Source organism: Nycticebus coucang, unplaced genomic scaffold (genome assembly GCF_027406575.1).
Source record: "Nycticebus coucang isolate mNycCou1 unplaced genomic scaffold, mNycCou1.pri scaffold_54, whole genome shotgun sequence".
In the NCBI taxonomy this organism is placed as follows: Eukaryota; Metazoa; Chordata; class Mammalia; order Primates; family Lorisidae; genus Nycticebus; species Nycticebus coucang.
The window spans coordinates 1,069,730-1,141,818 of record NW_026515584.1 but is presented as its reverse complement, the minus strand read 5'-3'; the positions used below and the strand labels follow the sequence as shown (position 1 = coordinate 1,141,818).

Below are 72,089 nucleotides of genomic sequence, written 5' to 3'. Positions count from 1 at the left end.
GCCAGGGGTGAGCCACTTCCCTCCATGAGGGCAAAGCTCTCATCTTAGAGCAGACAGGAAACCCACGCCTGCTGTCAGCTGCCTCCTACCCCACCTCCCTGGTGGCCTCATGGGGCCGTTGTCTGCCTCTCCAAGATGATATGTAGGAGGCCTTGTCCTGTTACTTGTCTGATGCTCCTGCCTATGTTTGAGGAGAAATTGAATTGTATGAGTGGCGGCATGTTGGGACTTAACTGCTTCAAGTTTTCTAGGGCCCTGCTATCTGAAGGTGGACAGTACAACCACTGTCTGGCTGCAAGTGCTGACCCTGAATTTCAAAAGGTTTTTGCCTTTAAGGGCTGGCAGACCTGGATGGTGGGGGTGGGGAGGCGGGGAGTACATACTTTCCAGTGACAGCTGGGTGCCCGTAAACTTGAAGCAGTTGAGCCTGGCACTCCCAAAATGCCAACACTCATACAATTCAATTCTTCCCTGTCCACATTCATAGGCATGAGCGTCACACAAATATCACAGGACAAGGCCACCAACATATAATCTCAGAGAGGCAGACAATGGCCCCATGAGGCCACCAGGGAGGTGGGGCGAGGAGGCAGCAGACAGCGGGCCTGTGTGTCCTGCCTGCTCTTAGAGCTTTGCCTTCGTGGAGGGAAGTAGCTCACGTCTGGCTCTGCCATGCTAACAGTCTTTTGCCACCAAGCTCTTAGGGGCCAAACTGCCAGAGAGGACCGGAGATGAGACATTGATTGAGAAATGGCAGGAGGAAAATGGCAAAGGCAGCACATACCGTGGTCTCCAAGATAAAGCTGAACTTCAAGATCATTTTCAAATAATGAAATCCTACAAGGGATGAGGGAGTATTACCCTCCACTTATGAGACCTCACTGGGGGCTACCTCACCCACACTCTAAGTTACAAAATCTACCTTCCTGAGCCGTACTTTCAGGCTGTATCTTAGTGATTTCCCCTCCGAGAGCCCTGTCCGGTCGTTTCCCCTTTCCTGCTTTATACTACAATCAGATGCTTAGGCCCAGGAGCCCCACTGTCATGCCCATCCTCTTTGGGAGAAGAGTGAATATGAGTGTCATGCCAACTTTTCTGAAGATTGTTCTACGATTGGGATTTTGCCCATCACCTGTTAAGAAGACCAACATTTGGGGTCACATACTAATTTAGAGTATAGTTTGTTAACACTATTTTCATGGTTTTAAGGTGTTTACTATATTTCTTTGAAAGCTGAGGATGCTGAGTGATCTTAAGTGAAATGTTAATACCTTTTGTTTGATGTATTAGAATTTAGGGTTATAAAAATCAGAATAGCTGTTCTTAAAACAACAAGAAAAATACCTGTGTTTCTGTCGCCACTTCCAACATACGAATGTTTCCATAGATTGTTTGCTTTATAGCCATCCTGTTTGTGACAGAAGCCCTACTTCCAATTTATCTGTTTCTTATAGAGTGGTTTTGCATATTCCAGTTACCTAGATGCTCTTTGGAGATTTTCGATACCATTTAAGGAAGATGGCTAGATATCTGCTTTTGGAATCAGAAAAAAACAGGAATATTGATCATATTTGTGTATCTGTATGTATTTTTATACTATCTTTGACACCTTACACATTGTTTTCACAATTTACGTTGCCATCACCCTGAAGAAATAAAAGCACTTCCAAAAGGGTTTTTAAAAACAAAATTCTGAGAACAAATTTTAACTTTGTAAGATAGAAATTGAAACCTCAGTAATAACCATCATTGGGAATATTGATATATTGTTTGACAATGTTGCTTCTTCATTTGCATGGAAGTTGACGGTCAGGTACATAAAGTTAATTTTTACTGTTCAGAATAAGTTATGTGAAAAGATGTCATTTTATTTTCAAATGTATGTATTGTAACCCTCAGTTTCAAGCTGTATAAAAAATTAAATTGGATTGTATTACTGAAAAGTGAATTTTGTAATTCTCCTATGTCAAATTATACCTAATTTGGAAAGAGGGAAGTGGCAACCACTAAAAGATGGGTTCTCTTCTCTAAATGGAGGAAAAGTCTCAGCAGAGCAATAGGATAAAGTGTTATGTTAAGTATAAATATTTAAAAAATGAAAATAAAAATAAAAAAAGGAAAAGATAAATACTTAGATGTTCAGGGGATCCCAGGGCCACCCTCACTTCAGACCAGCTGGCTATTAATTTAGGGGCTCCCACAACCACCTTTTTGGTCGAAAAGACCAAATGACTCACAGAACTCCGGAAAGTGTTACATTAGTAAGTGTAGTTTCTTAGAGTGAAAGGATGCATATTAGAACTGCGGAAGTAAGAGACACCTAGAGCAGAATCTGGAGCAGGTCCAGATGTGCAGTCTCGTGTCCTGGGAACACGTTCCCCTCCTAGTATCAACAAGGTGAGGCAGTACACACAGAGTCCCGCCAACCCAGCAAGCTCAGTCGATCCCCAAGTGTTCAGGCTTTTTTGTGAACTTGATCACATTGTGTGTGTGTAGCTGACCATTAGCCTTCAGCCCCTCAGGAGGTCAGAAGTCATATGGCATGTCCCAAAGCACCCAACATACATCACCTTCTTAGACTGTCTCATGGCTAAAGCCCCCAGGCAGATAACGATGTTGTGATGAGGCAGGACACTCCAGGGACCTTGAGATTTCCTCCCAGTAGCTGAAGCCAGAGACCAGACCTCTCTCCAGGTGAAGAGAATGTTTTGCCCCACACTGCCCCGCCTGTATCGGGGAAGACATGTTCACCCTGAGCTTGCTTGCCCTGTGTACCATCCTGGTTTTCCTCTCCTTCTGGGCACGTAGTGGGGTTATGCTTCCTTCCTTTAGCCCTTTGAAGACAGATGTGCCCTAATGACTTGCCTTAGTAGGGGAAATGTAAGAGGAAATAATGAGAAGGCAGAAACTTCAGAATCAACATAGGTTCACCATGTTCCCTTCCCTGATCTCAGGAGCCTGTGGAAACAGGTTGGGATGAAGGGCCCATGAGTCTGGGACCCTGAGAAACTAGGAAGAAGTACCCCTCACCAACCCTTGATACACTGTCCACACCAGTCAGTGGTAACCGTTTGTTGTGTTAACCACCTAAGATTTGGGGATTTTTATGGTAGCACAGCATATCCTGGTAGCTGGATATTACACTGTGGTGGATCGTGGGCAAGTTATTTATCTTCTTATAAAATTCCTTGGGCCTCAGGTTTCTTCTTATAAAACGCAGACAGTAGTACTTGCCTTTTGAGGCTACGGCAAGAATAAATGTTACACATTATAGTAGTTTGCTAGAGAAGTCATAAGAAAGTACTACGGACCTGGTGGCATGAACAATTATTTTCCTAGAGTTCTGGAGGCTGGAAGTTCAAGATCATGACCGCAGGATTGGCTTCCTCCGAAGCCCTCTCCCTGCCTTATACATGGCTGTCTTCTTCATCCCTCTTCACATAATCATTCCTTTGTGTGTGTCTGTGTGTTCATGTCCTAATCTCCACCGTATTTAAGGACAACCGTCACGTTGGATTAGAGTTCACCCTAATGACCTCATTGTAACTTCAATACCTCCTTAAAGGTCCTTTGTCTACGTACAGTCACAGTTTGACATACTGAGGGTTAGCACGTCAACATATGCTCTTCAGGGGGGCACAATACAGTCCACGTTACAGGTGGAAAACAGTTACAGTAGAACAGTACATGGCACAGTAAATGTTCAAGTCGGTTAGTGACTATTGTGGTTGATACCCTAATCTTTGTTCATACTGTTGAGAAAATATAGAGAAGACTTACTTTTTATGGAAGAAAGTTGCTAAACTGTGTTTGATATTATCACTAGTTAATGAATATATAATACACGAACAGTCATGTAAGCTTAGGCACAAAACATTTTAAAAATACAAACAAGCCACTCTGAAATTGCTATATGCCATACAAGCTGAAATATGATATTCTGGAAAAAATAAAACTAGAGACAGTGAAAATATTAGTAGTTGCCAGGGGTTGTGGGGAAGGTTGGGAAGAACAGACAGAGCACAAAGAATATTTAGAGCAGTGAAACTACTCGGTATGATACCATAGTGGTGGACACACGACATGTGTCCAAACTCAGAGAATGTACAATATCAAGTTGTTGCCTTGATGTAAGCTATGACTTTGGATAATAAGGGCATATCAATGTACGTTATTCAATTGTTCCAGATGTGCCTTTCCAGTGGGGGATGTTGGTAGTCTGAAGGCTCTGAGCGAGTGGGGACAGGCGCCATATGGAACTCCCTGTTCAATTTTGCTGAGCACCTGACTTTGCCCAGGAAATAGTCCATTAAAATGTAATTAGTATGTTATTAGTAACATACCAAACAGTTACTAATAATTGTAAGGAGAGAAGAATAGTTTGAAGATCGTCTTGGTTACATATTGCGATGATGTTTCGGGGTCTTTGTGGATGTATTTTTGTGTGTGTTCTGTGTGAATCTGAAATTGGGAAAAATATGTAAGTTAACAAAAGTAACGGATGACTGGCTCTTCTGGGAAGCAATAATCAAAGACATAGGTGGGTGGTCCCCATCCTGTACTTCCGCCTGATGCTCAGGAAAGGTTGGTGAAACCTTCACTGCTTGTTATTAATCTCTGCCCGGTAACATCTCTAAGAGCTGAACCATGCCAGAAGGGCCTGACTCTTGGAAGGAAGCACCGCACCTTGACTAGTAACACCTGGCTGGATCAAGAACTCCAAACACAACGGTGCCTCTGAGAAACAAAGACTTAGGAAAGACCCTCTGTATGTGTGAACAGGTGTTCAGGCGACCATGGGAAGGGTCACTGGAGGAAGCCCCCACCTGGGCCAGAACTAACAGGGAAGGACTTCCTTAGAAGCCACCAGAGACCATAGGCACGGCACAGTGAGGCCTTTTGAGTCAGGACAGAAGCCCACTGGCCCTTTCCCCCTTCCAGTAATTGCAATATTTTCTAAAACGTGGCCATGCGTTGGGCTTCCACTGGGGAATCTGGTGTCACAGTCAAACACTGCACCTCAGATGTCATTTAGGCTTTTACCCATAGTTTCCATGTGTACAAAATGGAGGCAACAGCATCTGTCCTTCAGGATCCGTGTACGGATTGCCTGGCATAATGAGGGTGCTTAGCTGATGAATGGATTAAAGTATGTCTTCAAGCAGTGACCACCCATAGGCTGAACTGAAGGGATTTCTGGGTGAGGATGTGTTGAGGATAAAGGGGGGCAAAGAAAGGAAGGATGGACATGCCTTCCATGCAGGAAACAGGGCCTTTTGGACCTCCTGGTTCTCTGTACAAACACCTGTACGTGTTTCAAATAGCACAAGAAAAATATAGAAATATACCCAAGGGTGAAAAATAGGCTCTTCAGGTACCAAACAAAGAAGGAATTGAAGGAGCTATGATGGTCCTCTGGTGTGGCAGGCTAGGGGTGTGTTATCCTGGGAGAGCCCCCAATGGCTAAGATCATTCAGAGATGAAAGAGGAAACCTGGGGCCTTTGAGGATTTAGTAAATAACTCTTCTTCTTTTATCTACAGTGAATCTTAAAAAAAAAAAAGCAACATTGCCTAACTCCCACTAAGGCCTTTGAGCATCCCTAAGTAATCTGGGCAGCTGCTGATTTCTATGTTTTCACCAGCAAACTTCAGCCCAGGACTTACTTGATTAACACTAGAATGGGATGTAAAACCCCTCATGTCCCTCTCTGCAATTTCAAATTCTCATGAAATAATCATTCAAGTGTGAGAATCTGTATGCCTATGGTCACTCATAGCAACATTGTTGAGAATGGTGAAAAACGGGAAACACCAACACGTCCGCTAATGGGAAACTGGTTAAATGCATCCTATTGTGCTGTTATTAAGGTATTGCCTGTGAGCTCCAAATTCATGCTTCATTGCCTGCTCTATGACAATGGACCTGGACCTATGAAACAGTTTTCCTTTGCCAGAAGCAGGGATGTCCAGCACTGTCAGCAGAGGGTACTATTCTCCTCCCATTCCAGGGGTGGCTTGCTCACCAAGCTCCTGGAGAGCTCACTGCTTACTCCAGTGCCTGGCCCCAAGCGGTTTTTCTTTCTGCTGCCTGAGGGGCTTCTGCTGTTTCCACCTCTCAACCCTGACCACATTAGGGTAGCCAGGAGCCCCAGATTGCGTGGGCCTGTGTTGCAAGGAATCTCTGCCCTTCTTTGGTGGTCAGGCTAGCCTTTTCTAATCATGTGCCAGGATCTCAGGCTGAACGGAATCTGAATGTCCAGGCTGCCAGATAAAGATAAACTGCTTCAGCCGCTAAGGACAATCAGGATTCATCAGATGATACTGACAAATCCAACTGCTGACTTTCTATTTTTACTTTAGCTCCAATTTTACTGTGTTCAGACATCTCCTAGGAATCTCATAAAAGGTACATTCTGGTTCAGTAGCTCTGAGGTGGGGCTGAAATTCTGCATTTCTATAAAGTTCTGAGGTGATGTGGAAGCTGCTGGTCCACATACCATCCTTAGAGAAGTGAGGAGTTAGCTTAGCTTTGAGCTCATTTCTGTAATATAATCTTTTCTTTCCTTTTTTTTTCTAACAGAACCTGCTGCTGAAAGCCACCACCTGAGTGCAGAATTCCATCAGGAACAGATGAATGCCAAGTTCCCTTTGTTAGTATATGAGGAAAGAAATCAGAACGCTCTGGATTAACAACCATCCCCAGCTGATGATGACCTTTGCCACTAAGTACACTAAAACAAGAGAAAATTATTTTCAACATCATATACCTAAGCCCTCTTTCCCCTTAACCCACACATGTTCTTCTGAACCACAGATCAGCAGTCATCGAAGTGTATCTGTGAATATGCTCCCATCAGTTTGGGTTTTATCAAAGTATGATCCAGTTTGTTTCTCTGTAAAAGGCAGAGGGGTCAGAAATATTGTCCCATTGGTGTCATATTGACATGAGGTGCAAATGAACGGAATCACTGTTCCTCTGACATGGAATTTGCCTTATTATCTCCCAAAGCCTAGACTCACAATTGATAATACAAATAATTAAAATGTTCACATTCAGATGCAACGCCTTTATCTTTCAATTTTGTATTTGATCCTTAGGAAACAACCAGTAAGTAGCAAATTATCTTCCTCAGTTCTTTTATTTTTAGTATGTTTTTTATATTTTTTTTAAATACTATGAGGTTACAATATGAGGTTACATTGTTCCCATTTCAGGGTAAATTTCCTGAAGAACTTTGTTGAAGAGCCCCTCAAAGGGTGTGTTATACACCCCGACAATGTGAACATTAAGTGAGATCCTGCCTCACGCTCTCCCTCCTTCTGCCAAATGCCCACACCTTGCTTCCCTCTACTTCTGAACTGGACTATATTAGTCTTTTATTAAACTCTACATCATTTACATTTACCTGGATGAATGTATTCATTCTTCTTAGTAAAGTGTTGCAAGAATGGAAAAATAAATATCCAATGTACACCATACATTGCATCCTAGTGTGCCAGTTATTAAGGTCGTAAGAAATCAATATATAAACAATTACATGCTCATAAGAACCATTTCTGATATGTAATCTAATCATAAGACTAGTCAGTCCTATGTCAACATTAATCCAACCTTAGCATAAACATAGTAAAGCATTCACCACACAATATGACATTGGGAGGTTCTAAGTACATCACCTTGCCCCACTACAGCCTCAGTACGTGAGCAGGCCCTCATGCAATATCTTTTAGTGATATGGACCAAGACACAGCTCCCCTTCAGGGCTGTTCTGACTACAAGCACTTTTCATGTGTATGCACACGATGTCTGCCTCCTGCTTGCACAAGTCTTTAAAATGGGAGACTCTGTCCTACTCACATGGCAGGCTTCAGCTCAGTGCCTGACAGGAATGCATAGTGGTAAAGACTGTGGAATCCAGCAGCACCTGTGGCTCAAAGGAGTAGGGCACCGGTCCCGTATACCAGATGTGGTGGGTTTAAACACAGCCCCGGCCACAAACTGCAAAAAAAAAAGAATGTGGACTCCATCCAGACTCCCCACCTTCATAGGCCCAGCTCTCACTCTTACTGAGGCATTCATCTTACTGAAACATGGCACTGTAAAGGCATCTATACTTCAGTGGATTGTTATAAAGATTAAATGACCAGATAGAAAATGCTGGCAACTAAGATGTGCTGTATAAGACTCAGACATGATTATCAGCAGATATGTAAAATAATTAGTCTTTCAGAAACAAGAAGAGGATCACATTCATCAGATTATATAATATTCGTTTCTCAGATTATCTTGTGTTTATGGATTTATTGTATTTTCATTATTTACACACACCAATCGATACGTCATGCATGTAAAAAATTCATTCATCAGAACAAGGATTCATCGTTCCAGGATTGGTCACTTTCCAAACACTGAAGATGAATCTGGAAAGAAGAGAAAGAAGGTATCCACAAATGAATTTGGTATGACTTCTAGCCTGAAGGAGGAGAAATAAGGACGAAGAATTCTACTGCAGTGCAGAAGAGGCAAACCAAAACATGTGCATGCTGATCATCACCTGTGAGGGCTTCTGTTTGTAACCTGCCCAGCATCTACTCCTATCAGCTGGTATTGGAAGCCTTATTTCATCAGGGAACGTCCACTATGCTCAGTCCCAACGCTTCACAGGGGCTGACCTCAATTAGATTCATCTGGGCTGGTGACTGGACCTGGCTGATCTGAGAATTCAATCCCTCCACAACAGCATCTGGTTCAAGAGCGTACATGTGCCCAAGACAGGGCAAAGTTTCAATTTGGAGACTTCTATGCACATGTTGAAAGTAAAATCCTTCCATTACTTGATGACATTACAACTGTAAGGCTTTAAATATGCAGTGGAGCCATCCCTGGAGGGAAACTGGCCAAAGAGAAGTCAATACAACAGAACATAAATCAAAGAGATTGGGGTGGAGGAGAGAATAGAGATTGGGTTCTTACATGGTTTACCTTGATCTAGCTATGCCTGATTGACCGGTGGACTTTGTTTCCCCTGAGCCACTGAAGTACTTTGTTTTACTTATTCCAAATGGGTTTCTGCTGTTCTAAACTTGAAGAATGCAAATAAATAAAAAATGAAAAAGTTCTAAATCGCAAACTATTTTATTCAGCCTTGATTAACATTACTCAAAAGTGCTTAAAAACAAAACAAAGCAAAACCCCAAACCACAACACCATCCATCAGTATCGTATTTCAACACGACAGTACAAACAAAACCAGTAGAAGAAGCTCTCAAGGGCAAAAGCTTTAACGACTTAAGCAACAAAAATGGAGTATAGAATTATAACTCATAACATAAGCTAAAAATCTTTGAGTCCATAGATATTTACTACATAGATAAATTAATAAGTGGGGGAGAAGAGAGAAATCTTTCATTTTCAATAAATGGTGTAGATATTGTACCCTAATACTCGGGACCACAACGCCCCATTTCATAAGTGTGGGCTTGACATACTGACTTCCTTCCAATGAGCACATGATGGAAGAGGGAACAAAGAATAGCTTGACATTGGAGAAATCACACAAACACTATGGCAGCCAGATGAGCAAGGTCCATGTCAAGAGTCATAGATCATGTTGACAGTATGTATCCTGATACAATGTGATGAAAGTGGCACTTTCTATCTGTGATCTTCCTCCCACAAATGGATACTTAATGATGTTATCAATATTGGTTTGTTAATTAAAACAAATGTACCATAAAAGTTGTTAATGTAAGGATTACATGACATCTGTGCAGGGGGTATTTGAAAACTCTACATTATCTGCTGAACTGCTCTGTAAATATCAAACTGTTCTAAAAGGAAAAGTCTGTTAATACTGTAATTCCATGTACAATACCATCAAAAATACTAAATACGTAGGATGAAGTTTGAAAAAAGTTGTGTAAGACCTGGACACTGATAAGATATTACTTATTAACACTTGCAAAAAGTGAAAAATTTAACGTAATTTTTACAAACAATAAATAGACACACTGAGACAAAAACAAAACCAATGATTTCTGCTTCATTTAGGCAGTTTGCAAGTAAGTCATGTCCAAAGACATCAGAATTGCATTTCAAGCATCCAAATGAAATAGTGGGACGTAGAGAGAATATTGATCTATGTATGGTTAACTTGTGTTCATTCACAGTTCATTGAATAAATTTTTTTTTTTTTTTGCAGTTTTTGGCCGGGGCTGGGTTTGAACCCACCACCTTGGGCATATGGGGCCGGTGCCCTACCCCTTTGAGGTACAGGCACCACCCTCTTTTTATTAATTTTAATTAAAATCATAACTATACATTTATGTCATGATTTGATATACAATGTGGAATGCTTAAATTAAACTGATTAAGATCACCATTACCTCATTTACTTGGTTTTTTGTTTGTTTGTTTGTTTGTTTATTTATTTGTTAGGGGGGAGTTAAGACATTTAAAATACACTCTTAGTTAATTTGAAATATACCCTTGCATTGTGCACATTAGGTGAGATCCCACCAAATGCCCTCCCTCCTCTGGCCAATTGCCATCCCTCCTTCCCCTCCCTTATCCCTCCTCTCTCCTCCCCTTCACTAGACTATATTTGTCTTTTATCACACATATGAGTCTGTAAGTGTTTATACATTGGTTTCATAATAGTACTGAGTACACTGGACACATTTTTTTCCATTCTGGAGATACTTTACTAAGACGAATGTGTTACACTTCCATCCAGGTAAACAAAAAATGTAAACTCTCCATCTTTTTATGGATGAATAGTATTCCATAGTATAAATATACCACAATTTGTTCATCCACATGTGGGTTGATGAGCATTTGGGTTGCTTTCATCACTTGGCAATTAAGAATTGGGCTGGAATAAACATTCTGGTGCAACTATCTTTGTGGTAAAATGATTTCTGTTTCAGGGATCGTCAAACTTTTTAAAGAGGGGACCAGTTCACTGTCCCTTTCAACCACAATCTACACTTTAGAGACTATCCACTTACAAATACTAGTCACCACAAGATATCTGCATTTACAAAAACAAAACACATGCCTATATAAAAACAACCACTAGACCAGTGATTGTCAACCTGTTGACCATGGCACACAGGTGTGCCGTGAGAGGATCTGGATCTTAGGTGTGCCATGATAGTTTTTAAATTTCATTATTTTCAAAAGAAGTTCAAAGCACAATTTTTTTTTACTCTTTTTTTGATCAACATAATTTACGTGTGCCACAAAAGTTTAAATATAGATTCATGTGCACCACGAGATAAAGAAGGTTGAAAAACACTGCTCTAAACAAATATCCACTTCTGCCCTCACAGAACTGATTCCAGAGCCCACTATTCACACTGCCCCCTTTTCATCAAGAAATGTTTAAAACAGTCAATGACTGGGATTCGTGGACCACAACAGAGAGAAAAGGACAGCAAACTCCAGTTAGAACAATACATCCCTCTATCTTCTTAATTAACTGAGACTGTAACAATGACTCAAAAGATAGACATTCTACCCTTCCATCAAGATAAAAATGTATAAAGTTATTTAATTCACCTAATAATAAATATATCAAATTTTATTTAACACTTGAGGTCCCTACACTATTACACATCTTGCACCTTTCATAAACCATATACAAAAACGTACAACACTCACCAGACACACCTAATAAATATACTCAAAAACTACATCTCCCCAACACCTGCCATAGTCATAGACACCCCTTCATTTCTACCAAATATGTCTTCTTAACCATTTTATAATGCCTGCTATGACTATTAGTCTTAATATTCAGATTAGCCACTTGGCCTGTACAAAAGACTCAAATAGTACTTCTCAAGCTAGAAACACTATTAACACAAAATGAAGACCAGTTTAAAAAACTTAAAAGATCAAAGTACACTAAACAACACCTTACTAAGTTATAACCATAAATGACAAAATTTCAAAGATACATATTATTTTCTCTAATGATGCCCAGTCAATTAAAAAATACAAACTATTAATAATATAATCCAAAACATCACTCAAAAGAAAAATTCTTTAACACTAAAATACAAACACGATGGTCCTAACACAATAACCACGTTGGGAAGGGGGCTCCTCCTGTTACTCTATTACTAGAGTAACAGGAGGGGGCTCCTCCTATTACTATCTATATTACTATGTACAAAACATGCCTGCCCTCCTGTCTCTTTGCTCATTGTATTAATTTCCAACTAAAATACCTTATGATCAAAAAATTAATACTTGAAATCATAGCCATTGTTCCCATGTCAAAAAATCCCCAAAATCCATACATACAAACCCAGAAACAAAACTAAAAAGTGATAATGGATGTGATTATCCTAAACAACCACTACCTACTAGACACTACTAGACAAGCCCTGATGAAATCAGATAAGCCTACATGCCATTATCTAAAAATGATGTGTTCACTTCCAAACTCTACTATCATAGAGTTGGTAGACCCCATAATACCAAAGACAAAGGACACTCTATACATGCAATAAAATATTAACTATAAATTTAGTCTAAATAAAAATACTTTAAAAATATAACCACTTTAAAAACACAACAAAAACATTTTTTTTCCATTTTTTTCTTTTCTTTTTCTTTTTCTTTCTTTTTTTTTTTTTTTTTTTTGGCCAGGGCCCGGTTTGAACCCACCACCTCTGGTATATGGGGCCGGTACCCTGCTCCTTTGAGCCACAGGCACCACCCAAAACAACAAAAACAATTTTTTTAGCCTTAGAATCTATAGACAAAGAGATCTACTTAATATATACTATGCTAGTTAATAACATTACTTCTACTTTTACTATATATAAAAAAAAGTAACTTCCAAACACCCTCCCCAGAAGAACAGCTCTTTAAAAAGACATCCTTGCTGTTTGAAATTACTGACTTTTCTATAAATAAAAATAAAATATTTTATCTCTTATCCACTCTTCCATTATTTAATTTAAATGACAGACTCATTAGTCCAACAACAGCTACACTCACACACAGGAGCAAATGACAAAGCAACAGTTGTAAAGCAAGTGGCACTGACAAGCCTGAGAAGCAGGTGTACACAGACTGCTGGGACTTGCACCTCCCTGAGCAGCCGCAGGTGATGAAGCCAAGTGAGCCCCAGGATTGAACTGTCAGATAGGAACTGGATATTTCCCGATTTGGGAGTCAACGGCCACCACCTAGGACAATGTCTCTGCTTTGGGTCCAACACCTGATAGTACTTTATGCAGTGGCAAATCTGACATAGCAAATGAAAGGCAGGATAAAGAACACGTTGTGCTGCTATTTTGAGTTCCTTCCCTATAAGTATAAAATAATTGGAAGTAAAAGACTTTTTTTGAGACAGAGTCTTATTTTGTGACCCTGGGTAGAGTGCTCTGGTGTCATGGCTCACAGCAATCTCAAACTCGGGCTCAAGCGATCCTCCTGCCATAGACTCCACCCCAGTAGCTGGGACTACCAGCATCTGTCACCAGCACCAGTAAGTAACAACTTTTACAAACAATCTTGTCAACACCCTGTCAGTAAAGCAGAGATGACATCAAACTTGGTTGCAAAGGCCAAGCCCGACCCAAATCCAGGTCACCACAGCTGGGGAACCAACAGTCTGATGTCACTTCAGTGTGGAAAAGCCACTAAGTGGATGTCACACCAGCGGCCACTGCAACCCATGTGTGGAGGACCTCAGTGTGGTGGACAGAGTGGTCTCCGTTTCCATTTTCCATACGGACACCCCCTCCTGGATCTCTAACCCTAACCCTCACCCTACGCCCCTAAACTTTATCTTGCAGGCCTCTCTGACCATAATTACCACCCAAACAGGACCCTAACTTTAGCCACACCTAGGGACCCAAACCCTCTATCCCACAGGTTCATCTGAACCAAATTATCATCCAAAACGGAGCCCTGACCTGAGGGGCCTGAACTCTCTTCATGCCGCAGGCCCCCCAGACATCAACCATGAGCCAAAGTCAGGAACGAACCCAGCCCTCACTCCAGGGGACAGAACGCTCTTCATCCTGCAGCCACCATCCCCATCACCCATCACGCCAAGCCGAGCCCGAGCCAGCGCGAACCCCAATGGCCTCTGCGCCCGGTGTGTGAGGACCTCGGACACAGCGCACTCTCCATTTTCAACACAGAACCTCCCCCTCCCGGTTCTCTGAACACCAGCTGCCCCTGGGCAGGCAGGGCTGGGACAGGAAGGTCACACTCACGGTTGGAATCGCAGAACCCCGGTGTCCTGAGGGCGTCGCGCTGAAGTGGTCACCCGGCCTGGTCCCCTCGCAAAGGGCGGCGCTGAGGAGCTGTGCGTTCTATCACAGCCACAACGCCCAGGAGCAGTCGCCGGCCACAGTCGCCGTAAACTCGCTCCTGTAATTATTATGTCAAGAAATGGACTACACGAGATGAGATGGCATGTAGCGAAGATCTTTATTTAGGGGTTTGATTTTATACCTTTATAGTCATGTACACACTTGATCTATTATCTATTAGTTTCACCATTACCTCAATTTACCTATCTGAAATCAACTAAAAGGGAAATATCCTGTTACCACATCAACACAATCACTTTTGTAGTAAACATCTTCTTCTAGACACTGACTAACCTCTGGGCAGGTGTGTAAACAAAATCATAAAGAAGAAAGTAGCCACAGGGGAACAGAGTTAATAGAAGAATATCTTCAAGCATTCACTCAGTTTACTCAGTATGAAGTAACGACTGTGTCTTTCCCTCAGGGCAGAGCACCTATAGACCTCTGACAATATGTTGTTAACATATGTCAACCGTCTGGCCCGTATCTCTGAGGAAGGGTGGCATGCTTTTTGATCTCAGGCTTCACGGTGTGTACAGCTTCAGAGAAATGGCTTATGGAATTTATAACTCCAGGGAAGCCAATTCTGCATGTATCCCAGGGGGGCCCAGGTCCCTTAAGCCTCTGGAAGAAAAGCAAGTCATTTTAAACTCACACTGAGTTCATTTTGTGTGCTTGATGTAGGATATGTTTATTTCTAAATATTATCCTAGAGTCCCAGCCCTTAGGTAAGCTGGGGCCTTGGTGTTAGCATCACAGCAAGTATGGCGGTATCAGCCATCTAGCTAAGTCTTGTTTGGTGAGCCTAATCCCAATCTTTGCATCTGGCTGACAATGAAAGGTGGCCAAACTCACTTCCTTTGGTAATGAGAGGATCGCTTGAGGCCACGAGTTTGAGGTTGCAGTGAGCTATGAGGATGCTATAGCACTGTAGCCTGGAGAACAGAGTGAGGCCTTGTCCAGAAAGCAAAAAGAAAAGAAAAGAAAGAGAACGAGAACACAAGTCAATGATGGGTTCAGTGAGGGTGATGTGACTCAAGAGAGTTCACGTTACTAATGTACACGTCACTGGGGTTTGAACTCTGAGTCTCATAAAGCTAGCATATCCCCCCTATACACCATACTTTTCCACCTCTGAAATTATAAATCTCACGTCTCAAGAGAGCAGCTGAGACCCTGCTGGGAAAGACAGAGAATAGAGTCAACTGTGGTGTGGCAGGTCACCAAGTCTCCTCTCTGTAGACAGTCTATGGGCATATGGAGCCATTAAACACTGCTTACGAGGAAAATAACATGTCAAGGGAAATGAAACCGCTCTTCCTCTTGCAGTACTTTCTGGTCAGATGCTCATTCACAGATTGAGATCTATCATTCAATGTCAACATTATCCATGAGTTACTCCTTGCAACTTTCCAAACTTTCTAGGACATATCATATTTATGATGATGATGGTGGCAATGATGGCTTAGATGAAGACACTTCCCCTGGGGTGGGCAATGGATGCTGGTCTATACGGTGGAAACTTAAGATCAGCTTTTGTGAGGCCCACTATATTCACACAAGAAGGGACATGTACTAATACTGAAATATGCAATTTTAATCTTGGAAAACAATGCATGGTGCTCATCATCTTAGATACAGTCAGCAGAAAACCTTCACAGATAAACAAACTATGTGAGATCTTCCGCAGAGATCAACTATTTTGGGGACAGGGAGAGATGATAAATAGTGAGGGTTGAAGATCAGTTAAATGATTTAAAACAAAACAAAAACTCCTGGTACCTCAATAAAAGCATTTCTTTAAAGGGTTATATGCCCTTTAGGTGGAAAGTCAAAGCAGCTTTAAAAAATAATACTGTGAGGCCTGGTTATGATCATAGCAGTAAGTGCTATCCCATCACAGGTATAAAATATATTAACTCTGGCTTATGCCAGTACAGAGATAACCATGAGCACCACCACCATCGCGTCCAAAAATGTGAATGAAAAAGACAAAATGTAAAAGAAAAAGCCCTTGGACTGATGGATGTGACAATAAGTGACTTGTCAATGCAAAACAACCCCAAAACTCTGTAAAATAGTTTAGAGAGGTTGGTTCTGAGTCCCGCAAGTGGTCCCGCCACAGTTGGGTTACAGCTCGGCTTCACACATTTTAGGGAGACGAGAATGACATATAAAATCATCAGTCCATAGGTGGAAAGTGTACATGAGTTTGGCCTGGAAAGGCAGGACCTTTTTAAGCGAAGGGAGAGTGTTGACAGGTTATAGCTGGCTTTAAAGCTGCTTTGATTCTGGGTAAGGGAATAACATCATAGTTCACTGCAACCTCAGACTTGGGCTGTGGGCATCCAGCTGTCTCAGCCTCTGGAAGCCGTTGGGATTACAGGCACCTGGCACAATGCCCAGCTATTTTTAGAGACAGTGGTCTCGCTCTTGGTCAGGCTGGTCTCCAACTTGTGAGCTCAGGACAATCCACCCACCTTGGCCTCCCAGAGTGCTAGGACCACAGGTGTGAACTACTGCACACCTACTTGTGGGATTTGTTTTTTTATCCTCCTAGATATTCTCACAGGCTTAGATAAGACAAAAACACACAAGTTAGCTAACCAACAAACAAAATGAGCCCATAGGCTGCCCCTAAAACTTAGATTTTGTGTTTCCTTGCCTCTTCATAACTGAGCAACATACAAAATTAAAGAATGGGCACACACTTTCAAAAGGTTTGTATGCAGCCCCTTTTATTTATCAACCAGACAAGAGCTTTGCTATTTGTGCCCTGAAGCTGGTATTCCCATTAACCTTGTGGCCAAAGTGCTTGCCTGTCAGTCGTTAGGGTAAAGTCAGTAAGTATACCACCTATACAGAGATGCTTACATTCCAAGTAGCATTCTACTTAAACACTGGGAACAACAAGTTCAAGAATTAAATAGATCTACATTTCTGACCCCAAAAAGCATTTACTCCCATGGTGTGACTGATGAAAAGTCCATACTGGCACTTTGGGAAACCCTGGTGAGAGCTGAAGCCAGAAAAGTGTGGCCTGCAAGATGGAGTCTGAGAAGCTAAGCCGAAGCACAACAGCTGACCTAGTCTTCCTGGCTTTCCTCCTGCCCCTGCCTTGGGAAACTCTAGTTAAGCTTTCACCAGCCCTAGGCAACTTCATGAAGGGAACCCCCTGACCTTTTGCCCCTATGGAGGGACTGCATTCACTGGTCAATAACACTCATGAACACTGAAAAAGTGTTTCCCTCTACAAAGTCCTGGATAAATGCTATCCTTAGGACCTTATACTTCTAGACAAAGGACCCATGTGAAGACTCCCCATTTGGGTCTTTCCCTCTGCCAGAAGATGTGTCCAAAATCTCTGGTGGTCTTTTACCCTTTTCTGTCTAGTAAAATCCTATTTAACCACTGATCTGTTGTCTGCAGGTTCATTCTTTGAACCCCTGAGACCAAGGACCTACTGAAGAAAGAAATTCTGGTAACGCTAGGATTACAGATGTGAGTCAAGGTGCCTAGCTTCTTACGGGCATTTTTAAACACAGTTAAGACCTTATTTTTCCCAGTATCATTTTTTCTGGATTTGAATTAAGATGCTAATATATATATATATATATATATATATATATTTTTTTTTTTTTTTTTTTTTTTGAGACAGAGTGTTACTTTGTGGCCCTCCGTTAAGTGCTGTAGCATCACAGCTCATAGCAACCTCAAACTCTTGGGCTCAAGTGACTGTCTTGCCTCAGCCTCCCAAGTAGCTGGGATTACAGTTGCCTACTGCAATGTCCAACTATTTTTATAGGCAGGGTCTCACTCTGGCTCAGGCTGGTCCGTAACCTATGAGCTCAGGCAATCCAACCCCCTTGGCCACCAGAGTGCGAGGCTTATAGGGGTGAGCTACCATGCCCAGCTAAGATGCTAATCTTAATGTTTCTGTCAAAGGCTCCTTAAAAAAATCTTGGCTTTGGCCATAGCTCGTTATCCACATTCCAGGCCATTTAATCCCACAGGTAAGAATTGGAGTGAGGTATCTTTTTACTTACTCCTATGTACATATATCTAAATGGGAACCTTTTAGGTTTAGGACATCTCAGAGTCAATAGTGGAAAAGATACACAGGAACTGGTGATGATATTGGATGAGGAAGCAGATAGTGTATGGAACAACTTTCCCTAGGGCTCCACTTAAACCAGGGTATGTTGAAACATTAACACAACTTTTCTGACAAGCAACTATCTATCCGTCCATTTTCATTCCATACTCTGTCATCAATAAACTGAATGAAAGGCAATGTTCTGACACCTGGAATGGTCTATGTTAGGCTATGACACATTAGGAAGGAATGATGTCCCCTAACAAGCCAATACATTGATCTGAAATTACAATTTAGTTATATAATAAAGTGAACTATTAAAACATTTTTGAAAAACTAGATACCTCTCAGTGGATCTATTCTCAGATTAGGAATATCTTAGAAACACCATATCTGACAAAGGATTGTCATCTAGAATACATACAGAACTCGTTACAACTCAGCAGCAATTAACCCAATTAAAAGATAGACAAGGCAGTGTCCCTAGTTCAGTGGGCAGGGTGCTGGCTACATACACCGAGGCTGGCAACCCAGCCAAGGCCGGTTAAAACAACAATGACAAATGCAACAATGTAAAAGATAGCCCAGCATTTGTGGTGGGCGACCGTAGTCACAGCTCCTTGGGAGGCTGAGGCAAGAGAATTGCTTGAGCCCAAGAGTTTGAGGTCATTGTGAGCTGTGACACCACAGCACTCTACCAAGGGCAACATAGTAAGGTCCTGTCTCAAAAAAAAAGAAAAGAAAAGAAAGAAAGAAAACATAGGCAAAATATTTGAAGAGAAATTTCTCAAAAGATGGATAGATGGCCAACAACCCACGAAAAAATTTTGCTCAATATCATTAGTCAAAGAAATCCTCATTTAACCCACAATGAGAAACTACATATGTCTCCATCAAAAAGGCTAAAATCATGTTGACAGAAAATAATAAATGATAGCAACTAAAACTCTTATACATTGTTGGTGGAATGCAGTCTGATAATTTCTTATAAAACTAAATGTTTAACTACCCTATGACCCAATAATTCCATGTCTATATACTGACCCCAAGTAAATTTAAACATATGTTGACAAAGGACTTATATAGTTCTTTTCATAATAGCATCTTATTCATAATAGCCCCACACCTGAAACAGCCCATGCAGCCAGTAACAGGAAAAAGGATAAGCACACTGTGGCACATTCATACAAGGAAATACCACTCTGTGGCATAAAGATGCCATAGACATATGCAGCAACACAGACGAATCTCAAAAGCAGTGTCTAACAAAAAAGCCAGAGACAAAAGACAACACACTTCATGATTCCATTTATATAAATTCAAAAGTAGGTAAAAGCAGGCCAGGCATGGTGGTTCATGCCTGTAATCTGAGCACTGAGGAGGTCAAGTTGGGTGGATTGTCCGACCTCAGTGGTTCGAGACCAGCCTGAGCCAGAGAGAGACCCCTGTCTCTAATAATAGGCAGGCGTTGTAGCGAGTGCTTGTCGTCCTAGCTACTCAGAAGGCCGAGGCAAGAGAATTGCTTAAGCCCAGGAGTTTTAGGTTGCTACAAGCTGTGATGCCATGGCGCTCTACCAAGGGGGAAAAAGTGAGACTCTGTCTCAAAAAGAGGAAACAAACAACAACAACAAAATAGGTAAAAACTAATATATGGTGAGGAAAAAGTTTAAAGAGTGATTTACCTCTATGGGTTTGGGGATGGGGACCAACTGGGCAGGGGCATCCTGAGGTGATGGTAGGAGTCTACAATAGTGTAAGTCAATTCAAAATCCAGTAAATATATACTATATAAATTTCATAACAAAAAAATTAGACAAGTTTGAACTTAAGCTAATTTTCTCTGTAGCACATTAAAAAAAAAGTCAAGAGAGAATGGAAAAAATGTTCAAATGATAGAATATGGAGGTGAGTATTCAGCTCTTAAAGTCTTTCAACCTTGCTGTTCCATCTGGAAATTTTTGTAATAAAATATCAGGAGGACAGACAAATGAACTGGGGTCAGCATCACAAGAGAACACACAGACACAACATCTCCAGGCAGTGGATGCCCCAGGTTGTGGCAGGGGGAACAACCTACCTTATCTTTATAAGTATCAGACAACCACGGCTGTCTCTGTGTCTTCAGGAAGGTTAATATAAAATCCTGGACAGGGAGACAGATGTCTGATGTCTCCCTGTCCATAGCCAGAAGACTAGTGTTTCCCAATGGACTAGTGAAACTTGGTTCCCTTTTTGCTCTGCCAGGAATACTAAATTTATCATCACCTAAGGGAGCTTGAAGATTACCTGTCCCAATAAAAAGATATATAGGAAGTCAGGAATACAAGGCAATTCTGGTTTGCTGAAGGAAAAAAGATTCTACTCCTTTTTTATTTATTGTCAATTTTGTAAAGTTGCTTACAAATGGTTTCTTACAAAGAATTGCAAAAATATTCCAAGAACTGCAAACAAATTAAACCCTTGGGAACTGAATTTTATTCCCAGTCTAATAAACCAAATAATCTTGAAGACTTAGCTAGATGGCTGATACCACCACAACATGGCCCCAACTTCCCTAAGGGCGTGGAGCAACCCAGTGTGGCAGCAGTGTCTGGTGGCATCTCATCCACGGTGATTTCAAAGTACCAGGCATCTTTCTGTAAACCCATGGTGACAGGCCTTCACCATAGATTACCCCTTCTCTCCAACCACAGTCAGGCCATCATCAGAGATCTTTAAGGAGCTGAAGTGACGGAGATTAAAACAGGCCTGCAATTATTGAGATTAGTGGAGACAACTGTCACAAAAACATGGGGCCTCATACTTCAGTAAGACAAAACAAAAAAATACTGAGCTCGAAGTCCTAGCTAATCCACTTGCCTCAGGAAGTTGAGATAGGAGATTGAGCACTCCAGCCTGGGTGACAGAAACTCTGTCTCTGAAATAAATAAACAACAACAAATATTGACATATCAGTTCAGGAGTTGAAAAATTTCAACACAAGTTGGGTGCCCATAGCTCAGTGCTTAGGGAGCCAGCCACATGCTCCAGGGCTGGTGGGTTTGAACCCGGCCTGGGCCTTCTAAACAACAATAAAAAAAAAAATAGCCAGGTATTGTGATGGGCAGCCAAAGTGGGTAGATTGCTTGAGATCACAAGTTTGAAACTAGCTTGAGCAAAAGTAAGACCCCCCAACTCTGCTAAAAACAGAAAACTTGAAAGAAGAGTATTGCTTGAACCCAAGAGTTGGAGGTTGCTGTGAGCTATTATGCTACAGCATTCTACAATGGGCGACAGCTTGAGGCAGACTCAAAACAAAATGCTGAAAGACAATATGCAACTCCCTGGTTTAGTTTGTGAAAACTATAAACATTTACAATTAGCTATATCTCATACTCAAAGATTTAATACTGGCCAGGCACAGTGGCTCATGTTTATAATTGCAGCACTTTGGAAGGCTGAAGAGGGAGTATCTCTTAATCCCTGGAGTTTGAGATCAGCCTGAGCAACATAGCAGAACCCAGACTTAAAAAAATAAAATAAAATAATTAGACAGGCATGTAGTTCCAACTACTTGAGAGGCTGAGGCATGTGGATTGCTTGAGCTCAGGAGTTTGAGGTTGCAGCGAGCTATGAGGATGCCACTGCACTCAAGCCCAGGCAAGAGAGAGACCATCTTCCATTGCCATGAAAAAGGATAAAAAGATTTAATATTAAATTGTCCTCATTTTTTAAAAATTGAGACAGAGTCTCACTTTGTCACTCTTGGTAGAGTGTCCTGGCATCATAGTTCAAAGCAATCTCAAACTCAAGCGATGAACTTGCCTCATCCTCCCTAGTAACTGGGACTACAGGCACCTGCCTTAACACCTAGTTATTTTTTTGTTTGTTTATTTGTTTGTTTGTTTTGTTTAGCAGGCATGGGCAGTGTTCAAACTTACCAGCCCCAGAGTATGTGGGCAGTGCCCTAAACACTGAGGTATGGACGCCCAGCCTGTCCTCTTTTTCTTTCTCTCTCTCTCTCTCGCTTTTTTTTTTTTGAAAGAGTGTCACTATGTCGCCCTCAAAGTATAAAAGAAACTTTTTTTTTTTTTTTGAGACAGCCTTTCACTTTCTTCCCCTCGATAGAGTGCCATGGTGTCATAGTTCGCATCAACTTTAACCTGTTGGGCTCAAGCAATTATCTTGCCTCAGTCTCCCCAGTAGGTGGGACTACAGGTGCCCACCACAACGCCTGACTATTTTTCCAGACGAGGTCTCACTCTGGCTCAGGCTGGTCTCGAACCTGGGAGCTCAGGCAATCCACTTGCCTCAGCCTCTCAAGTAGTAGGATTACAGGCATGAAAAGATAAGGCACTTCTGACCAACTTTGCAGCAGACCATACAGTATTGTGAAGTGAGAGCTAAGCCTGGAACAATCAGTAAGCATGAGAAACACCCATGACCTCGGTGATTACTCTCCTTAACGCAAGAGCAAGAGAGCCTGAGAGACACACACCGTACTAGTGGTACAAGCAGTGTCCATACCTGTGGTTCTACAGAGCCACTGGACAACGCCTATCAAAGCCCTGGGAGAAGGCAGCACCGGCTTCAGCTGCCGCTCCGCCTCCAGCTCCTCCCTTGGCTCTGCTTCCAGCTTGCAGGAAGTCCGCTTGGCATTCCCCTTGTGAGGAGACTGCTGTGCCTTAGGGACACTTCGGCAGCTCGGGTTCCTCCTACAAAGACTCTCTCTCCCTCTCTCTGGCTCTCTCTCGCGTCCTCCCACTCTCGCTCACTCTCCCTGGCTAGGACAGCAGCACAGAGGTCCGTGTCTGGACAGTAGACGAGCCGGGCCAGAGACAGGCCAGGCCTGGTGTTTGCGGCTCTGACAAGTGGTGGCCCAGATGGGACTGTAGACAGCCACCGGCACAACTTCTTTTTTAAAGGTTGGGCATAGCAGTCTTAATGAGTAGATTTTTAGTTTAGATACTACCATCAACTATTACTTGTAAGTTATTGTACAACTTCTGTTATATTTTAGATAACAGAAGTACGTTATTTTCACAATTCAGTAATTGTCCTCTCCTTTTTATGACAGGAAACTCTGAGTACCTTGAAAGAACATAATGAATAAACCTGAAGTTAATCAGAAACTCACCAAAAAAGCTCTTATTAAGGTAATTGTGAATTTTTGTGAAGCAATGCAAACTTTTTGTTAAGACCAAATTCCGCCCCTGAGAGATCACCAGACACACATGCAAAAAACAAAGGAGAGACTTTATTCAAGCATGCTTGGGCCGTAACACCATCAGGACTCTGCTCAGAGGGGATTACCCCAAGGTGGAAATGATGGTGGGTTTTATACTCTTTGGCGTGATGCATTTTGGGTTTCCTGGGGGAAACCAGGACCAAGTTGGGGGGTTGGTTGGCACAGGGACTGAGGTAACTTAGGAGGTTTAAGATTGGCTGGCTTTATCCGGGCCTGGCCCCTACCTGGAGGCTGTGAGAACAAAGAGTGCATGTTGGCTTGGCTAGCTCTATCTGCAACTGACCACGCAGGAAGCTGTGAGACTCAGGAGGGTGGGCTTTCCCTGGTGGTGGCTGGGGCACCAGGGCCAACTTTCACCCAGGGGGCAGCCGCTGAGAATCTCTCAGCCCCTGGTGAAAGACCAACTCTGCACCACCCCCCTTCACCCTGCTAACTAGGCTTTTTACCTTCTCTCTCTCTTATATCCCCTATGGCTCCCATTGCCCTTAACATCTCTGGGTGGGAGTTAATTAACATTGTAGTGTTGCAGTCAAAACCCTCTCTTTCCAGCAATTAAAGAGTTACTACAGAGTTTGTTAAAAATTATTTTTTCTGGCTGCAAAAAAAAGAAGTGTGGTTGCTATGTTACAAGTAATTTTGAGATAAGGTGCTGGCATTCTGCAGAAGACCCAAGGTCAATTACTCATTTAGAACTAGAGAAAAAACAATGGTCTTCTTAAACTGTAGCCGTTTCCCCCATACCCCTACCCTCTCTGCCCCACCACAGGGTTAGGATTCACCACCGGGCCCTTCATTCCCCCCTTAATTTTGAGTGACTGGGCCCAGTCATGGGTCCAGCGGTATTGTCTTTTTCTGGGTGAGAGTCCGCAGGTCAAACGTGGGTGTGGTGGATCCACGCAACGATCCTGTCTACTTTGATGGCAGTGGGGGTAACCAGGATGATGAAGTATGGCCCTTTTCACCTTGGTTCGAGAGTTTCTCTGTGGTGGTGCTTCACATACACCCAGTCTCCTGGTCAGTATCTGTGCAGCTCAGGCGGAGGGTCTTTTTTTTTTCTTTTCTTTTCCTTTTTTTTTTTTTTTTTTTGGCCAGGGCTGGGTTTGAACACACCACCTCCGGTATATATGGCCAGCACCCTACTCCTTGAGCCACAGGAGCTGTCCCTGGAGGGTCTTTTTCATACACAGCCCACAACTGAGGCCACACCTGTTGCTGAACAACATACAGTAAGTCTAGAGAAGAACGGAAGTCTGGGTAATTAAAATCTGTTAGCAGTTTTGGTTTTAAGTTAGGCAAGATTGGAGGTGGCCTACCAAATAATATTTCAAAAGGAACTAAACGAAGGGTATAGGGGGAATTCCTTACTCTACAGAGGGCGAAGGGGAGGAGAGTTACCTGGTCACCACCAGTTTCTAAGGTTAGTTTAGTTAAAGTCTCTTTTAAAGTTCTATTCATTTTTCCTACCTGTCCTGAACTCTGGGGTTTATGTGCACAATGTAGTTTTCACTTAATATTCAAAAGTGAAGCCAAATTTTGTTATATTGGGGAGATAAATGCTGGGTCATTGTCTGATCTTACCTGAGTGGGAAGTTCATATCTGGGATGATGTCTTCTAGTAATTTTTGTTCACCACGGTGGCAGTTTCAGGCTTCTACTCATCCTGAGAAAGTATCTATGAAAACTAGAAGGTATTTATATCCATACTTTCCAGGTTTTATTTCTGTAAAGTTCACCTCCTGCTAAGTCCCAGGCCTAGTTCCTTGTTCTCTTGTGCCGGGTGGTCCCGTATTGGCTTTAGTGTTTACCAGTTTGCAGGTGTTGCATTTGGAAGTGACAGACTGCATTTTGGCCTAGAGATTAAATATCTTGAGGGGGCCTCTGCGCAACAAATCCTCAGTTTTCTGTGGCCCCATGTGAGTGCTGCTGTGGATCTGGTAAGTCAGGTTTAGGCCAAGATTGTCAGGGAGAATCAGTCTTGTAGTTGGAGTATAGTATCATTTGTTTTCCTGGTAGCACAATAGCACTTTTCTGTGTATTTGGGTCAGGTCTTCTTTGGTATATTCAGGCCCTGGCAGATTAGGTACAGGTACAGGGGGTAGTTGTGCCATCAGGACCAGGGTGGCTGGGGTGTCAGTTGCTGTGGCCTCTGCATAACAATTTCTCCTTGTGACCAGGGTTAGAGGTTTCTGGTGCCCTGAACAATGTATGATAGCCAGTTCTTTTGGAGACCAGAGTGCCTGTATGAGGTCTAATGTCTCTTGTTTGTTCTTGATGGTTTTTCCCTCTGCTAACAGTCCTCTCTCTTTATAGATAGCACCATGCACATGTGCTGTTGCAAAAGCGTAGCGGCGATCTGTGTATATGTTTAGCCACTTATCCTTCCCTAGCCGGAGGGCTTGGGTGAGGGCTATAAGTTCTGCTTTTTGGGCCGAAGTGCCAGGGGGCAAAGGTTCTGCCTAGACCACTTTGGTCTCTGTTGTGACCACTGCCCCTGCATACCTGTTGCCATTTTTGATGAAACTGCTGCCATCCGTGGACCAGGTGGTCTGCATGAGGTAGAGGGCAGTCCTGGAGATCATCTCGGATGCAATGGACCTGGCTCAGGATCTCGGTATAGTTATGAAGTGGCTGTGCCAGGTCCGGGTCAGGTAGCAAAGTAGCCGGGTTGAGGGCAGTACTGGAGGTAAACTGGATCTTTGGTGGGTTTAATAGCAAGGCCTGGTAGTGGGTCAGCCTGGCGTTGGTCAGCCACCAGTCAGGTGGCTGTTTGAGCACCCCTTTAATAGCATGGGGGGGGAGTTATAGTTAAGTCTTGGCCCAGAGTTAGTTTGTGTGCATCTTTGATTAATAAGGCTGTGGCGGCTATACTACACAGGCATGGCGGCCATCCTGCGGCTACAGGGCCCTAGGGCTTGGGTTAGGGCTCCTTTTGCTACTCCTGCCCTCTCGTCCACATACAGATGAAAGGGTTTGGTCATGTCATGCAGGGCCAGAGCCAGAGCTTATAGGAGGTCAGCTTTAATAGTCTCAAAAGCTTGAGCCACTGGCTCGGTCCAAATTAAGGGCTTCTGTCCTCGGGTGGCCCCATGTCTTTGTCTTTTCAGCAAACCCTGGAATCCACAGCTGGCAAAACCCTGCTGACCCCAGGAATTCTCTGATTTTTCTCCTGTTTTCAGGTTTAGGAATTTTTAAGATAGCTTTTTTCTAGAGTCTGATAGCCACTTCTATCCCCCCTTGAGTATGTAACCAAGATTGGTTACTTAGGTTTTACAGGTCTGAGCCTTCCTAGCTGAGGCTCGATACCCCCACTCCCCTAGGGTCTGAAGGAGGTTTCGGGTGGCTTGATGGCACTCATCCTGGCTGTTTGCTACCACTAGGAGGTTATCTACATACTGAAGCAGGCTTACACCAGGGTTATTTCTCCAATATTCACTGAGGTTGATAGTAGATATGAGCTCCCATTTTGGTTAACAAGTCTTCCCAACAGTGGGTAGGGGCACTCAGGAATGACCATGAAGGTGTGTGTTACTTGGTTGTTCCCTAAATCCACTGTCCTTTGAGTAGTCCATGAATATTGACTAGTCCCTGTGGACCCATGACTTACGGTTAGGTAGGCTTCTGAGAGGCCATTTGAGGATGGAATGCTGAGCGCTCGTGTCCACCAGGAATTCCACGGGTTTCCCCTCCACTTGTAGAGTTACCCTGGGTTCGGGAAGGGGCTCTGAACCCCATCTTCCCTAGTCGCTCAGTTCCCCTAGTTCCAGGATTCGGGCCTGGCCCTGTCGTGTCCTTCTTGACCGCACAGGGCACTCATTTTTCTAGTGCCCCTTTTTCTTGCAGTAGGCACACTGGTCCCTCCCAAGGGGGGCTCTCCCTTCCTCCCGGTTGTTGTATACCTTCTCTGCTACTGCCAGAAGTTCAGAGACAGTTTTATCCCCTGGGTGTTCTAGTCCTTGTAGCTTCCGACGAATGTCTGGTGCTGCTTGATTAACAAAGGACATGATTACAGCAGAGCGGTTAATAGGGTCATCTGGGTTTATGGGGGTGTAAATCCGGTACACCTCTAAGAGGCGTTCCAGGAATGCCCCAGGTGCCTTACCTTGCTTAATCTGACTAACTTTAGCCAAATTTGTAGGCTTCCGGCCGCTGCCTGGAGCCCCTTCCTGAGAACCTTCCTCCCCTTACCTTCAGAGGTGTTATAATTCCAATCAGGACATGATGAGGGAAATTCCTCAGCAACATGTGCAGGGTTCAAGGTAGGGGTCTCACCCGCCCCAGGGACTAGATTCTGAGCCTCTGCCAGAATCCTCTCCCTTTCCCCGGTGGTAAAGAGGATCTGGAGGCGTTGACTACAATTGACCCACGTGGGTTAATGTGTGAATAGGGTGGAATCTAACAAATTGATTAAACCACTAGGCTTCTCTGAAAATGATGGTGTCTGCATTTTCCAGTTATAAAGGTTGCTCGTCAAGAATGGCCAATAGATACCATTTTGGCCTCCTTGTACATCAGGGGACCCTATGGCTCAAAGAGGAAGGACTGTCGGGTCCGGCTCAGAGCCGGTCCATTGGGCCCTTTCTCTTTGAGTTCTTCCCCTTGTGTTAGGTCCCTCCCTTCCCCCTCCGGCACCTACTGCCTCGGCCTCTCCACCCCCCTGGTTTGGTATGGAGGAGGGTTTAACAGAAGCATGTCCTCCTGAGGCTCAGAGGCTTGTGGGAGAACTGGATAAAGTGGGGCTGAAGGCTTGGTTTGGTGCTTCCCTGGTTTCTCCTGCAGAGTGAGGACTGCGGGGCTTGGAGGGAAGAAGGGCTTCAGCCAAGAGGGGGGCTGTTCCACCACAACCTGCCAGGTGGTGATATAAGCCACCTGGTCAGAGTGGCCTGGCTTCCCATAAACTATGTCTTTCACTTGGTATATGGTGGGGAGATTAAAAGTTCCCTCCTCCAGCCACCCGACACCGTAGGTGGGCCACTGATTGTGGCAGAAAATGGTAAGTTTGCCTCTTTTGTCACTAGGCCTAAATCACTGGCCTGGGCCTGGACATCTCAGAAATGGGCGAGGAAGAGGGTTAAGGGGGTGGTCTGTGTTTGGCCCATGGCTAGTCAAGGAAACAGAGCAGAGAGGTATTAAAGGAGATTTTTAAGGAAGAGCAGAGGAATTAGACCTATCTATGGAAAAAAAAAATTATTTAGACAGGGTTAGAAATGCAAACAAAACTGCCAAAAGGTAATACAGGCAGGCTAAAGCCACGCGCTCCCTGACTGACCAATCGGAAAGGGCAGCACTACCAAGCCCAACACAGATAACAAAGACAAAGAGCACAAAGATTGCCAGGCCAAAAATGCCCCACGTGGGTGAGGGTCCAAGATACATAGTAGAAAGAAAGTTAATAACCCAGTTTCTACAGGGGAGAAATCTCCCAAGGTCCCCTGAAGATAGAGGTCTGCTACCCACTCACACACACCACCCGGGTCAAGTGCGGAGGGGGGTGGCGCGACCAATCCTTTAACAAAGTATCAAAAAAGAGCTGAAAATAATCACTAAAGTGACACACGAACACTTAATTCCATCCAGGACAAACACAAACACTAATTAATCACACAAACACAGATACTAATTACTCACTCACTCAGGCGCCTTTAACCAAACAACCAGATGGAGCCGTCCTCCCCGACTCTGTGAAACCAGGCTCTGTGGACGCAAAATCCACCAGAGCAATCCTGAAACCAGGTGAAGCAGAGACGTCTCTCCCGGCTCACGTCGGAACCCTTCTGCAGCGCGTCCACCTAGGTCCCACAAAACAGTTACCAGTTACCAGACACCAACCATTCATTCCATTCACCCAAGACTCACAATTCACCGGCAGGTTCCTGAAGCACTCCATGCAGTGACGTCTCAGGAGGGGGATCCGGGTGCCTCCTCCCAATGTTAAGACCAAATTCGGCCACTGAGAGATCACCAGACACACATGCAAAAAACGAAGGAGTGACATTCAAGCATGCTTAGGCTGTACCTCTGGCAGGACTCTGCTCAGAGGGGACAACCCCAAGGTAGAAATGATGGTGGGTTTTATACTCTTTGGCCCGATGCATTTTGAGTTTCCCATGGCGGTGGGGGACCAGGACCAAGTTGGGAGGTTGGTCGGGGCAGGGACTGAGGTGACTTAGGAGGTTTAGGATTGGCTGGCTCTATCTGGAACTGACCACGCAGGAAGCTGTGAGACTCAGGAGGGCGGGCTTTCCCTGGTGGTGGCTGGGGCACCAGGGCCAACTTTCACCCAGGGGGCAGCCGCTGAGAATCTCTCAGCCCCTGTTGAAAGACCAACTCTGCCCTGCCGCCCTCCTCACCCTGCTAACTAGCCTTTTTAGCTTCTCTCTCTCTTATATCCCCTATGTCTCCTATTGCCCTTAACATGTCTGGGTGGGAGTTAGTTAACATTGTAGTGTTGCAATCAAAACCCTCTCTTTCCAGCAATTAAAGAGTTACTACAGAGTTTGTTAAAAACTATTTTTAATGGCTGCAAAAAAAACCCCCAAAACTGTGGTTGCTATGTTATAAGTAGTTTTGAGATAAGGTGCTGGCATTCTGCAGAAGACCCAAGGTCAATTACTCATTTAGAACTAAAGGAAAAAAAATGGTCTTCTTAAACAGTAGCTGTTTTCCCCCACTTCTCTGCCCAATCACAGGGTTAGGATTCGCTGCCAGGCCCTTCACTTTGACAAACGTGAAAACAAAGAACTGAAACAAATAATATTTTTTTTTTTTGTGTGTGTGTGTTTGTTTTGTTTTTGTCCTTGGTAGAGTGCTGTGGCATCATAGCTCACAGCAACCTCAAACTCTTGGTCTGAAGTGATTCTCTTGCCTTAGCCTCCCAAGTAGCTGGGACTACAGGTGGCCCCTACAACACCTGGCTATTTTTCTGGATGAGGTCTTGCTCTGGATCAGGCTGGTCTTTAACCTGTGTGTTCAGGCAGTCCATCTACCTCAGCCTCCCAGAGTGCTAGGATTGCAGACATGAGCCACGTTCCTTGGCCAAGAAACACGTAATTGTTAAATAGGATTTGTTAAATTGCCAGTGAAAGGCTTTTTATCTAGTGATTTAAACTAAATATGCTATATGTTGAACTATTTTCTAGTGACAGTTTGTTGTTTTCATCAGCTTCCACCCAGTTGATATCCTCAACAAAATTTGCACTTATTTACATTTACAAACTTTATTTATTTGCATCTTTTATTTTGTTTGGTTTTTGAAGCAGTGTCTCACTCTGTCAACCTGGGTAGAGTGCCATGGTTTCCAACTCTTGGCCTCAAGAGATCCTCTTGCCTTAGCCTCCTGAGTAGCTGGGACTACAGGCACAACACCTGGCTAGTTCTTCTATTTTTAGTAAAAATGGGGTTCCACTCTTGCCCAGGCTGGTCTTGAAGTCCTGAGCTCAAGTGATCCAACTGCCATGGCCTCTCAGAGTGTTAGGATTACAGGTGAGAGCCACCATGCCTGGTCTTAGAATATATTTCTTCATGTAAAGAAATTAGAAGCTGTACATGGTTGCTCACACCTGTAATGGGAAGGAGAAAGAAACTTAAAACTAGAAAGAGTTAAGTCCTAGTTTGCTTGAGACACTCCTTGTTGTGTTGTGAGAATTAATAAGAATGGCCCTTTTCACTCTAAAAAGTTTGGATGATAATCTAGTTAGCTACTTAAGACCTAACAACCAAATCTAGTGATGAGTCCTGGTGCAAGAAAACCAATTTAACACACATATGAGACAATCGGTAAAATTGAACACTGACTAGGCATTTGATATGAAGAAATCAAAGTCAAACATTTTAGATGTGATAATGGTCTTAAATGCTCTTAACTCTAAGAGATATATGCTGAAGTGAATGGATGAAATGATATGAGATTTGCTTCCCAATAATCCCGAGTGTGAGGAGGAAGTGGCCAATCTTTTTTTTATTTTTTATTAAATCATAGCTGTGTACATTAATGCATTTATGGGGTACAATGTGCTGGTTTTACATACAATTTGAATTACTTTCAAACATAGCCTTCACTGCACATTCTTGATTATTGTGTTTAGGTATTTATACTCTAAACTTAGTAGATTTGACATGTACCTTTGTAACATGCACCATGGGTGTGGTCTCACCAATTACCCTCTCTCCACCCACCCTCCCCCCTCCCCACCCCTCCCTCTACTCTGTCCCCTTCATCTTGGGCTGTAGGCAGGTTATACCTTTCATATGGAAGTGTGTTCGCTTATATATTGGTTTGATAGTACAGCTGAGTACCTTGTATACTTTTTCTTCCATTCTTGAGATACTTTACTGAGAAGAATATGCTCCAGCTCCATCCACATAAACATAAAAGAAGTAAAGTCTCCATCTTTTTTTTTTTCCTGTGCCTTGACTTGTTTTTTATTTATTTATTTTTTTATTGTTGGGGATTCATTGAGGGTACAATAAGCCAGGTTACACTGATTGCAATTGTTAGATAAAGTCCCTCTTGCAATCATGTCTTGCCCCCAGAAAGTGTGACACACACCAAGGCCCCATCCCCTCCCTCCATCCCTCTTTCTTCCCCCCCATAACTTTAATTGTCATTAATTATCCTCATATCAAAATTGAGTACATAGGATTCATGCTTCTCCATTCTTGTGATGCTTTACTAAGAATAATGTCAATGCCAGAGACATTTTCTGATTGTCATGACTGAGATGTTACTAAACATACTGAAATGCACAGGACTTCCCCACAACAAAGAAATATCTGGTTTAAAGTTATCAGTTGTGCTAAGGCAGAGAAACTGCCCTAGAGAATAATCCCTTGATTAAACCTCATGAAGGTTTATGTGGTGGTGTGATAGTGGTATGTGTGCAAGGGTCAGGGGTATAATTAGTCTGTACACATAGTTTAATTTAGGCCTCCAGTTTTTAGCCCATTATCTCACCCCTTCCAATGTGATACCTGATACCTTCCAGTCTCAGGTCTTCCCAGCATTCTGTGGGGAGTATTTATATTCCATATCCCTGATTACAAAAGCTTAAGTTGTAGTCCCTCCCTCTCTACTTTGAGTTATAATACTCTGCTGACTATCTAGCTTTACAAATTTGATACACATAAGATAACTACTAAACTTACATTAAACTTTATTTTAGAGCCATGAATGGAAAATTAACTGCTCAAGAAAAATAGATTGTGGAACTGATTGAAAAAATTGGTGATGTTGAGGAGGAACTAAGTAGGGTAAGCATTTAAAACGGCATTCAATGTTACATGGAAAGCAAACACTATAAGAAACTTTAGAATGTGAAGGACCTGATACAGTTTCCTTCTTTAAGATTTTTTTCTGGCTGACCCTTATACCAAAAGTAAGTTGGAATAATGATTTTACTCTCATCAATGATAGTGAAAAAGCCTAATGAATGCAATGTTTTCAGAAGATAACTGAATAATGCAGATTTGTTGTATAGCTACAAAATAGTGAGTGCCAAGGCATTTTTGTTGACTTGATTATCAGAGGAAGGGATACATATATTGGGAGAGAAAGGATATTAAGTAAAAATGATAACTAAGTTAGGCAACAGACTGGACCCTTTGATGCTTCTTTTACTTTAATACATTTGTATTAAAATCCATAGACAGTGTTGGAAGGAAACTGAAGAATTGGTATCCCTATACCAGACCTGTTATCCAATCTCACACTTCAGAATAAACTTACAGAAAGAAGACAGGTGCCATATAAAACAGCTGGTCACTTGTTATAGCTTTTGCATGAAGTAATTTGTTTCATTCTTCTAATAGCATATTATGGGTTACCCAGACGTCTTAACAACCAGATCAGTCTGTTTTAATTCTTAGTGTTTCACATATTTAGGTACCAGAGTAGTTTACGACTAATAAAAATGAACTTGACCAGTGTAAAAATGACCTGAAAAATAAGACACGGGAACTTGAAAGCACTCAAAAACATTTGCAAGAAACTAAATTACAACTTGTTTTTTTCTTTTTTTTATTAAATCATAGCTGTGTACATTAATGTGATCATGGGACACCATACACTGGTTTTATAGACCGTTTGACACATTTTCATCACACTGGTTAACATAGCCTTCCTGGCATTTTCTTAGTTATTGTGCCAAGACATTTATATTCTACATTTACTAAGTTTCACATGCACCCTTGTAAGATACACCGTAGGTGTAATCCCACCAATCACCCTCCCTCCACCCATCCTCCCCCCTCCCTCCACTCCCTCTCCCCCTTCCCCCTATTCTTAGGTTATAACTGGGTTATAGCTTTCATATGAAAATTAGTTTCATAGTAGGGCTGAGTACATTGGATACTTTTTCTTCCATTCTTGAGAAACTTTACTAAAAAGAATATGTTCCAGCTCCACCCATGTAAACATGAAAGAGGTAAAGTCTCCATCTTCCTTTAAGGCTGCATAATATTCCATGGTGCACATATACCACAATTTATTAATCCATTCGTGGATTGATGGGCACTTGGGCTTTTTCCATGACTTAGCAATTATGAATTGGGCTGCAATAAACATTCCGCTATAGATATCTTTGTTATAATGTGATTTTTGGTCTTCTGGGTATATACCTAGTAGAGGAATTATAGGATTGAATGGCAGATCTATTTTTAGATCTCTAAGTGTTCTCCAAACATCTTTCCAAAAGGAATGTATTAATTTGCATTCCCACCAGCAGTGTAGAAGTGTTCCCTTTTCTCCACATCCACGCCAACATCTCTGGTCTTGGGATTTTGAGATATGGGCTAATCTTACTGGAGGTAGATGATATCTCAAAGTAGTTTTGATTTGCATTTCTCTGATGATTAAGGATGATGAGCATTTTTTCATATGAAGACAGCCGTGCGCCTGTCTTCTTCAGAGAAGTTTCTCTTCAAGTTCCTTGCCCAGCCTGCGATGGGATCACTTGTTCTTTTCTTGCTTATATGTTTGAGTTCTCAGTGGATTCTGATTATTAAACCTTTGTTGGAGACATAACCTGAAAATATCTTCTCCCACTCTGAGGGCTGACTGCTTGCTTTACTTACTGTGTTCTTGGCTGTGCAAAAGCTTTTTAGTTTGATCAGGTCCCAGTAGTGTATTTTTTTTTTAATTGTTGGGGATTCATTGAGGGTACAATAAGCCAGGTTACACTGTTTGCAATTGTTAGGTAAAGTCCCTCTTGCAATCATGTCTTGCCCCCATAAAGTGTGACACACACTAAGGCCCCACCCTCCTCCCTCCTTCCCTCTTTGTTTCCCCCTCCATAACCATAATTGTCATTAATTGTCCTCATATCAAAATTGAGTACATAGGATTCATGCTTCTACATTCTTGTGATGCTTTACTAAGAATAATATCTTCCACGTCCATCCAGGTTAATACGAAGGATGTAAAGTCTCCATTTTTTTTTAATGGCTGAATAGTATTCCATGGTATACATATACCACAGCTTGTTAATCCATTCCTGGGTTGGTGGACATTTAGGCTGTTTCCACATTTTGGCGATTGTAAACTGAGCTGCAATAAACAGTCTAGTACAAGTGTCCTTATGATAAAAGGATTTCTTTCCTTCTGGGTAGATGCCCAGTAATGGGATTGCAGGATCAAATGGGAGGTCTAGGTTGAGTGCTTTGAGGTTTCTCCATACTTCCTTCCAGAAAGGTTGTACTAGTTTGCAGTCCCACCAGCAGTGTAAAAGTGTTCCCTTCTCTCCACATCCACGCCAGCATCTGCAGTTTTGAGATTTTGTGATGTGGGCCATTCTCACTGGGGTTAGATGATATCTCAGGGTTGTTTTGATTTGCATTTCTCTAATATATAGAGATGATGAACATTTTTTCTTATGTTTGTTAGCCATTCGTCTGTCATCTTTAGAGAAGGTTCTATTCATGTCTCTTGCCCATTGATATATGGGATTGTTGGCTTTTTTCATGTGGATTAATTTGAGTTCTCTATAGATCCTAGTTATCAAGCTTTTGTCTGATTGAAAATATGCAAATATCCTTTCCCATTGTGTAGGTTGTCTCTTTGCTTTGGTTGTTGTCTGCTTAGCTGTACAGAAGCTTTTCAGTTTAATGAAGTCCCATTTGTTTATTTTTGTTGTTGTTGCAATTGCCATGGCAGTCTTCTTCATGCAGTCTTTTCCCAGGCCAATATCTTCCAGTGTTTTTCATATGCTTTCTTTGAGGATTTTTATTGTTCAATCAGTTTCAGAAATGTGCCACCTATGCCTATACTCTTCAGTGTTCTAATTAGAAAAGGATGCTGGATTTTATCAAATGCTTTTTCTGCATCTATTGAGAGGATCATATGATCTTTATTTTTGCCTCTGTTAATATGGTGGATAACGTTTATGGACTTGCATATGTTAAACCAGCCTTGCATCTCTGGGATGAAACCTATTTGATCATGATGAATGACTTTTTTGATGATAAGCTGTAATCTATTGGCTAGGACTTTGTTGAGAATTTTTGCATCTATATTCATGAGTGAGATTGGTCTGAAATTCTCCTTTTTGTTTGGGTGTTTTCCTGGTTTTGGTATCAGGGTAATGTTTACTTCATAGAATGTGTATATACTAGGTATATACCCAGAAGACCAAAAAAATCACATTATAACAAATATTTGTACCAGAATGTTTATTGCAGCTCAATTCATAATTGCTAAGTCATGGAAGAAGTCCAAGTGCCCATCGAACCACGAATGGATTAATAAATTGTGGTATTTGTACACCATGGAATATTATGCAGACTTAAAGAAAGATGGAGACTTTACCTCTTTCATGTTTACATGGATGGAGCTGGAACATATTCTTCTTAGTGAAGTATCTCAAAAATGGAAGAAAAAGTATCCAATGTACTCAGCCCTACTATGAAACTAATTTATGGCTTTCATATGAAAGCTATAACCAGTTATCACCTAAGAATATGGGGCAAGGGGAGAGGGAGGGGAGGGAGGGGGGAGTATGGGTAGAGGGAGGGTAATTGGTGGGATTACACCTATGATGCATCTTACAAGGGTACATGTAAAACTTACTAAATGTAGAATATAAATGTCTTAACACAATAACTAAGAAAATGCCAGGAAGGCTATGTCAACCAGTGTGATGAAAATATGTCAGATGATGTATAAAACCAGTGTATGGTGCCCTATGATTGCATTAATGTACACAGCTATGATTTAATAAAAAAAATATTAGTAATAATAGGGGAATTCATTTGTTGTGCAGGTTGAGAAATCCAAGGTCATGGGCTGTAGCTGGTGAGGGTCTTCTTGTTGGTGGGGGCTCTCTGTGCTGCTCCAGAGGGTTGTGGGCATGATAGGGTGAGGAGGCTGACTGTGCTAATGTGCTGACTCAGGTCTCTCTTCCTCTTCTCATAGGGCCACCTGTTCCCCTCCCATGGTACCCATTAAGACATTCACCTGTTAATCCATGAATGAATTTATCCATTACTGAGGGCAGAACTTATGATTCGGTAACCTCTTAAACCCCCGTTCCGTCATACTGCCACATTGGCTATTAAGTTTGTATATGAGTGTTGGAGGGGACATGCCAACCACCGCATTCCACCCCTGGGCCTGTAAAACTTATCCCCTTCTGATTTGAAACAACCCACTAATTCTATATACTCTTGTATCAGAAAGCATGATTAATATGAAGAGGGTGATTCTTTATAGGTGTTTTATTGCTAGATCAATGTTTTTCATTTCCTAATGACTTGAAGAGGGTAGGAGACTAGTTGGTCCGGAAGTGAATAACAAGAGGTTATAGTGCTTATTTTGGGAGAAGTTGACATTTCAAGAGTAATCTATTTTTTTTCCTTGGTCCACCAAAGTTTGATGAGTGTGTCTGGGAACAACCTAAAATATGGCTTGAAAAAAACCCATGGAACTCAAAACTTAATAGCAAAGCGGATGTATTTTTGAAGGAAAGACAGCTTCATTAGTTGGAGAGGTCCCAACTGATCAACAAATATTGGCAGAACACCTACCCATCTGGTAGGACTAAACATAGAAAAGATTGTTCTTGGATAAAAGGCCATATGAATGAATCCACTTAGATGGAATGACCAGAATAGACAAAACCATACAGATAAAAAGTAGATTAGTGGTTGCCAGAGCTTGGATTGGGGAATAGGGAGTGACTGCTAATGGGTATGTGGTTTTCTTTTGGGGGCAATGAAAATTTTCTGCATTTGTGATAGTGGTGATGGTGTACAACCTTGTGAAAATACTTTATTACTGAATTATAGAAAATAAAGTGCTAGATTTTGAAAAAAAAAAAACTTATCCCCTTCTGACATACAAGTAAATTCTTTTCATTTTCATAGCTACAAACTATTAAGTCCCTCCAGCACCAGTTTAAAAGTACAAAGTCCTATCTGTGAGCCTGTAAAATCCAAACCAGTTATATCCTTCCAAGATAAAGTGGTGGTCCAATCATAGGGTACATGATCCCATTTAAAAGGGAGCAATAGGCAAGAGCAAAGGGGTGACAAGGCCAAGCAAGTCTGAAACCTAAGACAGCAGACATTGGATCTAAAGCAGTGATTCTCAACCTATGGGTCACGGCCCCGTTTGGAACAAGGCAGTAATTAGGAAGGTTGAGAACCACTGGTCTAAAGGCTCCAGAATAATCTCCTTTGATTCTATGTCCACTCTGGTGTGCAGGATGGGTCCCCAAGGACTTGGGCAGTCCTGTGCCTACGGTTTGGCTGGAATGAGTCGACCTAGCTCTCCATAGTTGACCTTGCACACTGGTAGCTCTTTGGTTGTGGGGTCTTGGTGGCAGTCCTGCTACCATGGTTCCACTGGGCATCACCCTAGTGGAGACTCTTGGCAGTGGTGTTGCTCTCACAGCTTCAGTAGGCATTGCCCTCATTGTGAAAAGTTCCCTCTATGCCTAGTCTTTGGTCTCTGAGTTGGAAGAATGAAACCACAGACCACACAGATAACCAACATGATAGAGTTCATTGACAGGGAAAGATTATTAGAAAGAGTGATAAGCCAGTGGGAAAAGAACCTCCAGCAGTGGAGGCGGGAATCCAATATGGAAGCCCCCTGAATTTTCAGTGTAGGGGGTTTAAATGCTGCTTTTCCTATCCTGTGGGCGGGGGGGTTAGGGAAGTATGGCACAATTAGCCAGAGGACTATGTGCAAAAAATGATCCTGAGGCATCCAACCTTTCAGGTTTTGAATGAGGGAGCCTATTTGTGTTTTGCAAAGGGGGTCTGTAATGATACTGCTTTCTGTGTTCACCTAGGGTGAGAAAATAGGGTTCCCGGTCCTGCCCTGAGCAGCAGAACACTGCATCACTCTAATAGGGACTCTCTGTGGCAGTTCCAATACCTACTTCCAATTGGCACAGCTTCTGTGAGGATTCTTCTACTGAGACAGATCTCTGTGTGGGCATATTGGCTTTCAATGACTCTCTTAACTTAAGTTTTGAGCTCCTTTTCTTTTTTATTGCAGGTTTTGGGCAGGGCTGGATGTGAACCCACCACCTCTGGTGTATGGGGCTGGCATGCTACTCTTTGGAGTCACAGGTGCTACCCTGTCCTCCTTTTCTAAATGGTATGTGATGTATACTTCTCTTTAATTTTCACTTTGGTACAAGTAAGGTAATACTTAAAATGAGATAACATTTATAAAATGTTTAACATTTCTGAAATGCTGAAGACAGTATAATGTTTGTGATGATGATGATGATGATTGGATCAAAGTTTGAAAGATTCTTAAGTTAATAGGATATGAGTCAGGCAAAACAAAGGATGAAGTTGGAGTAAGGAAACCTCCTGTTTGGAAGCTGATACCTTTTCCCTGCTGGATTGGCCACTTTTTCATCTGAAAACTAGGAATCAACCCAGGAAACTGGGATGAACTTTACCAGAACACATGAGAGAGTTCTGAAACACCTGGCTTGTGCAGAGCAGTTGGTGGTAGAGCTCAAAGACATCATCAGGCTGAAGGATGTTCAGCTACAGTAGAAAGATCAAGCCTACCAGCTACAGTTTTTTCAGTTCTTGCAGAACATATAATAAAGCCCAGATACCTGTTCATTTAGATTTTTCTCTTCACGTAGATTATTAGAGAATCTGGTCCCTGTTTCCCAAATACAGTAACATGATGTCTACTGAACATAACTGTGTTTATATGATAGGTAAGTGATGAATAAACATTTGTCTATTGACATCCCTTGCAAAATGAAAAAAAAAGCTTCCAGGAAAAAAATAAATAAATAAATAACAAACCCCAGACTGCATGCAAAGGCTGAAGTCACTCTGCTGAACAAACAGATAGAAGAACTGAAGGCACAACATCAGCCGGGGAAGCCACTCTCCCAGGTATGGTGACTGGGTGGAATGTACATTTTCTCATTCAGAAATGCCTCCCAACATAGCAGAATAGTAAAGCAGATCTCCACTAATCACAGACATTTGAGATGGTAAATCATACATGTTGTCCTTTCCTAGTGTTCTTGGGGTCCAGCTGGACTACAGACTGCACACAGGGAGAAGAAAAATGCCACAGAAACATGGACGTGAAATGTCTCACTGTCACCCAGACTTGAAGACAAATAAAAAAAAAAATTACGAGAGGAAAGCAGTACTGACAGGAAGCATTTAGAGAGGAGAGGTACATCTCTTTTGGAGGCGCTTCATCATTGGTTAGAAGATTAGCTGACCTCTAAGGTGTATTCCAGCTCTGAAATCCTTCATTTTAATTACACTACAGAGAATGTTCTGTGTCCTCCATGGCTTCATGGGTTCTTGTGTGCATGAGTTAGATTACCGTGGACTTCCCAGAGGGAGGCTCTCTAGTTATCAACTGCTACCACTAACACAGTTTAAGACTGGGGACACAGAGGGGAATAAAGGCAGCACTGCCTTTTGAGGATCAGAGCATTGACCCATAAGCATTTTCATCATCTTTCCTCTGTGGTTACAGATACTTGTGTTCAGCCAGCTATTTTGAGAAGCGGAGACATCAGTCTTGTGGAGAGTTTGGCACATGAAGGCAGGAATATCACATGTGCACATTATTGTTATTGAGTCTAGATTTCGCCTGCATAAGAAATCTTTTTACTTTCACAATTTTCCTCTACTTTCCCCTTTGACCCAGTAGTATTCTTATTCTCAATTTGCTTTGCTCTTGTGAAATAGGTTTTAATAATTTATCTAGGCCCAACCCTTGGGGTCATTGGTTAGCTTTCTAGTACCCAGGTTAGTTATGTTTTGCTTTGTTTTCTTTTGTTTTTTCTGAGGGTTTGTGTTTAGAGGACATTTCTTTTTCTGAATTGATAACCTTACTTAACTTTGCAAAGCATATTTTAAAAGCCCTTCTAAAATAATTTGTTCATCTTGATTCTTCTTTCCTTGCTGTTTGTTTTTTTCTCTGACAATTCTTACCCTCACCAGCTGTGGTAACACCCACCTCTTTCCCCATGTTGGTTTGTTCCTTTATCTTCCCCAGAGTTATGTCATTAGCTTTTTTAATTGTCCATTTTCTATGGTGCTTTTTAATTTAACTTTTAGCTCCAAGACTGTAACCTAAGCAATGTGATATAGCTCATTTCCTTCTGTTAAATAAAGGATTTCTAAACTGCAAGCAGTTACAGCAACACTTTAACTACGATGCATCCAACAAAGGGCCAAGTATTTTATGGGAAATGTAAGGGTTATAATTAGCCTTTTAAGCAACTGAGCCTATTTCTCCACTGAATAAACAAGCACAATCCTTTTTATATGGCGAATAGGTTTGTAATATACCTGTGCAGTATTTATTCACATCCTCATGAATTTAAACAGGAGGTTTCCAGGGCAGAGATCAAACTTATTCTAATTAACATTGTAAAAATGATCTTTTTATAGTGAAATGATAGAGAAATTATTAACTCATACTGCTTCAGTGAGGACTAAATCTCTCTTCCTGCTTTCTTTCTTTCTCTTTGTCTTAACTGAAAGCCTCTCCTCTCAACCTCCAGCCACAACCCTAACCCTAATTCTAACCCTACCTCTATCCCTATCCTTACCCCTACTGCTAAAAAATAAAATATCAGTCTCCCCAATTTCTGTTTTTACAAACCACTGGAGGAGCCTGTATGGAGACCAGCCTGAGCAAGAGAAAGACCCCATCTCTACTAAAAATAGAAAAACTAGCTGGGTGTTATGGCACATGCCTATAGTCCCAGCTACTCAAGAGGCTGAGGCAAGAGGACCTGCTGAGCCCAAGAGTTTGAGGATGCTGTGAGCTGTGACAACACAGCACTCTACCCCATGGTGACTGAGTGAGACTTTGTCTAAAATAAAAAAAATAAATAAATAAATAAAACATTAAAGAGGAATAGGTGAAATTAATTTTTAAAATGTATCTTATTTGGCCAGGCATGATGGCTCCTGCCTGTAAGCCTAGCACTCAGGGAGGCCAGGAGGGAGGATTGCTTGATGTCAGTTTGAGAACAGCCTGAGCATAGTGAGACTCTGTCTCTACTAAAAATAGGAAAAATTACACTCAGCTCCTTAGCTTAGCTCAGCTCCTATAGCTTAGACTGGCCATATGCACCGGGGTTGGCAGGTTCAAACCTGGTCCAAGGCCTGCCAAACAACATGACAATGACAACTACAGCAAAAAAAAAAAAAAAAAAAATAGCTGGGCATTGCGACAGGTCCCTTTAGTCCCAGCTACTGGGGAGGCTGAGGCAAGAGAATTGCTTATGCCCAAGAGTTTGAGGTTGCTGTGAGCTGTGACACCACAACAGTCTACTGAGGGCAACATAGTAAGAATGTCTCAAAAAAAAAAAAATTAGCCTGGTGTGGTGGTGTACACCTATAGTCTTAGCTACTTGGGAGGCTGAGGCAGGAGGTATGATTTAGCTGAAGAGTTTGAGGTTGCTATGAGCTATATTGAGGCCATGGCACTCTAAAAACCAAAAGAAAACCAACCAAAAAGTCTGGGGCAACAGAGTAAGACTCTGTCTCAAACAAACAAACAAACACCTTGGGAGGTCAAAGGTGGGAGGATCACTTGAGGCCAGGAGTTTGAAAACAGCCTGGACAACATAGCAAGAACTTATCTCTAAAAAAATTTCTAAAAATGTAACAGGGCATGGCAGAATGCACCTGTGGTCCCAGATGCTTGGGTGCTGAGGCAGGAGGATCACTTGAGTCTAAAGATTGGAGGTTACAGTAAGCTATGATGATGCCACTGCACTCTATCCTGGGCAACAGAACAAGCTCTGTTTGAAAAAAATAAAATAATAAAATAAAAAGACTAACCATACATCGGGGAAGATGTACAGCATCTGGAACTCTCACACATTTTTGGTGGGAATGTATAATGATACAACCACTGCTTGGATGTTTCTTAAAGAGTTAAACATGCACTATATGATCCAGGCATTGGACTCCTAGGTATTTATCCAGGCTGCACTGCTGGTGGGAATACGTTCCTTTTGTAAAGAAGTTTGGAGAACTCTCAGGGATCTAAAAGTAGACCTGCTGTTTGATCCTGCCATTCCTCTACTAGGTATATATCCAAAAGACCAAAAATCACTTTGCAACAAAGATATTTGCATCAAATTGTTCATTGCAGCTCAATTCACAATTGCCAAGTCATGGAAGAATCCCAAGTGCCCATCGACCCATGAATGGATTAATAAATTGTATATGCATACCATGGAATACTATGCAGCATTAAAAAAGATGGAGACTTTACCTCTTTTATGTTTACATGGATGGAGCTGGAAAATATTCTTCTTAGTGAAGTATCTCAAGAGTGGAAGAAAAAGTATCCAATGTACTTAATACTTTTATGAAACCAATTTATAATTACTCACACTTTCTTATAAAAGATCACAACTATAGCCCAGGATGAGGAGAGAAGTAGAGGGTGATGGAAGGGGAGGGGAGAGGTTCAACAGAGGGAGAGTAAATGGTGGGACCACACCCAGGGAGCATATTGCAAGGGTACAAGTCAAATCTATCAAGTATAGAACATAAATGTCTTAACACAATAATTAAGTAAATGAGGTGAAAGCTGAATTAGTTTGATGTAACCATTCCAAATTGTATAAAAAAAAAACACATTGTATCCCACAAAAGCATAAATGTATTCATGATCTATGTATATATGACTTAATAAAAGGAAAAAGTATTTATCCAGGAAAAATGAAAACATTTCTATAGAAAGACTTCTCTGTGAGTGTTCCTGTTTTGATCTGAAGTGTCATATTTTATTGACAAAGTTATTCATAATATTTTCTTATCTTTTAAATGCCTATAGTGTGAAAATAAAATTTAAAAGCTGTTGGAACTCCAAGAACACTTTTAAGTCTTGAGAGATGTTACTTCTAAGATTATACATTAACTCTCTTTCTTATTGTTCTTACTCTGTAAATGACTTGGAGAAACCAAAGACCAAACCTCCTGCTCTTAGAATCACTGAACTTTGTTGTGATTTAACTGCCTCTTCTTTGTCCTGAACCTAATTTAGACTAGATGGTGCAAAAGACCTTATGACTGTTACATCTTCAACGTGAAAAGTTAAATATACGTTTACCAACTCATTGACCAATCAGACCTTTTTTATTTTATTTTAATTTTTTGAGACAGAGTCTCACCATGTCACCCTGGGTAGAGTGCTGTGGCATTACAGCTCACAGCAACCTCAAACTCTTGGCTTAAGTGATCCTCTTGCCTCAGCCTTCCAAGTGGCTGGGACTACAGGTGCCTGCCACAATGCCCAGCCATTTTTTGGTTGTAGTTACCACTGTTTGGATTGGAATCCAATCCTGGGCTGGATTCCAATCCGCCACCTCCGGTGTATGTGGCTGGTGCTGACCACTGACCTACAGATGCCAAGCCCAATCAGACCATTTTGTAACTATGCATTGAGCCTTGCTTAGAAAGATGTTGAAGTTCTGTTAAGCTTCCCCAAACCTTGTCTATATAAGTGACTCTAAACTTCTACACTTTGTAACACTGAAATCTATTATTTGGAATCTGTGCTTCCTGGCTGGCTGTCCTTAAGCTTTGTGCTTGCATAAACTCTAAACTTAATTGTTTTTTTCTGAGTATCTGTATTTAACATCGACAACAGCAATGTCTACTTTTTATTTCAATTAGATAATTTTTGCTTTTAAGAAAGAGAAGTGACTCAGAGCAAGCTGAGAAATGTGAAGTATGCAAAATGTATCAGGCCCAGAAAGACATGAGCATGAGACTTCAGTTATATCCCCTGTACCCATGCTTGTTGGTAATTGTTTTAAGTAATTTATTTTTTCTTTCCTACCCAGTAGTTTCCAGACTAGCTGATAAATGTCTTAAATGATACTACAAGTTGCACAAGTGTGACCCTGACCCGCTATCTTCATGCTCCTGGAATTTTTGACACAGAGAACTTCAGTAGCTTATGTTATTTTAACAAACCAATATAAATTCTTGGTAAACAACTTAGAAAATACTCTCGTCTTTTTTTTTTTTCTTTAAAAACTTATCTGTAATTACTGCTAACCAGAGCATCTATTTAGAGTAACTTCCTATGACTTCCTGGCTGCAGTCCCCAACATTGGCCCAATAAACTCTCTCTACTTATGTTAATGTTTGCCTCTGTTTCTCCCTTTAGCTCAATATTTCCTGCCTTTTGTTGTGCTAGAGGTTTATTAATTTTGTTATTCTTTCCAAATAACCAACTTTTCATTAATTTTTTCAATTGTATATCCATTTTCCATCACTCTTTATTTTTTTCTTTTCCCCTTTTGAGTATAATTTGCTACTTTTTAAATAGGCTATTGGATAAGTGACTTTTAAGCTAAGTATTCATTTATTTGAGGATTTCATGCTGTCCCCCAAGCTGGAGAGCAGTGGCATCATCATAGCTCTCAGCACCCTCAAGTTCCTGGTCCACAATCGACCCTCCCACCTCAGCCTCCCTAATAGCTGGGACCCCAGGCTCACACCACCATGCCCAGCTGATTGGATCACTAGGTAGTTCAGGTCGCACTTTTATTTTTGGTGACAGAGTCTTGCTTTGTCATCCTCAGTAGAGTGCCCAGGATTCATAGCTCACAGCAACCTCAAACTCTTGGGCTCAAGTGATCCTCTTGCCTCAGCCTCCCAAACAGTTGGGACTACAGGGGCCCACCACAACATCCAGCTATTTTTAGATTTGGGGTCTTGCTCTTGCTCAGGCTGGTCTCAAACTCGTGAGCTAAGGCAATTCATCCTCTTTGGCCTCGCAGAATGATAGGATTACAGCTCTGGGCAAGTATTTTATGAGGAGGACCCCCCTGGGCAATTGAATCTGGTTCAAAAATACACCACTGGGACCTGATCAAACTAAAAAGCTTCTGCACAGCCAAAAACAGAGTAAGTAAAGCAAGCAGACAGCCCTCAGAATGGGAGAAGATATTTGCATTTTATGTCTCCAACAAAGGTTTAATAACCAGAATCCACAGAGAACACAAACGTATAAGCAAGAAAAGAACAAGTGATCCCATTGCAGGCTGGGCAAGGGACTTGAAGGGAAACTTCTCTGAAGAAGACAGGTGCATGGCCTACAGACATGAAAAAATGCTCATCACTCTTAATCATCAAAGAAAGGCAAATCAAAACTACTTTGAGATATCATCTAACTCTAGTAAGATTAGCTCATATCACATAATCCCAAGACCAGAGATGTTGGCGTGGATGTGGAGAAAAGGGAACACTTCTACACTGCTGGTGGGAATGCAAATTAATACATTCCTTTTGGAAAGATGTTTGAAGAACACTTAGAGATCTAAAAATAGATCTGCCATTCAATCCTATAATTCCTCTACTAGGTATATATGCAGAAGACCAAAAATTACATTATAACAAAGATATTTGTACCAGAATGTTTACTGCAGCCCAATTCATAATTGCTAAGTCACGGGAAAAGCACAAGTGTCCATTGATCCACAAATGGATTACTAAATTGTGGTATATGTACACCATGGAATATTATGCAGCCTTAAAGAAGGATGGAGACTTTACCTCTTTCATGTTTACATGGATAGAGCTGGAACATATTCTTCTTAGTAAAGTTTCTCAAGAATGGAAGAAAAAGTATCCAATGTACTCAGCCCTACTATGAAACTAATTTTCATATGAAAGCTATAACCCAGTTATAACCTAAGAATAGGGGGAAGGGGGAGAGGGAGTGGAGGGAGGGGGGAGGATGGGCAGAGAGAGGGTGATTGGTGGGATTACACCTACCGTGTATCTTACAAGGGTGCATGTGACATGTGAAACTTAGTAAATGTAGAATATAAATGTCTTGGCACAATAACTAAGAAAATGCCAGGAAGGCTATGTTAACCAGTGTGATGAAAATGTGTCAAACGGTCTATAAAACCAGTGTTTGGTGCCCCATGATTGCATTAATGTACACAGCTATGATTTAATAATAAAAAAATAAAATAAAGAATGCTAGGATTACAGGCATGAGCCACCACACCCACCCAGATTGAACTTTAAAATTATTATGTTGCACTTAAAACTATATTTTCTAAGTATTTGACAAATTTTTTCTAGTCAAAATCGTTTTAAATTTCTCCTATGTTTTCTTCTTGTTCTTCTTTCATTTGTTTTGGGAACTATTTTGCTCAATTTCCAAACATTTGAGAATTTTAAAATCATCTTGTCAGAAGAGTTTTGATGCTCTACATAGTAAGTTAACCATATATCAGAACTGTGACTAACATCTTTTGCTTATTTTATGTTTATTTGTTGGTTGGTTGGTAAGTATTAATAGCCTATTGACTCTGCAGTAAAATACTGTATCTACTCTCTGTGAAGCAAGTGTTGTATCTGGCAGACACTGCAAAATTCCCACTGTGCTCACATCTGTCATATTTCCATGTAACTTCAGGCATAGGGAAACATTCAAAAGCTCACAAACAATTTTCTGGAGAGATTTCTTTTTCCTATTCTGTTAATAAATATGACGGGGGAAAATTGAACACAAAAAATTCTTATTTATCTTTGTAATTCCTTGTATAGAGAAATGTCTTGAGTATTATAATTTTTAAATTGAAACATTATTATACTTTCTGTTTTGAAGAATTGGATCACAAAAAGGCCTGATATGTGAAAGAGAGAAAGGAAATTGGAGACTAACTGCCTTCTATCCTCAGAACAAAGCTGGTTCTGAAATAAAAACAGAACACAGGTCACAAAGAGTAAAAGAGCTCATCAAAAGAAGTTCAAATGGGCTCAGCACAGTAGCTTTGTGGTTAGGGCTCCGGCCACATATACCTGGGCTGGCTGGTTTGAGCCCAGCCCTGGGCCTACTAAACAACAATGACAACTACAACAACAACAATAACAAAACAGCCGGGCATTGTGCTGGGTGCCTGTAGTCCCAGCTACTTGGGAGGCTGAGGCAAGAGAATCCCTTAAAGCTGAAGAGTTTGAGGTTGCTGTGAGTTGTGACGCTACAGCACTCTACTGAGGGCTACAGAGTGAGACTCTGTCTCCAAAACAAAAACCAAAACAAAACAAAACTCAAATAAACAGGTTTACAGGAAAATTAAAAGTTTTTTTATGGGGCTTCTTTTTACAAATTTGCCATTCTTGAGGAGGCTCTGGATGCTTCTAGATCTTGCTGAATCCTCCTTTTTCTTTCTTTCTTTCTTTCTTTTTTTTTTTTTAGAAACCAAGTCTCTTTCTGTTGCCCAGCATAGAGTGCAGTGATATCATCCTAGCTCACAGTAACTACCTCAAACTCCTGGGGTTCAAGTGATCCCAGAGTAGCTGGGACTAGGGCGCCTAATCTTTTTTTATTATTATTATTTGCACAGACAGTGTGTAGGGGGTGTCTCATTCTTGTTCAGGCTGGTCTCCAACTTCTGAGCTCAAGCAATCCTCCCACCTTGGCCTCCAAGAGTTTTAGGGTTACAGGTGTGAGCCACTGCACTGCCCAAATCCTCAATTCTGCACAACAAATTCCATCTTGATTTCCCTTTGAAGGAAATTATCTTGGAATAAAATCAGTCTGGATAATCTGGTGGTGTCTTCTGTTAGAGGAAAGAATGAAACATGCCATCCTGGGGCTAAAGAACTTTAGTGACAGACCACTTTTCAAGTACAACAGTGACATCTAGTGGAAGAAATACTTCAGTAATTTACCAAACAGAAGAATTAAATATTTTTCGTTTCTGTTGGTTAGAAAAAATATGCTTTAATTGCTAAAATCCTTATATTTCCTTCTTTCCATTTTTAATGTGTTTATACTGACTTTTCTTCTTGATGATTTTTATCCATGTATTTGTTTTGAAATAAATACTGGAGAAATTTTAAAAAAGAAAAAAATACATTATTTTATTTTATGACAGAGTCTCACTTTGTCACCCTTGGTAGAGTGCCACAGCATCATAGCTCACAGCAACCTCAAACTCTAGTGCTCAAGTGATCCCCTTGCCTCAGCCTCCCAAGTAGCTGGGACTACAGGTGCCTGCCAGAGCTGGGCTATTTTTTTTTAATTTTTTTTATCAGATCACTTGAATTTTATTTTATTTTTTATTAAATCATAACTGTATACAGTGGTCTTTTTTTTAGAGATGGGATCTCATTCTGGCTCAGGCTGGTGTTGAACTCATAAATTCAGGCAATCTAACTGTCAGCCTCCCCAGAGTGGTAGGAATACACATGTGAGCCACCAAAAAAATATGTTTTAAAAAGAGGTGCTCTTTTTTTTGGGGGGGGGTGGCAGCGCCTGTGGCTCAAAGGAGTAGGGCACCAGCCCCATATGCCAGAGGTGGCGGGTTCGAACCCAGCCCTGGCCAAAAACTGCAAAAAAAAAAAAAAAAAAAGATGTGCTTTTTAATAAATGCTTGTTTGTTTCCTAAATATAGGTCAGTGCACTGATAGAAAAAGTTTCGGGTCCAGGTGTGGTGGCTCACACCTGTAATCATAACACTCTGGGAGGCTGAGATGAGAGAATCCCTTGAGTTCAGGACTTTGAGAACAAAGTGAACAAAGTGAGAACCCATCTCTACTAAAAATACAAAAACTTGCTGGGTGTGGTGGTGGGTGCCTGTAGTCCCAGCTACTCTGGGACATTAAATTTCTTGTTAAACTTGGCAGAGTGTAAGTGAAATCAGGGACATTTCAGTCCAAGTTTATGGGGATAATGCCATGAAAAAAAGGGCGGTGTACACATGGATTAAATGATTTTCAAAGGGGCGAGAAAGTGTCATGCATGAAGAGAGGTCAGGGTGGGCAGTTAGAGCAGAACTGATGAAAACACGGCAAAAATGTGCTAAACTGTGCGTTAAAAATTTCAGCTGATTCGGGCAGCGCCTGTGGCTCAGTCGGTAAGGCACCGGCCCCATATACCAAGGGTGGCGGGTTCAAACCTGGCCCTGGCCAAACTGCAACCAAAAAATAGCCGGGCGTTGTGGCGGGTGCCTGTAGTCCCAGCTACTTGGGAGGCTGAGGCAAGAGAATCGCTTAAGCCCAGGAGTTGGAGGTTGCTGTGAGCTGTGTGAGGCCATGGCACTCTACCGAGGCCATAAAGTGAGACTCTGTCTCTACAAAAAAAAAAAAAAATTTTTTTCAGCTGATTCTGAAGAAGCATAGCAGACCAAGTAAATATTAACAGAGAAACACTTAGGAAAATCTTAACTGAAAATCTTGGTACAAGAAAGGTGCGGCTCTTGCATCACTACAATGCACCAGCTCCCATAGCACTGTCTGTGAGGGGTACAGCTTCCCCAGGGGAGTACTGAGAAGGGGACAGTAGTGATTTTTTTTTTTTTGAGACAGAGCCTTAAGCTGTCACCCTGGATAGAGTGCCCTGGCATCACAGATCACAGCAACCTCCAACTCCTGGGCTCAAGAGATTCTCCTGCCTCCATCTCCCAAGTAGCTGAGACTACAGGTGCCCGCCATAATGCCTGGCTATTTTTTGGTTGTAGTCATCATTGTTGTTTGGTGGGCCCAGCTGGATTCGAACCCACCAGCTCAGGTGTATGTGGTTGGTGCCTTAGTGGCTTGAGCCACAGGTTCTAAGCTGACAGTAGTGATTTTTAGCAGTGAGGTACGGAACACTTTTTTAGGACAAGTTTCCAGACTTAATTGTTAGACCTTGTATTTACTTAGTCACATCTCTTTATTCATTTAGCAAATATTTATACTGAGTTCTATCAAGCACTTAACATTATGTCAGGTATTATAAAACAATCTAGTTCTTTACACATAACCTGTCTTTGAAATTGGGGAGGCAACATGGACACATAAATTATAACATAAGAGACCTTATAAGGTGTTACATTAAAACACTTCTAGAATTAGGGAAAACTTATCCCTGAATAGACAAGATTTCATAGAACTAGCTCAAATATTCTAATTCAGGTACTCAACCTTTTTGTATTTGAACCATTTGGCTGCATTTCTTTTTTTTTCTTTTTTTTTTTGAAAAAAGTCTCAAGCTATCACCCTGGGTAGAGTGCTGTGGCATCACAGCTCACAGCAACCTCTTGGGCTTAAGTGATCCTCTTGCCTCAGTCTCCCAAGTAGCGGGGACTATAGGTGCCTGCCACAATATCCGGCTGTTTTTTGTTGCAGTTGTCATTGTTGTTTTAGCTGACCTGGGCTGGGTTCGACCCCAGTAGCCTCAGTGTATGTGGCCGGTGCTCTACCCCCTGAGCTACAGGTGCTGACCTGCATTTTTTTTTCTAAAACGTATTATGTATGTTTGGTACAGCAGTCCATGTCTATAATTCTCATGCTTTGGCAAGCCAAGGATTACTTGAGGCCAGGAGTTCAAAATCAACATGAGCAATACTAGTAAGACCCCCATCCCCCCCAAAACCGCAGGAAAATCAGCCACTTCCCTCTTTAGTCTCAGCTACTCAGGAGGCTGAGGTGGATTATTTTAACCCAGGAGCTCGAGGTGGCAGTGAGCTGTGACGATACTACTGCACTCTACACTCTACTCTGGGCAACAGATGGAGACCCTGTCTTGAGGAGAGGAGAGGGAAGGGGAGGGGAGGGAAGAAAGATATTACATACTTTTCTGCCTTCTTAAACTGAATATGATTTGGTCAGGTTTTATGACAAGTTTGGTTGTACAAACCTAAATAATGCAACATAAAAATGATTATTTAAAAGAGTTAAAGTCTCACTTCATGAACATATCTGAAATTATGTAAAAGCTCCAAATTAATAACAAGCATTGAGAATTACACAATGTCAAACTGGCAGGCTGACGGGACTATAACCTGTGTCTATGCTACTGGCCCACGGCAAATCACTGTATCTGGAAAACAGAAATAAGTCACCATACTTTGTGAGTCCTATGGGAAAATTAGTCTCACAATTATATGACTGTTGAATTATGCAGAGGTCTCAGATCTGTATCTACAGATGCACAGATATATCATATATATATATCAGATCTCTATCTCTCACAACATACCAGGGTAGCAATCAGAAGTTAAGCTACTGATGACTTGGCTTTGACTGCAGATTAATTTTCTGGTCTCTACAGTGGTGAGATCAAGACCTGCCGGGGTATGTAGGTGGAGAAGACCCTGCTGGCCACCTACAAAGTATGTTTCCTCCTTCTTCCTTCCTTGCAGAATCCCATTTTTATCCCCAGCAGCCTGTGCTACCAAACTCCCAAGTTTTCATTCTTCTTTCAAACTGTGCGTCATAATTTTCAGCTGACTCTTAAGAAGCATACCAGACCAAGTAAATATTAACAGAGAAACACTTAGGAAAATCTTAACTGAAAATTAAATTAAAATCTTTACTGGCCACCTACAAAGTATCTGTTTCCTCCTCCTTCCTGGCAGAATCCCATTCTTCCCTAGCTTAGGAAATGGCAACCTGACGTAGTTCTTGCCAAGGAGATGCAAGAAGAAAGACATCTCTGGGGGGGCATCTCCTCTGACACAGAGAGGCAAAGTTTCCCTTGGAGAAAGCTTTCTGCTCCTTTACTCTGCCCCCTTCTTTTTGGCTGGAAGTGAAAGAAGTGAGGGCAGACACACAGCAGCCATGGAGAGACCAACGCGGGCTGAGGCCCACAGAAAGAGGGGAGCCTGGGAAGGCGGAAAAAGTGGGTTCCTGGGAACGTTCTAGAGCAGGGTCACCAACCCTGGATGGCCTACCTCAGATGCCTTGTCACGTAAGAAAAAAGCTCCTGTTTACCTTAAATGAGTATTATTTGATCAGCAAAAGGCACCGATTTTTGAGGACTCTAAACAGTCTTGTTTTACCATGCCTTTTATGTAAGAATTACCTTACATTCTTATGGCTATTACTTAGAGATTTTCAGACTTTTCTTATGGTCAAAGAATGCTATTAAGCAAATCAATGCATGGCATTTACTGGGATGGAAAGTGGGAGAAAGAGCTTGAATGGAGGTTTTCCATGCTTAAAAAAGAGACCCATGGACAGGAGACACTGGCCCTCCCTGCCTTGCTCATGTGGATGTGAGGCCTGAACTGCTGCCCCCATCGTGGTGCAAGCCCACTCACGAAGTCTACGCAGAGGAAAGTAGAAGTGTCCCAAGAAATGGAACTGGGACCACAGGATTCAATTAGTCCTGAAGATCATCCGACCACTGAACTTCTAGTATATGAGCTAATACATGATTTCACTATTTATGCCAGTTTGAGTCAGTGTTCTGCTACCTGCCAACAGGAACATTCCAACTGCCTAAAAAGTGAAAGGCGTAGTCCACTGACAGAACAGAAGCTGGTGCAGTCCACTCCACCACCACACCCACTAATAGCCCTCCACCTCCACCCGCCACCACCAGCACTTCCAACTCCAGGAGTGCCCTCACTTCTTACACTTCCAGCCAAAAAGAAGGGGGTAGAATAAAGGAGCACAAAGCTTTCTCTTCTGTGTCAGAGGAGATGCCCTCCCCGGAGATGTCTTTCTTCTTGCATCTCCTTGGCAAGAACTACGTCAGGTTGCCATTTCCTGTGCTAGGGAAGAATGAAAAACTGGGAGTGTGGTAGCACAGGACCCTAGGGATAAAAATTTCACCTCCAATTTCCCCCACCTCCATGACCAACATCTTCACCTTCACCACAAGCACCATCACCATCACCCCCTCCACTTTCATCTTCAACTCCATTGTCACCTCTGCCACCATTTTCTCTACCACCATCCATACCATCATCATCACCTCCACCAACCCCAACATCACCACTACTTCCTCCACTGCCACAACCCCCAGCACCTCCATCTACCTTAGCCCCCATCTCCTCCCTCATCACACCACCTGCAACATCACCTTTACCTCCACCTCCAACCTCTCTACTCTACCACCGCATTTACTTTGCCTGTCCAACAAATTTCCTCCTCATTTCCTAGTGCTTAGGTCTGCTGCCCATAAGAGAAGTCCACAAAGTAAATTGGGTATTTTATCTCCCATATGTCAAATGTGTTTTTATTAACTTGTATGTCTTCTTGCTTTTTTGATACCTACTTTTTTTATTTTTTTGAGACAGAATTTCACTGTTGCCCTCAGTAGAGTGCTATGATGTCATACCTCACAGCAACCTCAAACTCCTGGGCTAAGGATCCTCTTGCCCCAGTCTCCCAAGTAGCTGGGACTACAGGTGCCTACCACCATACCCACTAGTTTTAGAGAAGGGGTCTTGCTCTTGCTCAGGCTAGTCTTAAACTCCTGAGCTCAAGAAATCCACCTGTCTCGGCCTCCTAGACTGCTAGGACTATAGGCATAAGTCACTGCACCTGGCGGATCCTCCTTTTTTTTTTTTTTTTGAGACAGAGTCTCAACGTTGTTGCCCTCAGCAGAATTCCATGGCCTCATATCTCACAGCAACCACAAACTCCTGGGATCAAGTGATCCTCTTGCCTCAGCCTCCCAAGTAGCTGGGACTACAGGTGCCCACCACAACACCCAGCTATTTTTAGAGATGTGGTCTCACTCTAGCTTAGGCTAGTCTCAAACTCCTGAGCTCAGTCAATCCACCTGCCTCAGCCTCACAGAGTGCTGCAATTACAGGCATGAGCCACTGCACTCAGCCCATGACGCCCACTATTTTAATATTTGTCTCTAAGCTTTCCTTTACTCAATGGCCATAGTTCATGAAGCAATCAGTCAAAAAAAAAATCAAACAACATAGATTTAATGAGGATAATATCTGTCATGTTTGATATTTGGGGGAATACAAAGGACATGGGCATAGTGAGGAGATGTGATAGTGGCCTTGGGACCAGCACCTCCACTGACACTGGAGAGATATAAGAGTGAACACAAAGATACCCAAAGACACACTAGAGTCCGGGGTGAGGGGAGCAGCCACGTCCCCAGGGCATGAGGCTCACCACTGCTGCCTTCTCCTGGCTCTCACACTGGTGCCGTGAGCAGTGGTGATTGGAATGGAAGTGAGAAAGGCACCCTGGGGTTGATCAAGACAAGCTATAAAATTTCAAGCAATCTTGTGGCATTTTACATTATTGCTCACACCTCTTTGCCTACACACTTAGAACCTGAAAGGGAGGAAGGGAAAGAAGTGAAAATGTATTTTTTTTTTTATTGTTGGGGATTCATTGAGGGTACAATAAGCCAGTTACACTGATTGCAATTGTTAGGTAAAGTCCCTCTTGCAATCATGTCTTGCCCCCATAAAGTGTGACACACACTAAGGCCCCACCCTCCTCCCTCCTTCCCTCTTTGTTTCCCCCTCCATAACCATAATTGTCATTAATTGTCCTCATATCAAAATTGAGTACATAGGATTCATGCTTCTACATTCTTGTGATGCTTTACTAAGAATAATATCTTCCACGTCCATCCAGGTTAATACGAAGGATGTAAAGTCTCCATTTTTTTTTAATGGCTGAATAGTATTCCATGGTATACATATACCACAGCTTGTTAATCCATTCCTGGGTTGGTGGACATTTAGGCTGTTTCCACATTTTGGCGATTGTAAACTGAGCTGCAATAAACAGTCTAGTACAAGTGTCCTTATGATAAAAGGATTTCTTTCCTTCTGGGTAGATGCCCAGTAATGGGATTGCAGGATCAAATGGGAGGTCTAGGTTGAGTGCTTTGAGGTTTCTCCATACTTCCTTCCAGAAAGGTTGTACTAGTTTGCAGTCCCACCAGCAGTGTAAAAGTGTTCCCTTCTCTCCACATCCACGCCAGCATCTGCAGTTTTGAGATTTTGTGATGTGGGCCATTCTCACTGGGGTTAGATGATATCTCAGGGTTGCTTTGCTTTGCATTTCTCTAATATATAGAAATGATGAACATTTTTTCATGTGTTTGTTAGCCATTCGTCTGTCATCTTTAGAGAAAGTTCTATTCATGTCTCTTGCCCATTGATATATGGGATTGTTGGCTTTTTTCATGTGGATTAATTTGAGTTCTCTATAGATCCTAGTTATCAAGCTTTTGTCTGATTGAAAATATGCAAATATCCTTTCCCACTCTGTAGGTTGTCTCTTTGCTTTGGTTATTGTCTCCTTAGCTGTACAGAAGCTTTTCAGTTTAATGAAGTCCCATTTGTTTATTTTTGTTGTTGCAATTGCCATGGCAGTCTTCTTCATGAAGTCTTTCCCCAGGCCAAACCACCTAATCTTTGTAAACCAAACAAGAACATACCTTGGGGGAAAGACTCCCTATTCAATAAGTGGTGTTGGGAGAACTGGATGTCTACATGTAAAAGACTGAAACTGGACCCACACATTTCCCCACTCACAAAAATTGATTCAGGATGGATAAAGGACTTAAATTTAAGGCATGAAACAATAAAAATCCTCCAAGAAAGCATGGGAAAAAATATTTTTTATCACCATGCCAAAGATGCTCTGTACCTTGACGTATTTTGGATATTATAGTATTAATTGCCATATCATAAAGTAGAAAATGGGACTAGCCATGCTGTTAAGCTGTTCTTTTTATATTTTATTATTTGGAAAATCAGCTTATTGTTTTTCTAAAAATGGAACATGTTCATTGTAAAAATTTTAACACTCTAAAAATGTTGAAAGAGTAAAATAAATATAAATTGCTGCCCACCAACCATGACCATGAAAACCACAAAAATGAACGCAAATTGCAAAAAACTCAAATTGAAGTAATTAGAATTTATCAACACATTCTCGTTACTGAGAGGGAGATGAAACGTCAGTATACCAAAGTCCATAACCTCTCAATGCATTCTTTAGAAGTAGAAAACCAAAATCAAAAACAACTTAGTGTTTGAATCCCGGTAAGCCAGAGCGCACAGCCCCTCCCTGGAATTGGCCTTCTGTGAACTTAAATTTTTCCTCTCTTTAATCTCAAAGTCAAAATGCCCTCCTTTCAAGAATGCTAAGACATTTCACTTTTGAGATAAAGTCAAATAGAAAAGACCAGAAAAAAGAAAACAAATTAATTCTGCACCTGGGTAGTGTTATTTTTTTCCTTGCTTGGACTATGTACCAACTTCAGTCAGATCAACTCTTTCATGGAATGAGGCAGAGAATAAACTAACAAATTTTTACACTTGATCTTAGCCAAAAGGTCAAGAAGTGATGAAACTATCAAATTTTTAAATATATTTTTTATCATGATAAAAAGATAACTGTATATGCCAACTTTTCTCCATAGTGGAAATAATCCATTTCTATTTGTGAGAAACTGAACTCAACCTTACATGAAGTAAAGCTTTTTTTACTATCATATTCCAGAGAAATTTTATCTTCCCCAATCTGAATGATGCTGTTTAAGCAAGTAAACATATTTTATGACAAGTCAAATTAATCAAATATTTGATTATGCCTCAGTAATGACAATATTTAACATGACAGAAAAAAACTTGGTATAACATTTCAGGTTACCTGGTAACAAACCAGGTAACATTTCCAAACATTTGTTGGAATATAAAAATATATTTTTATATTCCAACAAATAATTAAAATTTGTTTCTCATGAACTCAATGTTTGACTTCTGAAAAGCAATTCACTTAATTTTAAAACATTTATATTTTCTTTGGGCACGTTAACTGTTAGGTCTACACAGCAAGAAATGACAGTCTTTTTACTCCTTTTCTCAGTTGTTGATTAAATGTCTTCTGATAACTCATTTTACCTTCTTGTGTCTTGGGTCACAAAAAATGTTCAGGATCACTTTTACTGAACTAAATTACTTCAGTAAACATGAAAATATTAAAGTAAAATGTAAAAAATATAGAGCATTTCCATTTGCTGAGCTTTTATTTTCATTAATTATAGGTAAGAGATGTAAATGACAGGATTTTGTTTCATACTTCAATACCATTTTTTAAAACAACAATGGTCAGTGGTAAGTTTATAATTGAGAATTTTTCAGAACTCAAAGGGAAGAAAGACACACATCTAGTCTACCAGGCATCCTAAACATTCGTTAATCTGTCATTGAACCCTATGATACATAAATTTGAATAAAACTTTTTCTTTTTTTGAGACAGAGTTTCACTTTGTTGCCCTTGGTGGAGTGTCGTGGAGCCATAGCTCACAGCAACCTCAAACTCTTGGGCTCAAGCGATTCTCTTACCTCAGCCTCCCAAGAGCTGGGACTATAGCCAAAACACCTGGCTATTTTTAGAGACAGTGGTCTCACTGTGGCTCAGGCTGGTGTCAAACCTGGGAGCTCAGGCAATCCACCCGCTTTGGCCTCCCAGAGTGCTAGGATTACAGGCGTAAGCCACTGCACCCGGCCCAAATAAAACTTTTTCACAGAAAAGAAAATTCTAGTACTTCCTTTATGGCATTACAATAGTTTTATTCAAGTGAGGATTGAAAGTGTGTTATTCTAAAAACATGCACGAATTTAACATATACCCATATGAAAACCTGTAACTTGGCATAAAAAAAAACGACCATAAATGTTAATCACTTAGAATAGAAAGAAAGCACCATTGTTGACTGAACTGGGATCTGTCCTAATTAGAGTAATTATCATCTGGCACTACCAGGAAGTTGGATGTTTGTAATTAATCAGATCCTTAAGTCCCCACTTATATTAACATGTGGATTTGAGACTTTCTGAGAAATTTATATTATTAATACTTTGTAGAACTCAGTTCAGTTTTTCTTGTAGAGTTCAGAGCATTTCCCTATCTTCATCTTTGCATCAGAATCATCATTATGAACCATGTATTATAAATGTAACACACTCATACTAGTTAAGAAAACATTCTGGTCGGTAACCTGTTGAATAAACAATTTTTAAAACAAAAAATGCTTACCACAAAATAAGCTCGTTACATTTTTATGAAAATAGAAAGGTAAAATAAAAATTTTCATACTATCTGAAAAATGAGGAAAGCATCAGCCAGTCCACTTACAGTGAGCTCACAGAAATTGAAGCTATCCAGACTTTTGCTTCTGGGCAGTCTTCCCTTAATTCGTCTTAAAGAGGGTTTTCCTTGGCTGACACTAGAAGTAGCACCATTAGGATTTTCAGAGGATGGCGTTACCCTGCAAGAAGAGGAAAAAATTCTTAAGAAGGGAGGTTTATAGGCGAACATTTACTTGAGGATAGCTTTGAAAATGTCATGCTCCTTTTTTTCAACCATAAGGTGAAGAACTACAATAGAGCTAATTCTACCAGACACCCTTACTAAGTATTTCTTAGCAGCTGTCTAGTTTAGAAATCTTAACAGACTTCAAATACTCCAACAGTAAGATTCATTAAAAGTCAACTCTGCAACCATCAAAGCAGCAATTAAGAGGAGGCTGAAGTTTCCAAGTAACTTAGGGGCGTCTGCTTCCCCCAGGTGGTTACTTTCCCAGCACTCAGTCTGGAGCCTGGCACCCAGCACTAGTCATCTTAATTATGGTGTACATCCCTGATACTGTTCAGCTTGCTTTTGTTAAGCACGAAAATAGCTCTTACAAATTTGAAGGTAACAGTCAACACTAGGCTGGGTATGGTGGCTCATGCCTGTAATTCCAGCACTCTGGGAGGCCGAGGTGGGTGGATTGCTTGAGCTCAGAAGTTCAAGATCAGCCTGAGCAAGAGTGAAACTGTCTTTACTGAAAATACAAAGACTAGCCAGAAGTTGTGGTGGGCATCCGTAGTCCCAGCTACTCAGGAGGCTGAGGCAGAGGGATGGCTTGAGCCCTGAAGTATGAGGTTGCTGTGAGCTGTGATACCGTGACACTCAACCCCAGGGCAAATGAATGAGACTCTGTCTCCAAAAAAAGAAAATGAAACAAAACAAAACAATTCAGAATAATTATGAAATCAAGAAAACACAGGTAAGAAGAAACAACAAATAAGCTATTAGTCATTTGAAGAGCACACACTGGGATACATGCACATGAGCGCAGACACACACTCAAGACCAGCCTGTGCTCATTTCTAAGTCAGTCTGGTGGCAGCCTTAGAGTAAACTAGGTAGCAAGAGGATGCCCTGAGTACCTGCAGGATAAAGCTCCTGTCTTAGAAATAATAAAGTTGGGGCGGTGCCTGTGGCTCAAAGGAGTAGGGCACTGGTCCCATATGCCAGAAGTGGCGGGTTCAAACCCGGCCCTGGCCAAAAAATACTGCAAAAAAAAAAAAAAGAAATGATAAAGTTTCTAAAGTAATAACAGTAATTTCTGTGGTTTATGAAAGTCAGTTTCCTTATTTTATGTTTCCTCTTTGTCAATCTATGTTCAAATATTGATCAACTTTGGTGACTTATCTAAATTTTTATATTTAAAATGTTGTCTGTTCAAAGAAAAATGAAATACCTAGGAATATACCTAACAAAGGAGGTGAAGGACCTCTATAAAGAAAATTATGAAACCCTAAGAAAGGAAATAGCAGAGGATATTAACAAATGGAAGAACATACCATGCTCATGGCTGGGAAGAATCAACATTGTTAAAATGTCTATACTTCCCAAAGCAATCTACCAATTCAACACCATCCCTATTAAAGTACCAACATCATACTTTCAAGACTTGGAAAACAGGATTCTGTGTTTTGTATGGAACCAGAAAAATTCCCATATAGCTAAGGCAGTTCTTAGTAATAAAAACAAAGCCAGGGGCATCACCATACCAAATTTTAGGCGGTACTACAAAGCCATAGTGGTCAAGACAGCATGGTACTGGCACAAAAATAGAGACATAGACATTTGGAATCAAATAGAAAATCAGGAAATGAAACTAACATCTTATAACTACCTAATCTTAGATGACCCAAATAAGAACATACCTTGGGGGAAAGACTCCCTATTCAATAAATGGTGCTGGGAGAACTGGATATCCACATGTAAAAGACAGAAACTGGATCTGTACCTTTCTCTATTCACAAAAATTGATTCAAGATGGATAAAAGACTTAAATTTAAGGCATGAAATGATAAAAATCCTCTAAGAAAGCATAAGAAAAACACTGGAAGATACGGGCCTGGGGAAAGACTTCATGAAGAAGACTTCTGTGGCAACTGCAACAACAACAAAAATGAACAATGGGACTTAATTAAACTGAAAAGCTTCTGTACAGCTAAGGAGACAACAACCAAAGCAAATAGACAACCTACCCAATAGGAAAGGATATTTGCATATTTTGAATCAGACAAAAGCTTGATAACTAGGATCTATAGAGAACTCAAATTAATCCACATGAAAAAAAGCCAGCAATCCCATGTATCAATGGGCAAGAGACAAAAATAGAACCGTCTCTAAAGAAGACAGACGAATGGCTAACATATGAAAAACTGTTCATCATCCCTATATATTAGAGAAATGCAAATAAAAACCACCCTGAGATATCATCTAACCCCAGCAAGAATGGTCCACATCACAAAATCTCAAAACTGCAGATGCTGGCGTGGATGTGGAGAGAAGGGAACACTTTTACCCTGCTGGTGGGACTGCAAACTAATACAACCTTTTTGGAAGGAAGTATGGAGAAACCTCAAAGCACTCAACCTAGACCTCCCATTTGATCCTGCAATCCCATTACTGGACATCTACCCAGAAGGAAAAAAATCCTTTTATCATAAAGACACTTGCACTAGACTGTTTATTGCAGCTCAATTTACAATCACCAAAATGTAGAAACAGCCTAAATTCCCCCAACCCAGGAATGGATTAACAAGCTGTGGTATATGTACACCATGGAATACTATTCAGCCATTTAAAAAGATGGAGACTTTACATCCTTTATAGTAACCTGGATGGAAGTGGAACACATTATTCTTAGTAAAGCATCACAAGAATAGAGAAGTATGAATTCTATGTACTCAATTTTGATATGAGGACAATTAATGACAATGACACGGTGGGGGTGGGGGAAGGGCAGAGGAGAGAGAGAAGCGGGGAGCGGTGGGGAAAGGAAGAGCAGAAAGAGGGAAGGAGGGAGGGGGTGGGGTCTTGGTGTGTGCCACACCTCTTGGGGGCAAGACACGATTGTAAGAGGGACTTTACCTAACAAATGCCATCAGTGCAACCTGGTTTCTTGTATCCTCAATGAATCCCCAACAATAAAAAAAATAAAAAAGAAATAAAATGTTGTCTGAAAGGTATAACACAGGTCTCTAATGGCTTAAAAAGACACACAAAATGGACTGGTAACAAAATAAATGATTTCTACATTAATAAGACAGAATAAATACCATAAAACAGACTAGTTTAGGTGTGGCTACAGTTTAGAATAAAAGTAAAACTTCCACAAGTTAAAACATTTGAAGAGTATAGAAAGATACAGAAATGGAAAGTTAAAGCTGCCACCTTCTCCCTCATCTCAAACCTCCCTCCCTTTTCCAAAATCAACCACTACTGACAGGTCGTCCTGCACAACCTCCCAGACAGATGCCTATTCTTACCTATGCCTGTATTTATTTCCTTTTAAATTTCTGTAGTAAGGTGACCACATTGTTCATGTTTTCTACACCTTATTTTTTTCACTTAATAATAGACTTTGAATCGTCTATAGACTATTTGAATAATAGACCCTTTGCATAATAACCCCTACAGAACTATCTCACTCTGTTTAATGGCTAAATAGTACTCCATAATATACAGTAGATGTAACACAAGTTACTTAACCTTTCCCCCACTGAGGGACATTTAGTTCATTTTCAAATGTTTGCTATAAGACCACAAAGCAACAAACATCCTTGACATCTTTGGGCACAAGTGTAATATTTACTTAGGAAAGATTCCTAGAAGTAGAAATGCGGGGTCAGAGGGAGGCGCTTTCTAAATATTACTGCCTTTCAAAAAGGCTGTACAAATCTGTACCTTCATCAACAGTGTATACGAATGCCTACCTGGGTGCCCCTGCAGGGCAAAAGCTTCCCTGAAAACAATGAACTTTATTCAAAAGAGGGCACAGGAGAAGGAAAAATACAGTCATAACAATATATGAGTCAACTTTTCTCCTTATTTCTTCTCTCTCACTTTATTTCGAAGTGCTGGTAGGTGTAACCAAATTTTAGGAAGTTACTGCAAACATAATTTTTTTGATAAATAAATCTATCTTGTATTTTTCATAAGTTTTTCTCTCACCTGACTTAAAAATGCACTGCTATTTTCTCTTTTTTCCAAATTTAAAAGCTCCCAGGCTGGTCTTGAACTCTTGGGCTCACATGATCCTCCTGCCTCAGGTAAGAAAGATAGTAGGAATTTGTATCCACCAAATTTTATAAATGTCTGACAGCAAAGAAATTGGTTAGAGTTAATTCGACGTAATACCAAATCCAAAGACAAAATAAAACAGAAAAAAAGATCACAAATATAACTAGAAGAATGAACCCACCCCTCCTTACCAGGATCATCATAAAAACTTTTGGTCACCAGGAGAGTTGTACTGGTACACACCAGGGGGGTATCAGCTCTGGACTCACCCTGCACACAGACTCTGCAAGAGTACCTTGTCTTAAGAATTTAACCAGGCTATGATCTATGTTTTTTCTAATGCTACCCACTGAGCTCCCACAAAGTCATTTAGGCAATTTTAAAGTTTTGACCAGGTCTCTGAAATGAAGCTAAGAGGTCAAATGATAAGAGGCATGTGGCAGGCCAGGTGCAGTAGCTCATGCCTATAATCCCAGCACTCTAGGAGGCTGAGGTGGGTGGACTGCTTGGGAGCTCAAGAGTTTGAGATGAGCCTGAGCAAGTGAGAGACCCCATCTCTAAAAACCAGCCAGGTGCTGTGCCAGATACCTGCAGTCCCAGCTATTCTGGAGGCTGAGTCAAGAACATCACTTGAGCCGAAGAGTTTGAGGTTGCTGTGAACTCACGATGCCACAGCACTCTACTGGGGGCAAGAAAGTGAGACTCTGTCTCAAAAAAAAAAAAAAGAAAAAAGAAAAGAAATGCACCTCTTTGCTCTACAACCCTAGTTTTACACTAGCCCACGTTCAATTAAATTCAATAAAACCTTCATGAGCTACACACTGACTACTGATTTTAAAATTAAAATCATCACCGACTATCCTGATTACTGACACCTTTTCTTCTGAAGTCAGCTTTCCTTTACTTATTTTTTTGAAAGAGTCTTAAGCCTAAATCAAGCCAGTGGAATGCCTAGGTGGCCACTGGGATTCCAGATGGCATATATAAATGCTAATGGCATGCAATATATACGCCTATAGATAATCAGCAATGTACACTAATAACTTCCAGCGTTTTTCTTTAAGGATGTTCTCTTCCCATTACCTCATTAACAGCTTCCAGGTAGCAGGAACCAAAACGCAAATAAAACACAGTCTCTGACAATGCAATTGTAATCTTGCAACTTACTCCCTTTGCCCTTGGAACAGCCCAATCTTGACTACGTACTCAACATCAGCAGCAGCAAATGACTTTCTAGAAATAACAGAAAACGCATCCAGCGATGATAAACTGTTCGCTGTCTGCAAGGCCACCTGGCTGGAAATTCTGAACCAGAGCTCGCTGGAATGAAGCTTAAAGGGCAACTGTGCGGAGGCCAGGCCGGTGTCCGGGTGCGGCTGCCCGGGGCCTCCAGCCGCTGCTTCGCCGCAGCGCGCTTCTCTCGGTGTCACCTGCCTCGGGATCCACACGCGACGGCGCCCGGCCGAGGGGCTCGGAAATGGCTGCTGCGCCGCGCGCCGTCGGGCCAGGCCACGGCCTCCTGCCTGCACGACCGGGCCAGGTCCAGGTCCGGCCCACGCCCCCCAGCGGCCCCGCTCCGGCTACGACCCCGTCCTGGCCCCCACCCCGTAGCCCCAGCGACCCCGGCCGGCCCCCCCTGACCCGCCCCGTGCCGGCGCCCCTCTGCGGTCCACCCCACCCCGCGGCCCCCGCGACCCCGGCTGGGGCCCCTTGGCCCGACCCGCCCGCGCGCGTCCCGCGGCGGTGCCCGCCCTCACCACAGCTTCCTCTTGAGCGGCAGGAGGCTGCTGCGGTTGGAGGGGGTGACGCCAATGGCCGTCTGCAGCACCGTCAGGTATTTCTGGTACTTCACCTTGTCCCCGCTCCGCTCTCCGGCAGGGCCCCGCCGCCGCCGCCCGCAGACACAACTCCTCCAAGCGCCGCATAGATCAGCTCTGGGCCATCCGCCGCAGCCACAGCCGCGGTGCGTGGCCGGCTCCGCTCCGCTCCCGGCGCCGTGCGAGCCGGGCCGCTCCCATTGCCGCCGCTGTGCGTGAACCGCGGCTCCCGCCGCCGCCCCCCCCCCCCGCCCCCCCGCGAGCCGGGGCCTCCTCGCAGCCGCAGCGGGGCCGAAGTGCCGCCGCCTGCGCCTCCCGCGGCACCGCCTGGGCCCCAGCTCCGCGCGCATCCGGGGTTCAGCGGACGACCGGAGCTCGTTTCAACCATTCCTAGTCCAAAAGAATCCCAAGGGCACACTTACAGAGCAGAGAATATTTTATTTATAATGACCACCGAATGACATGTAATGGTGTGATCTGCCCTTTATATTTATACATAGTACACGCTCCATATATATTTTATATATATGCACACACATGCAGTTCTTTCTTGGGTGGTACCGGACAGTGAAAATGGCTGTGAACTGTGCAAAATTGCCTTAATGGAACAATTAAGAGTTCCATGACCTTTAAAATTTTTGTCAAAACGTGCAAAACTCACTTAACTCACGGTTACAAAAATATTGTATAGGGAAATGAAAAAATAGAAAAGCTAATAATTTAATGCATTGCAATTTAAAGCCTTACGGACATTGAAAATGAAAGTGCTTTCTTTGTAAAAAAAAGCGCCTGTGGCTCAGTGAGTAGGGCGCCGGCCCCATATGCCGAGGGTGGCGGGTTCAAACCCAGCCCCGGCCAAACTGCAACAACAAAAAAAAAATAGCCAGGCGTTGTGGCGGGCGCCTGTAGTCCCAGCTGCTCGGGAGGCTGAGGCAAGAGAATCGCGTAAGCCCGAGAGTTAGAGGTTGCTGTGAGCTGTGTGATGCCACGGCACTCTACCCGTGGGCGGTACAGTGAGACTCTGTCTCTACAAAAAAAAAAAAAAAAGTTATCAAGAGTAATTTGAACAGCGTTTGTTTTCTTCTAGTGTGACTGTTACTATGTACTGAGAGAGCATCTTTCCTGTACTCTTGGGAAAGCATCACGTTTGGATCGCACTCAACATTTAATCCAGCGTGCTTCTAGTGTCGTGCCATGGGCTCAGACAGTTCCTTAAATGTAAAATTTTTGTGTGAACATCTCACTTCCTTTGGGACATCTCATCCTTGTCACAACCACTTTCCTCATCTCAGTGTGTGTTCAGTGAATTCCACCTGCTTCGTAGCTAGAGTCTCTGGACGTCCACCTTCCCACAGTTGTCTATTCTGTGGGACTTCATTTATGTTCTATTCAAATGCCACTTCAATTCCATCTTTACCATTTTTGTTTCTTTGTTACACATTCATCTTTGTTAACCAATTCCCTTACAGTGATCCATTTTTATACAGTGCTGTGTGGATTTATCACTTAGAGAAATGGAAGCAACACAATCTCACCCTTTGCTGTCAGTGTCTAAATGAAATAACAGATGTGCAATGTCAGATCACTAACAGACTTTGAAAGAGCTGCTGTGGTTGGTCACTAATCCTGATAGGTACCTGTTATTTACATAGGGATTTGTGGACTGAAGAGCTAGCCACAAAGTTTGTACTGTATGCATTTGCTCACAGTTAATATGCCACAATAACTGAAACGTGAACCATTTTATTGAAGGGCTGGTATTTTTTTTTTAAACCTAAATGGCTGACATCAGGCATAGCTAAAATGGAAAAGCCTGGAGAGCCCATAGTATTAGTGTGTGTGTGGGAAGAGTACCACCTATGCGTTCACCTCCAAATGATAGCAGCTTTGAAAACCAACAGACTAAATGTACTAAACATTCCAATTAAAAGGCAGAGATTGGCAGAATGAATACAAAACTATGATCTTACCATCCCTTATAGTGTGTGAAAGAGACACACTTTAAAGACACAAGTGGGTTGAATGATGAAAAGATAGGTTCCATGCAAAAAAGTAATTAAAAAGACCTGGAGTGGATATGCCAATGTCAGACAAAATAGACTTTTAGGGAAAAAATTGTTCCTAAACAGAAAGAAGGACATTTTATAATGACGAAGGGTCAATCCATCAGGAAAACGTAAGTTAGAAACACGCATATACATGAGTCCAAAAATACATGAAGAAAAAGCTGACAGAATTAAAGGGTGAAGTAGACAACTCAACAGTAATAGTTGGAGATTTCAACATCTTGCCTTTCACAATAGATAGGATGAGGCAGAAGACCAATAAGGAAATAGAAGACTTGAACGACACTACAAACCAACTGCAACCATCTGCAATACATCTCTAGAACATTCCACCTCAAAACAGCAGAATACACTATTCTTCTCAAGTGCACGTGAAACATTCTTCAGGATAGATCATGTTAGGCCACGAAACAAGTCCTCAATATAATTAAAAGTACTGAGATCATACAGATTATTTTCTCCAATCACAATGGAATTAAATTAGAAATCAGTAACAGAAGGAAATTTGGGAAATTCACAGATACATGGAAATTAAACAAAACACTCCTAAATAATTATGAAACAAAAAAGAAATCACTAGAAACATTAGGAAAAAACTTGATGAATGAATGAAAACAAAAGCATGACATAAGAACTTTGACATAGCTAAGACAGCCAAGAAATATTTGTTAAATTTACATACTTAAAGGAAAATAGAAAGTTATATTGAAAAAGATGAAAGTTCTCAAATTTATCACCTAAGTTTCCACCTTAAGCCATTAGAAAGAGGAGCAGAGTAAACTCAAAAGCAAGGAAAAATTAAAGATTAGAGTGTAAATATATGAAATACAGAATAGAAAAAATAGAGAAAATTAACATAAACAAAAGTTGGTTCTTAGAAGATGTCAATAAAAATGGCATACCTTTGGCTATACTAACCAAGTAAGAGAGAGACAGAGAGAAAGAGAGAACTCAAATCACTGATTATGGAATGATAGAAAAGACATCACTACCAACCTTGCAGAAATAAAAAAGATTATAAGAGAATATTATGAGTAATCACATTCTAACAAATTAAATAATCTACATGAATTGAAAAAATTCCCAGAAAGATCAAGCTACTGAAATTGACTCAAGAAGAAACAGAAAGTCCAAACAGAACTATAACAACCAAAGAGAGTGAATTGATAACAAGAGAAACTTCCCTCTAAAAAAGGTTTTGTCAGTTATGAAAACTGCTGTGTCTCCAGTATACAGAACAGTACCTGGTATACAGTAGGCATAAAAATATTTGCTTAGCTTGACTGAGGGCATGGATTCTAAGTGAAAGACTTCATGTCTTTTCATAAAACATATTTTTCTAAAGAACATGACAAGCTACCTATATAGCTTCACATGTAATGTAGATAGATATTACAGGTGGAACGGCAACATCACTTTATGAAGAACAAAAAATTTATGTTAGTTCTCAGGATAGCCAGTGCTTAGACAGAAAATAAGGGAGCTGCTTCAATGGCATTATGCAAGGCCTGAGGAAGACTCTTCCAACCTGCCTCCCAATAAGCAAAACATTCAAACCCAGTTGTCCGCCTTTTTCCAAGAGAGGGTCTTCCAACTTTTTGACATCTACCCCCAGTAAGAAGCATATTGTATACAGTGGCCCAGTAAACACAGACACACATAGATTATGCTCCCTCGCCCTTCCCCCACAACTGAAGCAAATGTTTCTGGAAACAAAGGTTTTACCTATTACTTGAATTGAACTTTTCTGTTTTCTTCTATAAATGTTAATCACAACCCACCAAGTTTATTTTTCGTCTCTTAATAGATTACTGTGGTTTGTAAAGCACAGGTCTAAGAGATGCCTGTGACCAACACCACTACACTTCATATCCTCTGTTACCTCGGTGGCTACCAGTAGTCCAAGGCCCTCCAGTCAGCTGCTAAGATCTGGACTTAATACTGTGTTCATCTCCAATTTCCATCCCTCTTAAGCTATCTCTGTACCCCCCTGAATGCCATTTCTGTAAACTTTAAGCCACCCTGCATCCTCAGCATTTTGTTTGAACATTTTTCAGCTCCTATTTTGGCTTGAAGCTGGACTGTCCTTGGATTCATTGTTACCTGCTGCAGCCCCCATTGGGAGAAGGTATTTATTTCACACACCCCACATACCTCAAGGAAGTCCAGAATTTGGGATAAGTTTCTTCCTTGTTAGTACTGGCTCTTTTAAACCCTTCCTTCCTTTTTCTCCTGGCAAAAACTAAACAAAAATCAACAAGAAAAACCTAAAGCTGGATGCTTTGAAGTTTATTCCCTTAGACTACACCATCTTCTTCCCCTCTTCTTCCCCGTCATTCACTGGCTTCCTCTCCACTTCTATTTCTGGGATAATTTTTAATGACTTCATCCATGTGGGTGGACCATCCAATGTTCTTGCCTCTCAGTTCCTTGGCCTTGGCTCTTCCAGTGAGCTTTTCCCTGTCCTACGTCAGTCACTCACTCCTTTGCCCGTGCTGTAGACATGGGCTCATGAGCTCAAATGGTTGTAGGTAAGGCACTCGCCACCGATGAGCAAAGAGGCCAGGTGTTAGTTTCCAGAGAGTGGTAGAAGCTGTCGCCTCCCTACCTGGTGCTGCAAGTCTCTTTCACCCCCATAGAAATGGAGGTGTGTTCTCAGGAGAAAGACTGGAGCAGCATCAGGTATGATGGGCTGTGCTACCAGAGTGAAGACGACAGAGCCACGGGACAGTTGTGTACTGCGTGACAAGATGTTAAGATTCTTTCTGCCTCCCAGCTCCAGAATGCTGGCAACCTCAGACAAGAGATTTACGGGAGATAACGTTTTTTTGGTTAAATCCATAGGTTTTATTATTATGATTATTTAAGCCATGTTTATACTGAACCTACAATTGTACCATGATTGCCTCATCTTTTCCTTATACCTTTATTTTACTTGAAATTAAAAGTTGCCTTGTTTTCAACTTGTTCTTTTCCTAGAACCCGTGGGTGAGGGTTCACATATCTGCAACAATAACGTCAAATGCCTTGTAATACAGCTTCCCATGCCCTCAAACCAGCCAGACAGTCTATCAATTTCATTTTTCCCTGGACTCAGGCCTCTGCCCATCTCTGAATCCACATTAATAGTTTGATAAGCTTTTGACTATAAAGGAAATTTAGCTTTTAAAACAAAGAGAAAATGACAACTTAAAGGTTTAAATGGGCATATACAAACAAATGGAATCCTTCCATTTTTTTAATATCACAAATGTGTTCTTCTGAGACTTTCAAGCGTATCTTAAGCACACACTATTTTTGTTTGTTTTTATATTCATTTTAAGATCAATTTCTCCATAGACATTGTAATTATGCAGCATATAATTGCTAATCCATCAACTTTTTGAAGACAGATTTCAAATTTTAAATTATTTCTAATTTGCACTTCTTTGATTTTTCTTGAACCAAAAATCTCAATAGTCATTTGCTATCTGTAATCTATAATTCATAGACTGAGATTGAACACCAAGCCTAATTCAAACTTGGAATTCTAAAGCTATTTCTGATATAGTACATCAGCTGAAGCTATGATGGTCTTTTTCAGTCAGAAAGGAACACTTCATTATTCTGTAGGTAATGAAACTCCTGCTCACACACACTCAAACACCCAACAATGCCTTAATACCATGTTTTTGAGACATAATTATGTTTATCCTGATCATTTGAGAGTTAGAGCAGCTAATGTATCTAATCAAATATTGATGCAGTCATCTAGATTTAGCTCTCCAGCAAATCCTTCCCAATGCATTTTTGTTAACAGAACTATAAAAGCTATTTATACTATTCTTCTCAAAAGGCTTACTCGCGTAGTCTGGATCTATGGATACATATTAGTAAATTTCACCACAGCTCATGTGTTCAGGTGATGAGAAGAGTTCAGCATGCAAATAATGAAGTGGTTCACCCCCTGCCCCAAAAAATATGAAGCAGAAAATTAAACTTGAATGTCTTTAGCTTTGTTATTCACAATATTCTTAAAATCACCTCTGATTCTTCAAACTACAGGGTACAATATAAAAAATAAAGCAGATAAACTGATGTAAGAACACCATGGCCCTATGGTCACTCAGTTACATTACAAACAAAACTAGCCGGCAAGATTTTCACCTCCTAAAGCTAAAAAGTGAGAATGCTTTTTAATATCTTTGGAAGTACCTATATTTAAAAATACAAAAATCAAGTAGAAAATTGCAACAGGAGGTGGTTAGTCATGTTCAGAAAAAGATTAGGATGATACTATCAATATAGATGATTGAAATGCATCTCTCTCTAGGCATGTAAAATTATACATAAACATTTTTAAAGTTTTTCTTCAATATTTACAGCCTTGTATGCATCATACATAGTTGACTGTTATCCATATTTTTGGTCTAATTTAACTTCATAAGGTTAACAGAAGGAACTGAACAAGCCTGGCTTAGCCACTCTCTAAGAGTTTCTATTGCCCAAGAATTATGTCTATGTCAAATTTCAATGTCTTTCTTTTACAACTTTGGGGACTATGTTGCTAAATCCTTAATACATAATAAGGCTCCACCACTGAGCTCACCTGATCTAGACCAGAGTTTTCATTTTGGTTGTCTAGGTTATTATAAAAGCTAGGATTATAATCTTTAAATTTTGTTATTTATGGCAGAATAATAAAAAAAATAAGAAATTGAGAAAACAGGGTATATCACTTTAAAGCAAAATTTGTTTCTCTGATTCTGTACGGCCACATTTTAATAATTTCTGGCTTTAGAGCGTTGTGTCTAAACAAGCTGTATTTGATTTTCTTTTCTTTTTTTTCCTTTTTTTTTTTTAACACATGTTCTCCCCTTTCTCCTTTCCTCCCTCCTTTCCTCCCTCCTTTCTTCCCTTCCTTCCTCCTTTCTTTCTTTTTAAAGTTTACCATAAATTGACCCATCATAATTGTATATATTCT

The 72,089-nt window shown here is 41.4% G+C and overlaps 1 protein-coding gene across 1 annotated transcript; it reads right to left on the bottom strand.

Moving 5' to 3' along the window:
- Positions 1 to 29,247: 29,247 nt before the first annotated feature.
- Positions 29,248 to 65,410, bottom strand: LOC128579445 (uncharacterized). The gene is made up of 3 exons (XM_053581538.1): positions 65,001 to 65,410; positions 59,014 to 59,146; positions 29,248 to 29,453 (listed from the first exon to the last, which is right to left on the bottom strand). Exons 1-3 carry the CDS (start codon positions 65,408 to 65,410, stop codon positions 29,307 to 29,309), a joined length of 690 nt encoding a protein of 229 aa, XP_053437513.1. The 3' UTR covers positions 29,248 to 29,306.
- Between the last annotated feature and the right edge of the window lie 6,679 nt (positions 65,411 to 72,089).

Excerpts from the sequence above, each read along its gene's own strand:
- LOC128579445 (XM_053581538.1), bottom strand. The coding sequence starts at position 65,410 with ATGCGCGCGGAGCTGGGGCCCAGGCGGTGCCGCGGGAGGCGCAGGCGG. Across the intron at positions 59,147-65,000 it reads CCGCTCAAGAGGAAGCTGTG|GGTAACGCCATCCTCTGAAA; the intron begins GTGAGGGCGGGC and ends CTCTTCTTGCAG. Across the intron at positions 29,454-59,013 it reads TCAATTTCTGTGAGCTCACT|GTGGACGCGCTGCAGAAGGG; the intron begins GTAAGTGGACTG and ends TGTGGGACCTAG.